Source organism: Hyperolius riggenbachi, chromosome 7, assembly GCF_040937935.1.
Source record: "Hyperolius riggenbachi isolate aHypRig1 chromosome 7, aHypRig1.pri, whole genome shotgun sequence".
In the NCBI taxonomy this organism is placed as follows: domain Eukaryota; kingdom Metazoa; phylum Chordata; class Amphibia; order Anura; family Hyperoliidae; genus Hyperolius; species Hyperolius riggenbachi.
The window spans coordinates 299,020,814-299,076,196 of record NC_090652.1 but is presented as its reverse complement, the minus strand read 5'-3'; the positions used below and the strand labels follow the sequence as shown (position 1 = coordinate 299,076,196).

General features: G+C 46.8%; 1 protein-coding gene across 1 annotated transcript; it reads right to left on the bottom strand.

Moving 5' to 3' along the window:
* Positions 1-5,845: 5,845 nt before the first annotated feature.
* On the bottom strand, positions 5,846-54,327 carry LOC137526179 (sterol 26-hydroxylase, mitochondrial-like). The gene is made up of 9 exons (XM_068247399.1): positions 54,088-54,327; positions 48,361-48,554; positions 39,825-40,024; positions 38,272-38,469; positions 28,078-28,241; positions 19,126-19,292; positions 17,529-17,610; positions 10,641-10,841; positions 5,846-6,421 (listed from the first exon to the last, which is right to left on the bottom strand). Exons 1-9 carry the CDS (start codon positions 54,325-54,327, stop codon positions 6,290-6,292), a joined length of 1,578 nt encoding a protein of 525 aa, XP_068103500.1. The 3' UTR covers positions 5,846-6,289.
* Positions 54,328-55,383: the final 1,056 nt, after the last annotated feature.

Genomic DNA, 55,383 nt, shown 5'->3' with positions numbered 1-55,383 from the left:
AGGTCAAAGTCTATCCATGACTGAATATTTGTCACTTCTTATTTACACAGACAGACTCATAAATCAATACCAGAAAGTAAATGAACACATTAATTCCCGAATCCCAACTAAAAAGCTCAGACAGACGCTGCTCCTTCCTCCCACCAGTGCTGCATTGGGTCTCCTCTTCCTCCCAGTAGCCGAACATTCTATGCTTCCATCTACCGGTTCCCAATACCTGTCACGTGATCAGGAGCCAGGTATGCAGCATGGAGAGAGCTCATCAGCTATGTTGCTGTGCACTTGCCAGTGTGGAGGAGCAATGAATATGGCATGCAAGAAGAAAAAGGTTGGCAGTAGGCACCATGCAAGCAATCAATGTTCTTTACTGAAGATCAAGAAGTGATATAAATGTATTATAACCCAACATCACCTCATGTAGAGAAATTCGGGAGAAGGGTGACACCTTCGAAAAGACACAGAGACAACGGGAGCCCAATAGCACAATATGTGACTACTATTGGAAGAAATGTCCAGATAGAATGATACTCACAAAGGTGGCTTGCAGCAAGACGCAACCAAACACATGAAGCAGATGGAGAAACAAGCCTGTCTTTACTGGGGAACTCCAGTAAAGGATTGGTTGCACTCTTGGAAAAAAGTCACTGGAACTGGTAGATGGCTAAGCCACTATGGTTCAATGGCTCCCACCAGAAGGGGGTGGTAAACTACCGCAACAAGGGTGGAGAGACGCCCAGGGAGGATAAAACATCACTAAAAGAAAAATAAAACTAAGGTAAAGGTGGCTTACCTCTCACACGACACTAGCGGAATGAGTTTAAATACAGTTTTATTTGCACAGGCAACACGTTTTGTGGGTACAAGCCAACTTCCTCAGGCCAGTAAAAAGTGCCACTGTAGTAGAGCCAAAAGTCATGGACTGCCTCTTTTGCTTCTAAAGAGAACCCGAGGTGGGCAGATGGGGCACAAAGGCATGTTCTGTGCCTCATGACTTGCCTCTGTGTCCCCACACCGTCGCTCTCTGCCCCTCCCCCCACCGCCGCGCTATAGACCATATTTGTCATTATCTCGGAGGTAAACACAGGGAGAGGGATTCCCTGTTCAAAATGTTCAAAAAGCGTTCCTGCAGGGTCTCCAGAGCTGTCATTGGGCAGCTCTCCCTGGCCACGTCTCCTGTCACTCCCCTGCCTCCCTGCATGTTGTGAGAGACACACAGTCTCTCTGTGCAGTGTTGTGACCTATAGGTCACGAAAGTGAAAGTGGGCCAGTGCAGCCCACGGCAGTGGCAGTTTTTAAGGCTACCTGATCCGCTCAGCCCTCCGGATCAGGTAGCCTACTTTTTGTTTTTTTCCTGAGCCCACCTCGGGCTCTCTTTAATGAAGTTTTATCTTCCCTGGGCACCTTGTCACCCTTGTCCTGTAGAAAAAGACTTGGGGGGCAGGGAATTGAGTGCAAATAGTGGTACCAGTCCAATACTGCACATGCAGTTTCCAGTCTCCATCCATTTTTCGAGCACTGATTCTGATTGTTTCAGAACTGTTCCGGTTCTTACCCAAAGTCCAGCATTTTTCACTTTGTAACAATCGATATGTAATTAGAGTTCAGACACAAGATTTGCTTATGAAGAAAATATTTTATTACTCTGCTTGGTAAACAAGGTCACCTGATTATCAGTTACATTCATACAATACAAAAATAATTAAAGTGAGGTAGCAGCAATTATATCTCCTGGCAGTGAGGATCTACTGGATGCAGCCTTCCAGAAGTCAGGTGCCTTCAATATATTGCAAAAAATAAAAACAGATGAGCAAAGTACAAAAACTATCTGCAGATTTACTGACATCTGCATTAAAACAAATGAAAGGCTGAACTGGGATATAAACTTTAGGCGAAAACAAACTTGTGATTGTCTTGACTGGTAGGTAGCTAGCACTGTATAGACTAAAAAAGAACCTGAGGCGGTTCCTTGGGAGGCAGATATTTTTTTTAAAATTTTAGGAGCCTACCTTGGGCTCTCGTTAAAAAGGGAGGCTTCTACAGGCTCCCTTGCAGCCATCCTGTGCCTGCGCTGTCACTGAGCGCCGGGCGGTCCTCCGTTCCCCTGCATCGCCCCACTTTCAGTTCGGGTGACTCAGTGAGTCGATGACCACTGACCTGCACGGCCCTGGCCACGCACATCCTCAAATTGCTGGGAGCATCCTACGCATGCACAGTATGAGCAGGTGCGGCCGTCGACTCGCTGAATCGGCAAAACAGAAAGTAGGGTGCTGCAGGGAATCGGAGGAACCCTTAGTGACGGCGCAGGCACAGGGTGGCTGCAGGAGGCAGAAGCCCCATCTAAGTTAAACTGACTTTTTTTGTATTACTTTGGGTTCCCTTTTAGTGAAATGTATTTTAAATTAAGTACATTTCATTGTAAATTCTGAGCAGATCCTAACTGCCTTAATTCTGGCCAATGATTTCAAGACCCTATTTTCTACCTTTTTAGTTTCTTTCTGAAGATACTCGATCCATGTTTGTCATGGCTTCACTGCCACAAAGTCGTGACATCATATAGTGGGCTTGGCAGATTAAAGGGACATCTCCTGAAAACTAATTATAGGCCATAAAACTTCTGTGTGGCCAGCAAACAATTACAGTGTGATAATATATGAATGAAAGGTTTCATAAGTCTTAACTTTTCGAGTGACAACTGAATAAACAGCAGTATCATACATTTCAGCATAAACAAAACTAGTCATAATCAGGTCCTGGTTGCTTTTTGCTTTAAACAAATGAATGACGTCGTAATTATATTTAAAAACTGGGCTAAAATCAGTAATGAAAGTATGCCAAACATTTTAGCTATACTTTGGTATATGAATACCAACACTTAAAATTAACTTTATTTCACATTATACAAAATGCTGTATGTGTTCACATGAGATGAAAACAGAGCTCTGAGTGGTAACATAACATGACCAATAAACTTTTTTAACCTTTGCTTTTGTAATTAACTATGAGTAAAGATAACTTTGGGTTTGATACTAGTTTGTTTACTTCTACTAACTGGGAAGAATTTTCGAAATTTCGCGTTACTATAATTACGCATGCGAAATTTGCTATTACGATGCGAAATTATGGTAGCGTAATTGCCATTAAAATCGTAATTGAAAATACCGTAAGCGTAATTTTTAACGCGTAATTTCGCGTTTCGTTCATAACATAGTTTCGCGTTAAACCATAACGTAATTTCGCGTTAAACCATCCCGTAATTTCGCATTTCTTCGTAATTTCGCGAATTTCGTAATTACTTGTTAGCTATAAAAAATTACTTGTTCGCATTAGCCAATCAGAAGCGAATCAGCGGTAGTCAGACGAACGCTAACAAATTTTCGCATATAAACGCTTTTTCGCGTTAAATAATGTAAAAACTAAGCATGCGCAGTTCAAGGGTGTAAACTACGCCTACAAACGTTTGCATGCAAGGCAAACGTAATTTCGCGATACCCACCGTAACGCGAAAATTACGCAAAAATTACGCTTACGCGGAATTTCGCGAAATCCTTCTTCATTACAATTATGTACTTACGGCCATAATCGTAATTACACTAATTACGCGAAATTTCGCGAAATCGTAATTAAGTCATTACGCTCATCTCTATTCAGAAGTCTTTGGGAGCCGAGTCCTCCCGAAGCCAGGCAGCTCCATACTGTGCATGTGCGAGCACCGCATCTTCGGGAGCTCTCTGGTTTTTCAAAGCCTCCCTTCGGCGGCGGAGAGAGCAGTATTCGACTAATTTAGCCAAACACTGCTACGGGGGAGCCAGTGCTGGAACGGGCACCTGGAGAGGAGCGGGGAAGGCTCTATAGGACCCAGAGTCTTTCCTCTCCCTAAATATCTGTTGTTTTTTTTAAAGGTTTCCATTGACTTTAAATCAGAGATACGGTTTTCATGAAACAGAGACTTCCCTGATGGGGGGTCCTAGGTCACCAACTCCAGTGTCTGAAGGAGAACGTTTTTCTTGCGTTTTCAAGAGCAGCGACCATGATTTGACATAAAGGTAAAGCTTCTGTCTTGGACCAGAACTTCATGGGTTCAAATCCAGCCTACATAAAGTTATTTTCCCTCTTTTGCTATGTGGACGTCTTAAGTTATTCAATCTCGAACTCTATACAGGATCACTTACCTGCTTCGTAACTATCCCTCTAAGTTTCTCAAAGTTTTGAACCCTTTGCTGACTTATATAGAGGATCAAGGCATAGTTTGGAATAATACTTGAACTTTAGGTTCTGTGTTCATTTTCCTCCTTCCTCTGTATTCTGATGGATTGATAGCGGTGGTGGACCATGGGAGGGACAACGGGGGTTTGGGCGTGGTGGGGTATTTATGATGTTTTGATGGAATGATAACCCCTCTCAACCCCCACAGGTGGGGCAAAGGGAGATTGGGCATGGTTGGGTATTTATAATGAATTGAAGGCCTCTATCAACCCCCACAGGTGGGGCAAAGGGCATTTGGGCATGGTGGGGGTGTTTATGATGTTCTGGTCTGTAACCATGTATTGTTTGTATCTTCGATTTTATATAAAAATCTGTAAAAATCAAGAGCAGTGCTCTTTATTGCTCTCCGTTCTTTAGAAAGTGACTTTAAGACTGAGAGTCCAAGACATAAGGAAGCTGTTGTATTCCGCTGGCAGTACTAGATTTTAGCAGCAGATAGCAGTGAAGAGTAAACAGGAAACCGCTCTTTTTGATCAAGAAGATGATGAAGCTTCTGTGTTACCAAAACTTTTTTCCAGTTAAATATCTGGTTTAAAGGACTCCCGAGGCGAACAGGTTAATCTATCTTTATGTACCTGGAGCTTCTTCCAGCATCTAGAAGTAATTTAGGTCCCTCTCCGCAGCTCCAGGCCTCTGCGCACTCTCCGCTGGCCTCCCGTACAGATCGCTGACCCATCGGTGTGTCGGCGCTTCTACTCATGCGCAGTTGCATGTGAGCGTGTACGTGTCCACATCACTGGGCCCAGAAGCCGATGAGTCGGCAAGGGTGGCCAGTGGGACACCGAGGAGGTCCGGTGAGGGACCAAAATGACTTCTAGGGGCTGAAGAAGCTACAGGTAAGTAAAGATGAACCTGTTTGCCACGGAAATCCTTTAAAGAAAACCCGTAATGAAAAAAACCTCCCCTGGGGGGTACTCACCTCGGGTGGGGGAAGCCTCCTGATCCTATTGAGGCTTCCCCCGTCCTCCTCGGTCCCACGGCGGCGGCAATAAAGCTCCCCGAACAGCGGTGATGTAAATATTTACCTTCCCGGCTCCAGCGCATGCGCAGTATCAGCTCTCCGCCTCGGAGATAGGCGGAAATAGCCGATCGCTGTCAGGCCGCTCTACTGCGCAGGCGCAAGGCTCCTGCGCAGTAGAGCGGACCCGACGGAGGTTGGCTATTTTCACCTATCTCCGTGCTGAGAGCCGCAACAGCGCCCCCGCTGCAGCCAGGGAAGGTAAATAAATCAGCGCTTGTCAGGCTTGTCGAGGGAGGATTCCGGGATACTTCAGGGGAGCCAGCGCTGGATTGCCTGCAGCTACAGGGATGGGAGAAGCCTCTTTGGGACCCTGAGGCTTCCCCCTCCCGAGGTGAGCACCCCCCAGGGGAACTTTTTTTTGTTACAGGTTCTCTTTAAGGATGTTATTCCTGGTAATGCAGTGGTCATGTTATTGGTATTTTAAGGCTGCATTTACATTTGTTTAGCACAAGAGTGTAAGCAATTTTGTGCACACATTTCCAACACATACAATGTACAGTCTTAGGGCGAAAACAACCCATGTCAATATAAAAATGGGATCAGATATGATTTGGTCATCAGATTTAATGTGTTATACTTGTGCTGGAAAAATGATGGGACCTTATAACTCAATTGAGATAAAGATCATCTCCTTGAAAAAAGTGTTCATTACATTATTCCGAAGCCTTAATGTACGTACATAAGCAAATAGCTATCGGGACCCCATCCCTAGGGTGACTGCTATGGGCATGCGTGTATACAGACACGTTGCTTGGCTACAGGTGAGCGACATGTACTGTTGCTATGGAAAGGGGAGGCGGGATGAAGGCGTGATGGGCGGGGTAAAAAAGGGAACAATGCACTCTTTCTTCACTGTTGTAATAGTTGAGCTGTACACACATTAGAATCTCACCAGACATGGCCTTGAATGGCCATTGGCCAAGGTCTGCCTCCCATGCTTTACACTGCCTTTAGATCTCCAAGTTTTAGCTCTGTGTCTTTTTATGGGGATGCCCCTGAGAAAATTTAGACAAAGCTGGTATCAGGTCTCTCCATAAACTGGAGATTAATAGGCCGGCTTGGGGTCAGGACAATTCTGGCCATGGGGGTCACCTCTCCGCCTCGGGGGTCTGGCCTGATCTCATACTTCTTAATTATCTGTGAAACAAAGAAACGAAAGGAAATAGATTACATTGTTCATTCTATTTGGTTGCAGCTTATGGATCCATACATGGTTCACTACAATGCTTTCTTCTGCTGCTAGAGGACTCTGCTCCTCCCTCTGTCTAACTCTCCTCCCCTGATATACTCTGTGCTGCTAGAGGACTCTGCTCCTCCCTCTGTCTAACTCTCCTCCCCTGATATACTCTGTGCTGCTGGAGGACTCTGCTCCTCCCTCTGTCTAACCCTCCTCCCCTGATATACTCTGTGCTGCTGGAGGACTCTGCTCCTTCCTCTGCCCAACCCTCCTCTCCTGATATACTCTGTGCTGCTGGAGGACTCTGCTCCTTCCTCTCTCTACTCCTGATATATTCTGTGCTGCTGGAGGACTCAGCTCCTCCCTCTGCCTATCCCTCCTCTCCTGATATACTGTGTGCTGCTGGAAGACTCTGCTCCTTCCTCTCTCTACTCCTGATATACTCTGTGCTGCTGGAGGACTCTGCTCCTTCCTCTCTCTACTCCTGATATACTCTGTGCTGCTGAAGGACTCTGCTCCTTTCTCTATCTAACTCTTCTCTCCTGATATACTATGTGCTGCTGGAGGACTCTGTTCCTTCCTCTGTCTCTCCTCTCCTGATATACTCTGTGCTGCTGGAGGACTCTGCTCCTTCCTCTCTCTACTCCTGATATACTCTGTGATGCTGGAGGACTCTGCTCCTTCCTCTCTCTACTCCTGATATACTCTGTGCTGCTGGAGGACTCTGCGCCTTCCTCTCTCTACTCCTGATATACTCTGTGCTGCTGGAGGACTCTGCTCCTTCCTCTAACTCTCCTCTCCTGATATACTCTGTGCTGCTGGAGGACTCTGCTCCTTCCTCTATCTACTCCTAATATACTCTGTGCTGCTGGAGGACTCTGATCCTCCCTTTATCTAACTCTCCTCTCCTGATATACGCTGTACTGCTGGAGGACTCTGATCCTTCCTCTAACTCTCCTCTCCTGATATACTCTGTGCTGCTGGAGGACTCTGCTCCTTCCTCTATCTACTCCTAATATACTCTGTGCTGCTGGAGGACTCTGATCCTCCCTTTATCTAACTCTCCTCTCCTGATATACGCTGTACTGCTGGAGGACTCTGATCCTTCCTCTCTCTACTCCTGATATACTCTGTGCTGCTGGAGGACTCTGCGCCTTCCTCTATCTACTCCTAATATACTCTGTGCTGCTGGAGGACTCTGATCCTCCCTTTATCTAACTCTCCTCTCCTGATATACGCTGTACTGCTGGAGGACTCTGATCCTTCCTCTAACTCTCCTCTCCTGATATACTCTGTGCCGCTGGAGGACTCTGCTCCTTCCTCTATCTACTCCTGATATACTCTGTGCTGCTGGAGGACTCTGATCCTCCCTTTATCTAACTCTCCTCTCCTGATATACACTGTACTGCTGGAGGACTCTGATCCTTCCTCTCTCTACTCCTGATATACTCTGTGCTGATGGAGAACTCTGCTCCTCCCTCTATCTAACTCTCCTCTCCTGATATACTCTGTGCTGCTGGAGGACTCTGCTCCTTCCTCCATCTAACTCTCCTCTCCTGATATACGCTGTACTGCTGGAGGACTCTGCTCCTTCCTCCATCTAACTCTTCTCTCCTGATATACTCTGTGCTGCTGGAGGACTGCTCTTCCTCTGTCTCTCCTCTACTGATATACTCTGTGCTGCTGGAGGACTCTGCTCCTTCCTCTGTCTCTCCTCTCCTGATATACTCTGTACTGCTGGAGGACTCTGCTCCTTCCTCTGTCTCTCCTCTACTAATATACTCTGTACTGCTGGAGGACTCTGCTCCTTCCTCTGTCTCTCCTCTACTAATATACTCTGTGCTGCTAGAGGACTCTGCTCCTTCCTCCATCTAACTCTCCTCTCCTGATATACTCTGTGCTGCTGGAGGACTCTGCTCCTTCCTCCATCTAACTCTCCTCTCCTGATATACTCTGTGCTGCTGGAGGACTCTGCTCCTTCCTCTAACTCTCCTCTCCTGATATACTCTGTGTTGCTGGAGGACTCTGCTCCTTCCTCTAACTCTCCTCTCCTGATATACTCTGTGCTGCTGGAGGACTCTGCTCCTTCCTCTAACTCTCCTCTCCTGATATACTCTGTGCTGCTGGAGGACTCTGCTCCCTCCTCTATCTAACCCTCCTCTCCTGATATACTCTGTGCTGCTGGAGGACTCTGCTCCTTCCTCCATCTAACTCTCCTCTCCTGATATACTCTGTGCTGCTGGAGGACTCTGCTCCTTCCTCCATCTAACTCTCCTCTCCTGATATACTCTGTGCTGCTGGAGGACTCTGCTCCTTCCTCTAACCCTCCTCTCCTGATATACTGTGTGCTGCTGGAGGACTCTGCTCCTTCCTCTCTCCTCTCCTGATATACTCTGTGCTGCTGGAGGACTCTGCTCCTTCCTCCATCTAACTCTCCTCTCCTGATATACGCTGTACTGCTGGAGGACTCTGCTCCTTCCTCCATCTAACTCTTCTCTCCTGATATACTCTGTGCTGCTGGAGGACTGCTCTTCCTCTGTCTCTCCTCTACTGATATACTCTGTGCTGCTGGAGGACTCTGCTCCTTCCTCTGTCTCTCCTCTCCTGATATACTCTGTACTGCTGGAGGACTCTGCTCCTTCCTCTGTCTCTCCTCTACTAATATACTCTGTACTGCTGGAGGACTCTGCTCCTTCCTCTGTCTCTCCTCTACTAATATACTCTGTGCTGCTAGAGGACTCTGCTCCTTCCTCCATCTAACTCTCCTCTCCTGATATACTCTGTGCTGCTGGAGGACTCTGCTCCTTCCTCCATCTAACTCTCCTCTCCTGATATACTCTGTGCTGCTGGAGGACTCTGCTCCTTCCTCTAACTCTCCTCTCCTGATATACTCTGTGTTGCTGGAGGACTCTGCTCCTTCCTCTAACTCTCCTCTCCTGATATACTCTGTGCTGCTGGAGGACTCTGCTCCTTCCTCTAACTCTCCTCTCCTGATATACTCTGTGCTGCTGGAGGACTCTGCTCTCTCCTCTATCTAACCCTCCTCTCCTGATATACTCTGTGCTGCTGGAGGACTCTGCTCCTTCCTCCATCTAACTCTCCTCTCCTGATATACTCTGTGCTGCTGGAGGACTCTGCTCCTTCCTCCATCTAACTCTCCTCTCCTGATATACTCTGTGCTGCTGGAGGACTCTGCTCCTTCCTCTAACCCTCCTCTCCTGATATACTGTGTGCTGCTGGAGGACTCTGCTCCTTCCTCTCTCTACTCCTGATATACTCTGTGCTGCTGGAGGACTCTGCTCCTTCCTCTAACTCTCCTCTCCTGATATACTCTGTGTTGCTGGAGGACTCTGCTCCTTCCTCTAACTCTCCTCTCCTGATATACTCTGTGCTGCTGGAGGACTCTGCTCCTTCCTCTAACTCTCCTCTCCTGATATACTCTGTGCTGCTGGAGGACTCTGCTCCCTCCTCTATCTAACCCTCCTCTCCTGATATACTCTGTGCTGCTGGAGGACTCTGCTCCTTCCTCCATCTAACTCTCCTCTCCTGATATACTCTGTGCTGCTGGAGGACTCTGCTCCTTCCTCCATCTAACTCTCCTCTCCTGATATACTCTGTGCTGCTGGAGGACTCTGCTCCTTCCTCTAACTCTCCTCTCCTGATATACTCTGTGCTGCTGGAGGACTCTGCTCCTTCCTCCATCTAACTCTCCTCTCCTGATATACTCTGTGCTGCTGGAGGACTCTGCTCCTTCCTCCATCTAACTCTCCTCTCCTGATATACTCTGTGCTGCTGGAGGACTCTGCTCCTTCCTCTAACTCTCCTCTCCTGATATACTCTGTGTTGCTGGAGGACTCTGCTCCTTCCTCTAACTCTCCTCTCCTGATATACTCTGTGCTGCTGGAGGACTCTGCTCCTTCCTCTAACTCTCCTCTCCTGATATACTCTGTGCTGCTGGAGGACTCTGCTCCTTCCTCTAACTCTCCTCTCCTGATATACTCTGTGCTGCTGGAGGACTCTGCTCCTTCCTCTCTCCTACCCTGCTCCTTCTGCTATGTAACCACTGTCTCAGCAGATAGGTTTATTTTTATGTACACAACATTTTCCATACTACTGTAGTTTGAATCCACTCTGTATCTTTTATACAATTTATTTAAAAAAGGTTTGTTTTTTATTTACCCGTGATAAGACCAGATGCATCTCCAGCTCCGCTATCCTCCGGCCGAGACAAGCTCTGACCCCGTACCCGAATGGGATGGAGCTGAACGGGTTGTTCTTGATCTTGTTGTCACGTAACCAGCGATGTGGGAGGAACTTGTTCGGCTCGGGGAAATTGTTCTCATCTCGGGAGATCTGGTAATGAGCTAAAGCAAACAGCGTCTGCAAGAAGAGAAAATAAAAGCAAAACAGTTCAACATTAAATCAGTAGGGGGCGACCAACTGTACGGGAGATGTAATTATGCTTTCTTCTATTTTATTCCAATATCCAATCAGATATAGAGAAATTGGAACCCTATATTTGGTCATTTTATAATGAAAGTAGAATTTCCTTTTAAAGGGACACTTAAGTCAAACAAAAAAAATGAGTTTTACTCACCTAGGGCTTCCAATAGCCCCCTGCAGCTGTCCGGTGCCCTCGCTGTCTCCCTCCGATCCTCGTGGCCCCGCCGGCAGCCACTTCCTGTTTCGGTGACAGGAGCTGACAGGATGGGGACGCGAGTGATTCTTCGCGTTCCTGGCCACAATAGCGCCATCTATGCTGCTATAGCATATATCATATACCATATAGCAGCATAGAGGGTGCTAATGTGGCCAGGAACGCGAAGAATCACTCGTGTCCCTAGCCTGTCAGCTCCTGTCACCGAAACAGGAAATGGCTGCCGGCGGGGCCAGGAGGATCGGAGGGAGACGGCGAGGGCACCGGACAGCTGCAGGGGGCTATTGGAAGCCCTAGGTGAGTAAAACTCATTTTTTTTGTTTGACTTAAGTGTCCCTTTAACTTCCTGTCCTAGATTTTTGTTTGACATTCTTTAGTCCAAAACAAAAGACTATAACTCCTCATGTAACAAGTTTGCATTTCACTAAGACTCATGAATGAATACACTTGTTTTCTTAAAGCAGTACTATAGGGGGTCGGGGGGAGTTTAACTTACCTGGGGCTTCTTCTAATGGTCGCCTTACATTGTACTAGGGAAATATTTTAAACTTAATAACCTGGGACAAATGGGCAAATAAAATATGAGTTTTTAGCCAAAGTAGAATCTTTTAATTTAAACCTACAGATATAATTGCCAAAAAACTGAGAAATAATGATTTTTCTTATTTTTTTTTTCTTATTATTCCCATTAAAATACACTTAGAATAAAATAATTCTTAGCAAAATATGCCACCTAAAGAAAGCCTAATTGGTGGCAAAAAAAAAATAAAATTATGGATCATTTTGTCTTGTTAACCTCTTGACGACCAGCTAACGCCGATTGGCGTAAACTGGTCGTCGGCGGGTTTCCATGGAAACGGCCGCTCCTCCATGTCCGTTCACGGAGGCTGTCTCCGTGAACAGCCGGAGAGCCGCCGATCGCGGCTCGCCGGCAAAATGTAAACATGCGGGGAAGAAATCCCCGCTGTTCACACCGTATGGGAGATCGGCGATCCCCGGCCTCTGATTGCCCGGGGATCGCCGTCATTTGATAGGCTGAAGCCTATCCTACAATGCGCAGGACGGATATCCGTCCTGCGCAGCTCAGGGAGGGAGGGAGGTAGGGGGACGGAGCGCCGAAAACGCTGCGGAGGGGGCTTTGACGAGCCCCCCCCCGCAAAGCGCAGAGAGCCGGCGGCGATCAGACCCCCCCAGCAGGACATCCCCCTAGTGGGGAAAAAAGGGGGTAAGTCTGATCGCCCTGGCTAAAACCTAATCTGTGCTGCGGGCTGGAGAGTCCACGCAGCACAGATCAGACCGAAATCCACTGGTCGGCAAGTGGTTAAGTAGTGATTAAGTTATTGGTGAATGAAATCTTGTTAAGAAGTGATTAAGTTATTGGTGAATGAAAGGGAGGAGTGCTGAAAGATGAGCGGATCGTTCAGAAACAGCCTTATCAGTCTGCCGACAGCGCGTACACACGTGCTACTGTTGGCTGAACGTCCGCCCAGCGGGAGGGTCTGACGACCCGTAGTTTGCGGCGGTATGTCGTGTGTACGCACCTTAAGGGAAAAAAAACGTTAGCGATTAACTAGTTAATCAGTTTAACGTTAATTAAGGTTAATCAGTTCAGTTAAGTTTAACTTTAAAGGGGAACTGAAGTAAGAGGTATACGGAGGATGCCATATTTATTTCCTTTTAATCAATACTAGTTGCCTGGCAGCACTGCTGGTCTATTTCTCTGCAGTAGTATCTGAATAACACCAGAAACAAGCATGCAGCTAGTCTTGTCAGATCTGAATTTAAAGTCTGAAACACCTGATCTGCTGCATGCTTGTTCAGGGGCTATGGCTAATAGTAGTAGAGGGAGAGGATCAGCAGGGCTGCCAGGCAACTGGTATTGCTTAAAAGGAAATAAACATGGCAGCCTCCATGTACCTCTCTCTTCAGTTCCCCTTTAAAGCCTCATGTACACAGTAACATTTTCCGTCAGATCTATTAGATCATTTCCAACCGGTCCAATCAGATTGTGTTAGATTTTGCAATAGATTTTGGGTACTTAAAGCAAAATCTATCGCAAAATTGATCTGAAACTATTTGGACATCTACACATGATGCAATTTCTTATTAGATTTATCTAATAGATCCGTCCATTTGATGGAAAATTGTACCGTGTAGATGAGGCTTTAGAGAACAGACAAGGTACATCTTGTAGCTCTGGGACTAAATATTTATACAAAAGAGGTAGCCTAGAGGTCAAGGAGAGAATGTCTGCTCCTGTAGTCTAGACATAGTACATCTTGTAGCTCGTATACGTATATAGTGTTGGCTCGAATAAAGGTGGCCATACACTTATAGATTTGCAGCAGATTCGACCATCAGATAGATTTCTGGCAGATGCCTGTTAAGTCCAATCTGACTGGAAACTATCTGATGTGTGGCACACACTAGGAACAGATTTCCAATAGATTTCAGAATGAAATCTATTGGAAATCGATCTAAATGCATTATTGGACCCAGGCCCGGATTTACATCACAGGAGCCTATAGGCACAGATGTCCTGGCATCCTAGACTTCCCTCTCCAATAACCCACAAACACCCACCGAACTGCCCCGCAAGTGTGCTGGCTGTCCCAGCTGTCACTCCTCCCTTACTTCCCTTGCCCATCATAGGTTGCTACAGGTGTCCCTTAGTATTAGGTAGCCAGCAGTACCCTCAATATTAAGCATCTAGCAGTGCCCCCAAGTATTAGGTAGCTATAAGTGCCCCTGACTGAAAGGAGATCGTCAGTGGAAGGCGAAGGCCCAGCGAATAACCTCTTATTTACACTCCACTCGGGACTGTAAGGAAGGAGGGAGGCACTTGGGTAGGTGAGTGAGCCACCTTTCCATCATCAGACGCCTGTAGGCACATGCCTACAATGCCTTATGGTAAATCCGGCCCTGATTGGCCCATTAGATCCAATGCAACTCTATGGGCCATCAGTCTGCTGCCAGCAGCAGATCGACCCAGATTTTCCATCCTGTCAGATCAAATTGATCAAAATCGTCCACAAATCGATTGATTTCTGATCAATCGATCGATTCTATAGAATTATTATTATTATTTAGTATTTATATAGCACCGACATATTACGCAGCACTGTACAATGTATATATATATCTTGTCACTAACTGTCCCTCAAAGGAGCTCACAATCTAATCCCTACCATTGCCATATGTCTATATTATGTAGTGTAAGTACTGTAGTCTAGGGCCAATTTTAGGGGGAGCCAAACCGGAGTGCCCGGGGGAAACCCACGCAGACACGGAGAGAACATACAAACTCTTTGCAGATAGTGCCTTGGCTGGAATTCGAACCAGGGACCCAGCGCTGCAAGGCGAGAGAGCTAACCACTACGCCACCGTGCTGCCCGTGATTCTATAGAATAGAATCGATCGATCTATCAATGGCTGAAATCGACCAGTGTATGGGCCCCTTAAAAAGATCAAATACATCTTCAACTGGGAAGCACATGTCTTCCCAACATGAAGGTTTCATATACAAGTAAAGAACCTGTGTGTAAATATGGCCTCAAAAAGCTCAGGAAGGGCACATACAGTACATAGAGGCATCCTATATCATATGGCTTAGCCTGGCTAGCTCAGACGGTAGAGCATGAGACTCCAACAGGGAACCTGAAGTGAGAGGGATATGGAGGCTGCCATAGTTATTCCCTTTTTAACAATACCTGTAGCCTGGCTGTCCTGCTGATACTCTGCCTCCAATACATTTAGCCAGGGCCGTGCAGAGGGTCCTTAAGTGGGGGGTGCTCAAATTTAAAAAAGGGGCCTGGCAATGCCTTCCCCCGCATGCCTCCCCCCTCCTCGTTTCTGGCTAGGGGGGTATTGATTGTCATGCTGCTGAATGCAGATGATGGGTGCCATGTGAGTTCTGGGTGTAAGTACTGAGTGTCATGTGGGTTCTGGCTATGGTTGGGTATCGAGTGTCATGCGGGTGTTGATTGCAAGAACTTAGTGCCATGTAAGATCTGGGTGCATGTACTCGATGTCATGTGGGTGCTGGGTACAGGTACTGAATGTGACATGGGTGCGAATACTTGGCGCCATGCCTTTACTGGGTGCTGGCTATGGGTGGGCTTTGGGCATCACATGGGTTTTGAATGCAGGTACTTTGGGTGCGGGTACGGGTTAAGTGGGTGCTTGGTGCAGACCGACCCGTTACCGACCTCGCTTGTACGACCACTCTCTGTCTAGTGATAGCCCCAGCCACCAAGGGCTATCACTTTAGGAGTATTACTGTGCACTAATACATATGTGATCACACTCTGAATAAAGTACTGACTACTGTTCTGATAGAGCACGTTCTGATCATCAGATACGCCACTGATCATTACATGTAGTGTAGTATTTGTAACAGTGTATCGGCCAATTTAGAGGGGAGGGGGATAAAAAAAATATTTTTTTCACAATTAAAAAAAACCTACAAATCGCAGCAGCAATCAAGTTGGGTGCCAAGTTGTATGACCGAGCAATAAACCATTAAAGATGGGAGGTGCTGAAATGTAAAACATGGCCTGTCACTATGATGGGGTATAAACCTCAGGTGCTCAAAGGGTTAAAGAAGATGTTGTGGTTTGGTCAAGAGCCTATACAGCAAATGTTTATGTAGTGTAGTGATGATGAGCACCCATTTCCTATAGACATTTTAAATCAAAAGTCTCAGTTCTAAAAATCATGATTCAAATTGGTCTGTAAATTGTACTCATTCGTAATTTTGCGTAAGTTTCACACAATTTCATAACGAATTTAGCAAAGCCCCTATACGTGCTATTGCCACTGAAATTGCTACATATGTTAAGGAAAATAGTGGTAAAAGCCAAAAAAAAAAAGATTTTCAAAAAGACATTGTAGTTTTTGAGAAAACGGATTTTAAAAAGTGCAAAGCAAAAATGTTTTTTAAACTAATTTTTCTGAGTTTAAAAACCATTTTTCTTTGCATTTTTAAATCAATCTTCTCGAAAACCACAGGGTCTTTTTGAAAAATGTTTTTTGACTTGTACCCACTCTATTCTCCTTAAAGAGACTCCGTAACAAAAATTGCATCCTGTTTTTTATCATCCTACAAGTTCCAAAAGCCATTCTAATGTGTTCTGGCTTACTGCAGCACTTTCCACTATCACTATCTCTGTAATAAATTAATGTATCTTTCCCCTGTCAGACTTGTCGGCCTGTGTCTGGAAGGCTGCCAAGTTCTTCAGTGTTGTGGTTCTGCTATGAACTCCCCCTTCCAGGCCCCTCTCTGCACACTGCCTGTGTGTTATTTAGATTAGGGCAGCTTCTCTCTTCTCTCTTATCTTTTACAAGCTGGATAAATCGTCCTCTGAGCTGGCTGGGCTTTCACATACTGAAGAATTACAGACAAGGGCAAAGCTGTTTGCAGGAAGAAACGAGCAGCCTGAAACTTCAGTGCATGAGAACAGGGGGAAAGAAACACACAAATGATCTCTTGAGATTCAAAAGGAATGCTGTATACAGCCTGATTGTGTATGGATGTATTTTCTATGTGTGGACATACTGTACATCAACCTACTTCCTGTTTTGGTGGCCATTTTGTTTGTTTATAAACAAACTTTTTAAAACTGTTTTTAACCACTTTTAATGAGGCGGGGAGCGGCGAAATTGTGACAGAGGGTAATAGGAGAGGTCCCCTAACGCACTGGTATGTTTACTTTTGTGCGATTTTAACAATACAGATTCTCCTTAACATGACATGTATGGGGGGTGCTGCTATTCACCGCTAAAGTCGGCACCAAATTACGCAAAAATTACATGAAAGTTATGAATGATTACACGCAATCAATTGAATTTACAAATCGCAATTATGAATGGGTGTAATTGTAAAAATGTATGAGAAATTTCACATTATCCTAGTTAATGTGACAAACGTATGTGGTTAGTTACTCTTGAAAAAGTGGCCTGAAATTCCCTACAACCGCTTACAGTGTCTAATGACAGTACCAAAATGGAGACTAGGGAGTACAATCAGGCCCTGTCTGACAGTACATGATAGCATTGGGCAGTGGCGTAGCATTAGGGTTGCAGAGGTTGCGACTGCACTGGGGCCCCTCAGGGCCCTCCCTCAACTACAGTATTGTCTTTATTGGTCCTGTGCTGGTAATATTCACGTCTATAGATGCGTTTAATAGCAGTAATCATTAACAAACTGTTCCCCATTCCATTCTTGCACCTTTCATACTGTGGATGTCCTTGGCAGGTTTTGGTGTGCCCTATTACTTGTTATGTATAGAGTTCTTAAGGGGGCCCCATGTGAAAGTCGCTCCGGGGCCCATAGCTCCTTAGCTACGCCACTGGCATTGGGTGACTGTCTCCTTACATCTGACATCCTTACATCTATAGAAACCACTTACCCCTTCTGGAAAGCGATAGCCTCCAATGGTTACACTTTTCTCCGCAATCACTCTAGAATTAGTCGGCACAACTGGGTACAACCTGGCGGCAGGAAAACCACACTATTAGGAACAGATGCTGAAAAATATTCAGTGATCGTTTATTCCAGGTTTTTATTGTGCAATAACAATTGTAGCCTACAAGTTTCCATCCAGAAGGAAATTAGTTCTTTACTCACTCAGAAATTCACCCCCTTTCCCATCTAAGTACACATGGGTTCCAAAATAAGCACCAGATAAAAAAAAATCTACCTACAGTGCATCAACCTATCAAAAGCGTGCTTGCATGCAGGGCTGGTTTAAAGAGACTCTGTAACAACATTTTCAGCCTTATTTCTTCTGTCCTATAAGTTCCTATACCTGTTCTAATGTGCTCTGGATAACTGCAGTCTTTTCTAGTTGCACTGTCACTGTAATATATCTAATCTTTTCTTTGTCAAGCTTTGTCGACCCAGGGAGGAAGGGGCTGCCTCTGCTGTGATAGGGACAAGTTATGCACGCCCCCTCCATGCCCCCCAATGCTCTTCTGTGTGCTTTGGCAGTCTCTGGCCATTTAGGTGCTCTTTATTATGGCACCCTTTGTTCCGTCCCCTCCAGGGGCGTATCTAGGTAATATAGAGCCTATGGCAAACACTAAAATTGCGCCCCCCCCCCTTCCTTTCCCGGTCAGAGCCCCCTTCCCCTCTAAAAACAGCATCCTTTCTCTTTCTACGTGTGTTATGGTTGCCCATGGTTTTTTGGCACACATATTTCTGAATTTACTTTTTTGGAAATATTTCTTCTTATTACCAGGGCTTTGGAGTCAGAGTCAGGGCAATTTTGGGCACACGGAGTCGGAGTTGGAGTTGTTAATTTCATAAACTGAGGAGTTGGAATCGGGAGTCGGATGATTTTTGTACAAAATCCACAGCCCTGTTAAGTATTAGACTAAGGAGTCGGAGTCGTGGTTTCATAAACTGAGGAGTCAGAGTTGGAATCGGAAGATTTTTGTACCGACTCCACAGCCCTGCTTATTACCTCTCTGTCCTCTTTTCTAACTTAAGCCAAGTGCACCCTAAATACATAAGTTAATTAGCAAGGTTCCCCAGATAACAGAATAATATGATCTGAGGTCTGAATGACGAGAAGGCATTGGGCATGCATGGCAATACAGCACAGTGGCAGACATGGCGCCCATGCTGCTGTGGCGCCCATGGCAAGAGCCATGCCTGCACCCCTCTAGATACGCCTCTGGTCCCCTCCCCCTCACCAATCATATGAATACGAAGAAATTAAAATGCAGGAATTTGTTTTGTAGGCACAAATAACAATTGATATATTATACACAGAAATTGTGCTTTTTCAAAATAAGCATGCACAAATTATTACTAAGCCAGATATAACTCACCAGCCCAAACTTAAAGAAACCACAGAAAAAAAAATCTCATGATTGTTATGAGGAGTGTAGGCACTATATAAAAACATACTATGTATGTAAAGCCAGAGTCTTTAACAAAGGTCATCATTTCTCTGTGTGGGAGCTAAACAGAGATGGATTGTGGAAGGTAATGATTCTTACCGCAGTGTTTCCTTCATCACAGCTTTCAGCAGCGGCATCTTGGCGATGTCCTCAGCGGTGGGTACTCCGTCTCCGGGGACAATACTGGTCACCTCCTGGTACAAGGACTGCTGGGTGTCGGGGTCACTGGCCAGGTGGTACAGCGCCCAAGATAGAGTGTTGGATGTCTGATGACAGACAGGCAATATCATGTTACTACACAGAATACAGTCTTCACATCCAATCTATGTACACAGCCACTCCGTCTAACCCCGTCCTCTCTTTGGTACCAGGGTTTAATCTGATCTGTTTAGTTTAATTAAAATATTCTTAAAAGTCCATGGTTAAAGGGGCACTATGATGAAAAATTGTAAAATTTTAAATATGTGCAAACCTAGACAAGTAAGAAGTATGTTTTTTTCCAGAGTAAAATGAGCCATAAATGAATTTTCTCCTATGTTGCTGTCACTTATAGTAGGTAGTAGAAATCTGATAGAAGTGACAGGTTTTGGACTAGTCCATCTCTTCATAGGGGATTCTCAGCAAGGCTTTTATTCTTTAGAAATATATTCCCTAAAAAGGATTTAAACAATGATGCTGGCCAGCCTCCCTGCTCGCTGCACAGTTTGTTGGCAGTTGGACAGCAAAGTGCTTTTGAAAATAAATAAATCCCTGAGATTCCCCCTGAGGGTAGAGTGAGATATGGCCCTGGTTGATAGGTTGTTTATTTGAATATAGCAAGAAGTTATAAATCAGGATGATACCATTTATTGGCTAACTACAAATGAATAAGAATAAGCAAGCTTTCGGCCTTGCAGCCTTCGTCAGGTTTACATCCTGTTAGTTTGCAAGCTGGTGGTACAGACAGCTTATATACATGCAACATCAAAAGGGAAAACAGATATTTTTTTCAAGCATAAATACATCATTAAGATGCCTTAATACAAACAGACCATCTAAATGGGGTAAGATAAGGATCCTTGTTTACTCCATTGCTCACAGACCTGGTATTAGGATTGACCCAGAGGTATCGTAAATTCTTAGTTCACAAGTTCAGCTAGGGTGGCTGAGACAGTTCATATATCATCAATCTCATACCAATATAGAAAGTTGTTGTCCTTATTCAACCCCTTCTGCACAGCTTTGAAACAATTTATAAATTTTGTTTCTGCTATTAATCGGTCATTTGACGTTTTGAAGCCGCCCTTCAGGGCAGTGACACGAAGATCATCCATGCTGTGTCCGTTGGCCCGAAAGTGTGTAGCCAGGGTCGGACTGGGACACCAAGGGCCCACCGAGGAAGTTTCAGCCAGGGGCCCACCCCCCTCTCCTCCTCCTCCCTCCCCCCCCCCCCCCCCATTTTGGGCTCACATACACATGTACTCTAGAAATTTTGCATGACTTTATGGTAGGGAATAGATTGTGAGCAATTCTGAGGACAGTCTCCAATAGGGATATGTCTAAATGCGAAACTAAATGGGTGTCACCATGCACTGGAACATCGGCGTGGTCATGATGAGTCATGGGCAGACTTAAAAAAAAAAAATACAAAACACAAAATAAGTAGCGGCGTTATTCACAGAGATTAGGTCCGACCAGATACATTGTATATTCAAGTAGTTACATGCCTCATGATAATTCATCAAGTAGTCAAATTGCAGCAGATACCCCCACAAAATGCAATCAGGTTGACGGCAGATACCCCCACACAATGCAATCAGGTTGGTGGCAGATACCCCCACAAAATGCAATCAGGTTGACGGCAGATACCCCCACACAATGCAATCAGGTTAACGGCAGATACCCCCACAAAATGCAATCAGGTTGATGGCAGATACCCCCACAAAATGCAATCAGTTTGGCTGCAGATACCCCCACAAAATGCAATCAGTTTGGCTGCAGATACCCCCACACAATGCAATCAGGTTGGCTGCAGATACCCCCACACAATGCAATCAGGTTGGTGGCAGAGATACCCCCACACAATGCAAGTCCCCCCCAGCTTGGAAGGGGGGGCAGAGGGCACAGATCAGCGGGGAAGCCTCCCCCCCTCCCTCACCTAGGGCCCCCCCTTCCGCGCACCCCCCTCCTCGAGAAGTGCAGCCAGCAGCGAGCGGAGTATAGCTTACCAGCTTCAGATGATGCTATCTCCGCTCCGCTCCGCATGCCGCTGCTGCCCTGCTGGTCTCTGTCTCCTGTAGTGACGCTGTCCAATCACGCTCTAGCAGGAAGTACTGCGAGAACGTGATTGGACAGCGTCACACACTACAGTCAGAGACCAGCAGGGCAGCGGCATGCGGACTCGGAGCGGAGATAGCATCATCTCTGTAGCTATTCTCCGCTCGCTGCTGGCTGCACTTCTGGAGGAGGGGGGTGCGCGGAAGGGGGGGGCTCTAGGTGAGGGAGGGGGGGACGCTTCCCCCCCTCCCCGCCGCTCTGTGCCCAATTCCCCCCCTTCCAAGCTGTGCCCCCCTCCAGTGGCGTAGCTAGGGTGTTTGACACCCGGTGCGGATAATTTACCAACACCCCCCCCCCCCCAAAAAAGCAAAGCGCGCAGCGACAAAAAAAATGGGTGTGGACATGACATCACATGGGTGGGGGGTAATTGTAATGTAACTGTAACAGTAAGGCAGTGGGCTAATATAGGTAGCCAGAATAGTTTCCCTCAGCATAGGTTAGATATGACAAATATGACAACATGACAAATTCAGCAATCTTGAGGCCCCCAACAAGACAAATTCAGCAATCATGAGGCCCCCAACAAGACATTCAGTAACCATGAGGCCCCCAACAAGACAAATTCAGTAACCATGAGGCCCCCAACAAGACAAATTCAGCAGTCATGAGGCACATAAATAAACAGCATTTCACATAAATAGGCAGAATGCCCACTTAATATGGTAGACACCTCTCACCTGGCTTCTGAATTCTCCTCTACTGGCTGCTGTGCCAGGCAATACTGTTTTTGGCTGGATTGGGGATGATGTGTGGGCTGAAAGGCCTGGCGGTGATGCTGTGGCCGGCCTGGCGGTGATGCTGGGCTGTACTTGGCTGGTTGAAGTAAATGTTGGCCTGACTGTTGGTGGTGATGCTGTGGCCTTTTTGACAGTGATTCTGGGCTGGTTGGCTGGTGGTGATGCTGGGCTGGCCTGGATAGTTTAGGTAGTGACAGGTGCACCCTAGTTTAGGTAGCACCAGGAGCCTCCCAGCTTAGGTAGTGACAGGACCCCCAAGTTTAGGTAGCGACAGGAGCCCCCCAGTTTAGTTAGTGACAGATACCCCCCAGTTTAGGTAGTGACAGGAGCCCCCAGTGTTTGTAGTGACAGGTGCCCCCCAGTTAAGGTAGTAACAGGTGCCCCCCAGGGTATGTAGTGACAGGAGCCCCCAGTGTTTGTAGTGACAGGTGCCCCCCAGGGTATGTAGTGACAGGTGCCCCCAGTTTAGGTAGTGACAGTGCCCCCCAGTTCAGGTAGTGACAGGTGCCCCCAGTTCAGGTATTGACAGGCGCCCCCCCAGTTCAGTTAGTGACAGGTACCCCCAGTTTAGGTATGACAGGAGCCCCCCAGTGTATGCAGTGACAGGGACCCCCCCCCAGTGTATATAGTGACAGGAGCCCCTAGTTTAGGTAGTGACAGGGCCCCCCAGTATAGATAGACAGGTCTATAGGTGTCCCCAGTTTAAATAGCCAGATCTATAGGTGTCCTCAGTGGCAGCGGAGAGAGAAGAGAAGCGGTGGGGAAGGGAGGACGTTTCCCCCTCCCCCTTCCCTCACCTTGGGGCTCCCCCTCTCTCGCTCCCCCCTTTAGAATTAAGTGATGCGGCAGGCAGCGCCGCTGTGCCTGCCGCTTCTTTTCTCTCTCCGCTGCCACCCCAGGGCGGGCGGGCCAGCCACGTCCGGGTAGCTAGGGGGGGGCAGCAGCTAGCCAGGGGAGTGTGCATGCCCCATTTTGCCCTATGTAGGGACGCCCATGGCATGGTAGGCAGATAGGTAGCCGGGTAGGCAGTTATGTAGCCGGGTGGGAGGGTAGGCAGATAGGTAGCTGGGTGGGCAGTTAGGTAGCCGGGTGGGAGGGTAGGCAGTTAGGTAGCCAGGTGGGCAGATAGGTAGCTGGGTGGGCAGTTAGGTAGCCGGGTGGGCAGTTAGGTAGCCAGGTGGGAGGGTAGGCAGATAGGTAGCTGGGTGGGTAGATAGGTAGCCGGGTGGGCAGATAGGTAGCCGGGTGGGAGGGTAGGCAGATAGGTAGCTGGGTGGGTAGATAGGTAGCCGGGTGGGTAGATAGGTAGCCGGGTAGGCAGATAGGTAGCCGGGTGGGAGGGTAGGCAGATAGGTAGCTGGGTGGGTAGATAGGTAGCCGGGTGGGCAGTTAGGTAGCCAGGTGGGAGGGTAGGCAGTTAGGTAGCCGGGTGGGCAGATAGGTAGCTGGGTGGGTAGATAGGTATCCAGGTGGGCAGATAGGTAGCCGGGTGGGCAGATAGGTAGCCGGGTGGGAGGGTAGGCAGTTAGGTAGCCGGGTGGGCAATTAGGTAGCCGGGTGGGAGGGTAGGCAGATAGGTAGCTGGGTGGGTAGATAGGTAGCCGGGTGGGAGGGTAGGCAGTTAGGTAGCCGGGTGGGCAGTTAGGTAGCCGGGTGGGAGGGTAGGCAGAAGGGTAGCCGGGTGGGAGGGTAGGCAGAAGGGTAGCCGGGTGGGCAGTTAGGTAGCCGGGTGGGAGGGTAGGCAGATAGGTAGCTGGGTGGGTAGATAGGTAGCCGGGTGGGCAGCCAGTTAGGTAGCCGGGTGGGTAGATAGGTAGCCGGGTGGGAGGGTAGGCAGTTAGGTAGCCGGGTGGGCAGTTAGGTAGCCGGGTGGGAGGGTAGGCAGATAGGTAGCTGGGTGGGTAGATAGGTAGCCGGGTGGGCAGATAGGTAGCCGGGTGGGAGGGTAGGCAGATAGGTAGCTGGGTGGGTAGATAGGTAGCCGGGTGGGTAGATAGGTAGCCGGGTGGGCAGATAGGTAGCCGGGTGGGAGGGTAGGCAGATAGGTAGCTGGGTGGGTAGATAGGTAGCCGGGTGGGCAGTTAGGTAGCCAGGTGGGAGGGTGGGCAGTTAGGTAGCCGAGTGGGTAGCCAGTGGGGGCCCCGACTCCTATGCTCCCCCTCACCTGGGTGTCCCCCCTCCTTACAAGCCGCGGGGAGGGCAGCCCGACTGTTTTTTTTTTGTTTTTTTTCCCTTAAAAAAAACTATTTTCCCCGGGGGCCCCCTCCTATCCTCCCCCTCCCTCACCTCGGACTCTCGGAGGGCCCCCTCCTGTTACGAGCGGCGCCGGCGGGTACAGCAAACTTCCGGGGAGGTAAAGCAGAAGATAGAGGTCCAGCTGCCTCCCAGTCGCTGTCTCCTCTATGCCGCTCGCACTAAACCAGGAAGCAGTGCGAGCGGCATAGAGGAGACAGCGTAGCCCGGGAGGCAGCTGGACCTCTATCTTCTGCTATACCTCGCAGGAACTTTGCTGTAACCGCCGCCGCCGCTCGTAACAGGAGGGGGGCCCTCCGAGGTGAGGGAGGGGGAGGATAGGAGGGGGGCCCCCCGGGGAAAATAGTTTTTTTTAAGGGACATAAAAAAAAAAAAAAAAAAACAGTCGGGCTGCCCTCCCCGGCTCTCCCATGCAGCGCACGCCTTCTAGGGGCCCCCAGGAGGAGGGGCAGTCGGGGCCCACCGATGGGACCGTCGGTGGTTCGGCGGCTCTGTCCGAGCCTGTGTGTAGCAACTGGGAGTCCAGATTTGGTATCATTAATAGTGTGCCTGTGTCCATTCATACGTTTGAGCAGAGTTTGTCCAGTTTCTCCCACGTACATAACATTGGGGCATTTAGCACACATGATCAGATATACCAGATTGGTGGACCCACAAGAAAATTTACCTTGTACTCTGTACTCCTGTTGTGAACCTGGTATCGTTACCCTGTCAGTGGAGTAAATGTGTCTGCAGGTCCCACATATTTTTTGTCGGCAGGGTGATGTTCCGTTTTGTTGAGGCCTATTCAAAGAGCTCCTGACAATCATCTGTTTTAGATTGTGTGGTTGCCGATATGACAAGAGTGGAGGTTTAGGGAATATCGTTCTCAGTCTGTGATCCTTGTGTAAAATGGGATGAAGTTCCTTAGCAATCCTCCTTAAAGAGAATCTGTATTGTTAAAATCGCTCAAAAGTAAACATACCAGTGCGTTAGGGGACATCTCCTATTACCCTCTGTCACAATTTCGCCGCTCCTCGCCGCATTAAAAGTGGTTAAAAACAGTTTTAAAAAGTTTGTTTGTAAACAAACAAAATGGCCATCAAAACAGGAAGTAGGTTGATGTACAGTATTTCTACACATAGAAAATACATCCATACATAAGCAGGCTGTATACAGCATTCCTTTTGAATCTCAAGAGATCATTTGTGTGTTTCTTTCCCCCATGCACTGAAGTTTCAGGCTGCTCTTTTCTTCCTGCAAACAGCTTTGCCCTTGTTAGTAATTCCTCAGTATGTGAAAGCCCAGCCAGCTCAGAGGACGATTTATCCAGCTGATTAGAGCAGCTTCTCTCTTCTCTCTTATCTAAATAACACACAGGCAGTATGCAGAGGGGCCAGGAAGGGTGAGTTCATAGCAGAACCACAACACTGAAGAACTTGGCAGCCTTCCAGACACAGGCCGACAAGTTTGACAGGGGAAAGATACATTGATTTATTACAGAGACTGTCATAGTAGAAAGTGCTGCAGTAAGCCAGAACACATTAGAATAGCTTTTGGAACATGTAGGATGATTAAAAACAGGATGCAATTTTTGTTACGGAGTCTCTTTAAGATTTCCAGGTGTGGGTTGTAGGTGACAACCAAAGGGACACGTTCCTCTTTCTGGTTTTGCTTATATTTCAGGAGTTCAGTCCTGGGGATGTTGCTGGCTTTCCTGATTTGGGCCTCAGCCATGGGAGGACTGTAACCTTGTTTAATGAAAGTGTTCTTAAGGTGATCCAGGTGCTTGTCTCTGTCCATCCTGTCAGAACAAATCCGGTTGTACCTTATAGCTTGGCTGTAAATTATAGAGTTCTTAATGTGCTTGGGATGAAAACTGTCATATCTTAGGTATGTGGGACGGTCTGTAGGTTTGCGATACACAGAGGTTTGTATGTTGTTACCCCTGATGTATATGGTGGTGTCCAGAAAGTTAATCTCTGTGTGAGAGTAGGTAAGTTTCAATTTGATTGTAGGATGGAAGGCATTGAAGTTCCTGTGGAACTGGAGAAGATCATCCTCACTTGCGGACCAGATGATTAAAATATCATCAATGAAGCGGAAGTAGGCCAAGGGTTTTATGCCACATGCATTGAGGTATTCCTCTTCGATTTTGGCCATGAATAGATTTGCATACTGTGGAGCGAATCGCGAACCCATTGCCACGCCCATCTGCTGTAAATAGAGGTCCTGTCCAAAAGTGAAATAATTATGAGTGAGAATGAATTTGATCAGTCCAGTAATAGGCTTTACAGGTATGCCCTGACCCTGAAGATATTTACGGCAGGCCGCAATACCATCATCATGGGGAATGTTCGTGTACAGGGACTCCACGTCCATCGTGGCCAGTATGGTTCCCTCAGGTACTGGGCCGATGGCTGACAGTTTGTTCAGGAGGTGGGTGGTATCCTGTAAGTAGCTGGGTCTTTTACAGACAAGAGGTTATATATATGGTAACTGTGTAGTTCTCTACTTTCTTTACAGGGTTGCTTCAGCTGTCGGTGGTCACTTTGGTGGTGGAAGTGGCTGCAGTGGATCAAGGTGAAGAGAGCTGGGTAATATCCCCGGACATCAGTAAATGCAAGGTGTTTTGGCTGGTTATTGGTTACCAGGTATGGTGTCCGTGGTTGTGGTGGTTAAAGGTGGATGCATGTAAGCCGAGGGGCTCCCAAGCCATTCTGGGCTGCTGGGGTTTCATGCTAATTCCTTGGTTATGGTTAATAGACCCCTTTGTTTTTTTTTATACATAGAAAAAAAAGGGTAGGAGGCACTCAAAAGCCAGGATCTATTCATAAAAACTTAAATATAGATAGATTGATAATGTAGATAGATAGATAGATAGATAGATAGATAGATAGATAGATAGATAGATAGATAGATAGATAGATAGATAGAGGGGCAAGCTTACCTCTCCTGGTGAAAATCACCAATTTAGTAAAAAATAATTTTTTATTCGTGCACAATTGGTAGGTGACAACACATTTCACGGATCATTAACCGCTTCCTCAGGTCAATTAAAAAAACAAGTACCTTTAAAAATGACTGTCGAGCGTGGGTGCCTTCTTTTGTTATACACATTATGTATTGTGTTATTGTTAATCTTATTTATGATTATCATAGTATGTTGAATTTTATATTGTGGAATCCTTGGGCTCAATTCACAAAGCGGTGATAAGCCAGTTATAACGCCTAAAAGACTTTAGGCGTGATAACCATTGCACCACGCTGGTGAAAAGCCCCTTATCATGCCTAAACTCAGTTTAGGCATGATAAGTTTAGGCATGATAAGTTTAGGCGTGATAAGTTTAGGCATTGATAAGTTTAGGCATTGATAAGTTTAGGCATTGATAAGTTTAGGCGTGATAAGTTTAGATAAGTTTAGATCGCAAAGTCCCGCTCGCAAAGCAGCGCCATTAAACTCTATGCGACGTTTTGCGCACCAGACTTTGCTAGCGCAAAACTTTTGATCAGCTGTGCACTGCGGTGCTAACCCAGTTGGTGCTATAGTTATCATGCCTAAAAACTTATCACACCTAAACTTATCATGCCTAAACTGAGTTTAGGCGTGATAAGGGGCTTTTCACCAGCACGCTAACAGTTTGCACCGCATTGTGAATCAGGCCCCTTGTATGCTGATTTCATACAGTAGACATACACACCAAAACACTTCCAGCAAAATTAAATTGTGAGCAGTTATTTTTCTTTTTTTTTAAATTCATATTACCGTGTCCACTCCGGCCAACAGCAGCTCAGCTATGCTGCCATACACCTCCTTATTGGTCAGTTTCCCGCTGGACAGCAGGTAGGTTAGGTACTCCCCCTGCACCTCCTCCCCGCGCTCCAAGCAAGCTTGTATCTTCTCCAGCTTCTGATCGATCAACTTGTTTCCTAAAGTGTCAATCCAAAGATATCAGAGAATCAGGACAAGCTGTTATTTATGTGAACACTTCGAAGAACATTTCCATTTTCTTACATCTGTAGTCACCTAACACGATTTCTAACAGCCATAACGTCGATGTGCACAGATGATAACTTGCTAGTTACTGCAGACAAAATAATTGATGTTAGCGGTCTTGTCAGGTGGTAGAGGGATGAATGGTCAGATCACAGGGGTGGTAATTATTAGTTACAAATTACCCAGCAAGCTAAAGGTGAACCAGAGCTCCTAGGAGTGTGTATGGGGCTAAAAATGGCCAAAAAGCCCTCTTACTAAAATGCTACCCAAAACAAAAGTTTGCCTTCTTAAAACAGAAGGAATTTGTGATAATTCAGGTTGGAGTGAGCATGTGATGTGTCCCATGATGCATCACTGCTGAATATGCAAATCATAATTTGTTGTCCCTGTAAGCTAACCACACCTCCAAAACTACTGGAATGTGATGATGTGTCAGCTTGTTATTTGTACAGAGCTACAATAATCCAACCTGCATACAGACTGTTTTGGATTGGGGGATCCTCATAAGTGCATGACACGGATTAATGTGGTTTTATGGGCTAGGACTTGAAACATACAGAGTTACAGATTACCCAGTAAGTTTCTGGTTAACCAGACCTCCTAGGAGTGTGTAAATGTGTAAGGGGCTACAAAGGACTGCAAAGTTTGGTCATTATTAGGTGTATCTAGACTTAAAGAAACACTGATGTCTCAGAAAATACATCTTTTTATTGCAAAAAGCTGTTCAACATTATTGCCCTAAGTAGAGATGGCCCGAACGGTTCGGCCGCGCTTTTCCGGAATTTTGATTCGCCCCCATAGTGCATCATTAGGGTCAGCTTTGACCCTCTACATCACAGTCAGCAGACACAAGGTAGCCAATCAGGCTACACTCCCTCCTGGAGCCCCCCCCCCCGCCTTATAAAAGGCAGGCAGCGTCAGGCATTTGACTCACTCGTGTGCCTGCAGTAATTAGAGCAGGGAGAGCTGCTGTGCAGAGACCTATAGGGAAAGCTTAGTTAGGCCCTTGTAGGCTTGTTAGCTTGCTCCTTGCTGATTCTTATTGCTAAAAAAGCACCCCTCAACAGCTCTTTTGAGAGCTAATCTTGTTCTTGTGATCTATTTTTTTTTTTTTGCGTGGCCCACTTGCATTATATACAGCCCCAGTTGCAGCGGGCCTTTGGCCCCTTGGTGGTATAATTACTACTGTGCCAGGTGCACATTATAATACCCATCGCTGAATATACCTACCTGTTGTTCACAGTGCACCCACCTACCTACGTGAGCGCACGCAGTGTCACTGTGCCTGTCCAGTACCTTTCTGTGTGTGACAGGTGCACATTGTAATACCCATCACTGCATATACCTACCTGTTCACTTCAGTGCACTCACCTACCTACGTGAGCGCACGCAGTGTGATATTTAATACCACCATTCACTCTACCTTTTCACGGTACATGTGTGTGACAGGTGCACATTTATAATACCCATCACTGCATATACCTATCTGTTGTGTTCAGTGCACCCATCTACCTACGTGAGCGCACGCAGAGCGAGATTTAATACCACCAGTCACTCTACCTTTTCACGGTATGTGTGTGTGACAGGTGCACATTTGTAATACCCATCACTGCATATACCTACTTGTTGTGTTCAGTGCACCCACCTACCTACGTGAGTGCACGCAGTGTGATATACCACTCCGTGCATACCTGTTAACTGCACCTGTGTGACTGCACATTGTATTAGTCAAGTCAGTGCATACCTTTCACTTCATCCCCCCCAATATGGACAAAAGCAGAGGCCACCTGGCAGGTCTGTTCAAGGTCGCACTGTCGTGATTTTGTGCGGCCCTCAACCAAAGTACAGTGTTCAGAAGAAGGCACGTGCCATCAACCCCCAATATTGTCAGGACGTAGTTGACTATTTAACACAACACCTCATCTTTCTCAGCTTCCGCACGGAAGCGTGACATATCTTCTCCTCCTGCTCTGATTCTGACACCCCGCTTAACACTCAGTCGGCCGCCACCACCAAAGTGCCATCACTCCAGGGCTCAGCGGTGTGGAAATTTTTTGTGTGTCTGCCTCAGATGAGAGCAATGCCATCTGTTCTCTCTGCCACCAAAAATTGAGCCGTGGAAAGACCAAGACCCGCGTAGGGACAACTACCTTACAAAGGCACATGATTACAAAGCACAAACTGCAATGGGATGACCAGGACAGGCGAGCAGGGCTACGGCAAGATGGCTGCCGAACCCCTGTACTGGAGACTATTTGTGTCTCCAGTACAGGGCTTCGGGCGCCATCTTGCCGTAGCCCTGTCAGCGTGGGAGACAAGAGAAGGAGGAAGGTGGTCCAGGGAGCAGCGCGTAAGAGGCCAGAGACTTCTGCCAGGTGAGTAAATGCTTTCTTTTCCAGGTGAACTGTTTGCCCGCATTGCGTTAATTTTCTGGTGAAATGTTTGCCCGCATTGCGTTAATTTTCTGGTGAAATGTTTGCCCGCATTGCGTTAATTTTCTGGTGAAATGTTTGCCCGCATTGCGTTAATTTTCTGGTGAAATGTTTGCCCGCATTGCGTTTATTTTCTGGTGAAATGTTTGCCCGCATTGCGTTTATTTTCTGGTGAAATGTTTGCCCACATTGCGTTTATTTTCTGGTGAAATGTTTGCCCGCATTGCGTTTATTTTCTGGTGAAATGTTTGCCCGCATTGCGTTAATTTTTTGGTGAAATGTTTGCCCGAATTGTGTTTTATTTTCTGGTGAAATGTTTGCCCGCATTGCGTTTATTTTGTACTGACATGTTGCCCGCATTGCGTTTATTTTGTACTGACATGTTGCCCGCATTGCGTTTATTTTGTACTGACATGTTGCCCGCATTGCGTTTATTTTGTACTGACATGTTGCCCGCATTGCGTTTATTTTGTACTGATATGTTTGCCCACATTGCGTTTATTTTGTACTGACATGTTGCCCGCATTGCGTTTATTTTGTACTGACATGTTTGCCCGCATTGCGTTTATTTTGTACTGACATGTTGCCCGCATTGCGTTTATTTTGTACTGACATGTTGCTCATTGCGTTTATTTTGTACTGACATGTTTGCCCGCATTGCGTTTATTTTGTACTGACATGTTTGCCCGCATTGCGTTTATTTTGTACTGACGACATGTTTGCCCGCATTGCGTTTATTTTGTACTGACATGTTTGCCCGCATTGCGTTTATTTTGTACTGACATGTTGCCCGCATTGCGTTTATTTTGTACTGACATGTTTGCCCGCATTGCGTTTATTTTGTACTGACATGTTGCCCGCATTGCGTTTATTTTATACTGACATGTTGCCCGCATTGCGTTTATTTTCTGGTGTCCGGGGTAACTGTTACTGCATTTATTATTTAATGGTCATAGATGGCTATGTTTGCTGCTTTGTGGTTATGGTATACTATTAGCATCACACAGTTTCTGCACACCCATGATGCAAAGTCTCGTTTGACCACATCATGGCGTAAACACTGCTTTCTTATGCCTCGCTGTTACATCATTACATTAGCTCCGCCCATACAACGTCATGGCCACGCCCATTTTTCACAGCACCCAACCCCCAGTCTTCGTCGCTGCGTGCTCCTCAGTCCCCCCACTTTTCGCAACGGCGCGCTGCGTGTGCCGCCCCCCCCCCTCCCCGTCCCAGGTTGGACGCACAAAAATCTGGTCACTCTACTATCAGCGCGTATCTCCGCCTTTCCCTCGCCCCTTTCAGTGAAGGAAGACAGAGGGGCGGGCAGAGGTAGAGATACGCACTGATAGACGCGTGTAGAGGCAGAGCTGCAGCTGAAAGCTCTGCCTCTCACGGAAGCGCTCCCCACAATTTTCCCCCGGGAATGCGGCGTTTTAGTTAGGGCAATAATGTTGAACAGCTTTTTGCAATAAAAAGCTGTATTTTTAGAGACTTCAGAGTCTCTTTAAAGGTCATGTTCAAGCCTTATTTAGTTTATTTATATGCTCTTAATGAGACATTATTTTATATGAATTAGGCATTAATTGCTTAAGGACCATAGGCTTACACCCCCTAGTGACCAGACTATATTTTACAAATTAGGCCACTGCAGCTTTAAGGGAGGGCGTAGGGCTGCAGGGCCGTACAACTCAGCACACAAGTGATTTATTTCAAACCCCCCCTTTCTGCCCACCAACAGAACTTTCTGTTGGTGGGCTGTGATCGCTGCCCCCGTTTGTTTATTTTTGTATTTTTTTGTTTGTACATTTTTTTTAAATAAATTTTCCTATTTATTTTTTTCCGACCCTCTCTCTCTCCACCAGCCAATGACAGCGATCGGCTGTCAGCTGATCGCTCCTGAGCCTCATAGGGGGACAGCTGTGTCACACGGCTGTCACCAGTACAGCACTGCCATAGATCGCAACGCTATTCACTGTAAATAGACTGCGGTTTCGCATTTAACAGTCTCCTAGCAGCGATCGCCACTGGTAGACTGATGATGGAGCGGAGCTCTGTCATTCAAGCAGGAATGTGCGCACATCGGCTCACGCGATCCCCTGCAATCTCCACCCTCAGGACTTCACGCCAATTGGCATGGAGTGGTCGGCAAGGGGTTAAAAGACTTTTGAAAACAAAACAAAAAATATTTGCTACAACAATTTCCTACAGCACCTAATTTTCTCCACCACGACCACTTCCAGTGTCTTTGGGCAACATCTAAACACCAACCAGGTTATAGGAACAGCAAGGCACACGAATATCCTCTTTAGTCAGTCCTCTTCCAATTCCCCATACTTATTTCCAGCTATTGTATCGTATATACTCGACTATAAGCCTAGAAATTTAGGGCTGGCTCACTAAATTAAAGTATAGGGGTAGTGTAACGATTTGTGTCAGCAAAAGGCAGAATTCTGATTATTAGGTGATCTGCAGAATCACCAATAATGCAGATGTATACCTGAATATAAGATGATCTGCAGAATCACCTATAATGCTGGTATATCAGAAGTTGCCGTGACAACAAATACAAAAGGTGTAACAGGTGTAACGTGCTTGGTGCAACAGTAATGCAGATAGCTCACCAGAGGAGCTGGTGAGCACTATCAGGATAATAAGCCTCACCAGAGGAGCTGGTGAGCACTTATCAGTGCAGGAACTATTACCAGAGGAGCTGGTGTATGATAACAAATGCAATAGTTCTCACCAGAGGAGCTGGTGTATGATAACAAATGCAATGGTTCTCACCAGAGGAGCTGGTGTATGATAACAAATGCAATAGTTCTCACCAGAGGAGCTGGTGGAGACTATCTAAGCAGAAGTCCTCACCAGAGAAGCTGGTGGGCACTAATAGTAATAACCTCACCAGTGACAAGGGCTCACTGGTGAGTAGAGTAGTCAGACAGATCGGTTTGGCAACAGACAGGAAGATACAGTACAGAATCGGCAGGCAAGAGGATCAAGGTAATTCAGGCAGAGTTAGCAACAGGATCAGATGGCGATAGTACAAAGGCGTTAAGCGGAAGGGAAGTCAGAAGAGAGAGCCAGAGTCATACACAGATATCAAGCAATATATATCAAATAACAATAATAATCCTAGTCTGTGTGAAATCCCCAGTTTCCTCCCGGATCAAAGCACACCGGATCTATCTAAGGGTCTGAGTGCTAACACGTAGCATTCGCAACAGCAGACACTTTGCAAGTGAAACCTCGCTGCTTAAGAAGCCGAGGAGACCCTTCGGCCACGCCTCCGCTCATCAGCCAATCGGAGACGCTGAAAGCCTCTGCTGACGTCAGCCGACCGGCCGGTCTGCTGACGCGCCTAAAGATCTCATCTGTGCACGCGCGCGCGACAAAGCTACTCTGTGAGCAACTGACAGTCCCCTCCTCGGCGTGCTAGACGCCGGAGGGACGGTAGACATGCCTGGCAGTGAAACCGAAGCAGCTGCGGTGGCATCCAGACTGCCCGCAGCTGCTTCTCCTGGGATTGTTACAGGTAGGCTTGTACTTGAGTAGATTCGGTCCAAAATGTCTGACTCATAGCCGAGGGGGTGGGGAAGAGGGTGGGGGAGGAGGTGGGGGAGGGGATGGGGGCGTGCCTTTCTCTCACTCTTTGCAGAGTGAGCCGCAGTGGCCAGCATGTTATATAATCCCCCTCCCGCCATGACTTGGAAAAGCATTAACTTGTATAGCTTTCTTTCGAAATGAAAAAGTTTTAGAGAATGGGTGGGTAAACTTTTCTGGCGGTGGGCCGCATTTTTCTAGAATGTGGCCTGCAGTTAGAGTGTCTCCCTCTCGTCCTCACTCGCCCTCTCCAGAAAAAGCATGTGTGGGAAGAGATTGGGTAGTAACTCACCCAATCGCACTTTCTAGCGGTGATCTCCATGGTGATGGCGGTGTCATGTGACATGGTGGCAGGTCACATGATGCTGTCGTTGCCATGAAGATCAGTGCTGAAAAGTGGAATTGAGCAAGTTGACTATCTTTTATGTGTGCTGCATATGTATTCTTGAATGGACAGCATGAGGGAGAAGGCGAAAGGGCATCTGGCTTCAAAGCAGTCGTGTTTCGAATCCAGCCTGCAGGCTTTAGTTTGCCCAGTCCTGTTTGAGAGGCATCCATTGCCTGTGTGACGTTGACATTTTTACCAACCAATGGCTGTAACACTGAGCACACTGAATAAAGTGTGAATGGTTAGTGACATTCCCATTTGCAGCAATTTACCCAGTGACATGATGTGACACTTTCTTGCTAAAGGAAATGCCAAAAAAACATAGGTCTGAAAGTCCTGCCCAAAATTAACAAGGAAGGGGCAGGAGGGAAATATACTGGGATGTAAGAAGGGGAATGAATAACAGCTGCACTTGGGGGGGGGGGGGAGATGTTATTGGCTGCACTTATGGGCCAGGAGGGGATAATGGCTGCAATACTGTATGCAGTGCAGCCATTAACCCCTCCTGGCCCCAATTGCAGCTGTTAATTCTTCCTGGTCCCCAAGTGCAGCCATTAACTTTGCTGGGTAGACTTATACTTGAGTCAATACAACTGATTGAAATAACCATCAATTAATTTAGTGGCCCATTAAAAAAATCAACATTGTGGATCAGTCTTTAGATTGATTTTAGCCCTTAAAGAGGAACTGTAGTGAAAATAACCTAACAGTGGCGTAGCAATAGAGTTTGCAGAGGTAACGACCACATCAGGGCCCTTGGGTCAGAGGGGCCCAAGGGGCCCTTCCCTCAAGCACAATATTAGCTCTCTATTGGTCCTGTGCTGGTTATGATCACTTCTATGGATGCTTTAAATAGTAGTAATCATTAAACTGTTTCCCATCCCCTACTTGCACCCATTACACTGTGGAAATCCTTGGCAGGTTTTGGTGTGACATATCACGAGTTATGTATAGAGTGCTTGGGGTTGGGGTGGGGGGGCATATTAAACTATTAAACTTGCACCAGGGCCCATAGCTCCTTAGCTATGCCACTGTAAAGTAATGTGTACAATTTTTTTTTATTTTTTTTTTACAATATTCATTTATAGATTTAGTCAGTGTTTGTCCTTTGCAGAACCTTTGCTCTCCCTCATTTACATTGTGAAATGCATTACTGGTGGTGACATCTTTAATTTTGCCAGGTGATCTGTACGGAATGTTCATTACTGAGAATTCTATGCACAGAGGAAGATGCTGCTTGCTTTGCAGTAGGATAAAGCCTCTATTTCCCACAATGCAACGAGGTTCACAGAGAGCAAACTGTCAGGATGATGGTCATGACATCACACTGTGGGAGGGGTTTCACTACAATATCAGCCACACAGACCCCCCTGATGATCTATCTAAGAAAAGGTAAAGGTGGGAAAGGGGTTATCAGCTACTGACTGGGATGATGTTCAATCCTAGGTTAAAGTTCCTCTTTATTAATATCAGTTATACTATCGATCACAAATGTTTAAATCCACTTCAAGTTAGGATCAATTAGACTATGCATTTAAATGTCCAATTGGGCTAAAAATGTGTACCATGTATGCCAACAGCTGCGTTTTCTGTATATTGGCCAGTTATAATCATTATAAGCAATCTTCTGCTATAAACCCTTTTAAATAAATACTTCATCCAATAAACTCCATTCTTTAGAAGACTCTGCAAATTAATTCTTCTTCCACCTCATATTCCAACTGGGGAGAAATTTTAAGGTAGCCATACACTGGTCGATTTGCCATCAGATTCGACCAACAGATAGATCCCTTTCTGATCGAATCTGATCAGAGAGGGATCGTATGGCTGCCTTTACTGCAAACAGATTGTAAATCGATTTCAGCATGAAACTGATCACAATCTGTGGAGCTGCCACTGCCGCCGCCTGCCCGCCAGCTATACATTACCTGTTCTGGCCGGCGCGACTCCCCCGGACTCCGCTGTCTTCTTCTCCGCGCTGGGCTCCGGTCCGGCTGGCTCGCTTTACTGAACTTCCTGTCCAGGGGAAGTTTAAACAGTAGAGGGCGCTCTACTGTTTAAACTTCCTGCCGGGACAGGAAGTTCAGTGAAGTTGCAGCCCGGAGCGGAGAAGAAGACAGTGGAGACCGGGGGAGTCGCGCCGGCCAGAACAGGTAATGTATCTCCGCTGTATTGCGTCGGTCGTCGGGCATTCGAACGCCGCTATCGACGCACTCCCGACCTGCTGGCGATCGAGAAAAATCTTCTGCACAGACAGATCGTCGGGAATGATTTATTTCGGACGGAAATCGATCGTTCTGTCAGCGTTTGCGCGACGATTTCACAGCAGATTCGATCACAGTGATCGAATCTGCTGTATATCGGCAGGAAAATCGTTAGGTGTATGGGCCCCTTTAGACCTTTATTCAATTCAATTTCCTTCCTAAGTTATCTTCTAGGAAATATTTTTTAATCTTCTCTTTAAAATAACCTTTCAGCACTCTGCAATTAAAGTACCAAAAAGTAGGTGGAAAAAGTACTGTCAAAATTTTTGTATTTCCTTGCTTGTGGGTGACAGGAGCGTCTAAATGCAGCATTTGCCATTCAAATGTTATCAAGCCTTGTTCATTCACATGATTGGATGCGCTTTTTAAACGACAGTTGCTTAAAGAGGAACTGTCGCAAAAATCTTAAAATTTAAAACACATACAAATAAGAAGCACATTTCTCCCAGAGGAAAATGAGCCGTTAATTACTTTTCTCCTATGTTGCTGTCACTTAGGCCCAGTGCACACCGAGCGGTTTTTGATGCGATCCGCCGGCCGCATCCACCTGTCAAACCACTCGGTTAATGTATCTCAATGGGCTGGTGCACACCGGCGGTTTTAGGATTGTAGCAAACCACAAACGTGCCTCCTGCTGCACGTTTGCGGTTTGCAGAAGTGTTTCTGCCTCAGTGTAAAGGATAGGAAAAACGCAAACTGCTCTGAAAAACACTACATCAGAGCTGTTTCCCAGGCGTTTTTGTTACAGAAGCTGTTCAGTAACAGCTTTACTGTAACAATATTTGTAATCTGCTGCACAAAAACGCTCCAAAAACGCTAGGCATGTTTAGAAATCCTCTCTAAACATGCCTAGAATCGCTCTGAAATCAGCTCCCAAAACCGCTAGTGTTTTGCAGATCTGCTAGCGGTTTTGGTGTGCACTGGGCCTTACAGTAGGTAGTAGAAATCTGACATTACTGACATATTTTGGGCTAATCCATCTCTTCATGGGGGATTCTCAGCATGGCACACTCGCTGGCTGCACACTATTTTGGCAGTTGGATGGAGCAACTGCCATTCACTAAGTGCTTTTAAAAATAAATAAAACCCCGAGAACCCCCCTATGAGAAGATGGGCTAGTCCAAAATCTGTCGATAATGTCAGATTTCTACTACTTACTGTAAGTGACAGCAACATAGGAGAAAAGTAATTTATGGCTCATTTTACTCTGGGAGAAATGTACTTATTTGTATGTGTTTTAACAAGAGTTCCTCTTTAAGGTTTTACACTCACTCACCAAAAGCAAAGATGTTGTCCCAGTTCTCCAGGTACAGCCGGTAAAAGGGTAACAGATTTTGGGTCCAGGCTGGTAGTATAGACACAAGTACATTATATTTCAGCATGGCTCCTATAGAGTTGATAAACTTCTGGGACTCTGGGGGGATGGTATTCTCCAGGCAGCCAATACGGCTCTCAAACAGGATATAGGAAATTCCTAGGTTTAAAGAGAGGATATAAGATTTAAAATATTAAATAGAAAGGAAGGTTAAGAGATGGGAGATGAGAGGGGGAGGGAAAATAGGGGAGGATATGAGAGGGAGGGGAAGGAAAAAGAGGAGTGATATGAGAGGGGAGATGGGGGGGGGGGAGGGTTGAGGGAAGAGAGGGGAAATGAGAAAGGGTCGAGGAAGGTAAGGGAAGAGAGGGGAGATGAGAGAGGGAGGGGAAGGGAAGAGGCTTCACCACCACAAAGACAGACAGACCCTGAGTCTGTACCGTCTGAGTGCCCACAGCCTGGAGATGGAGACAGGGCGCCACAGAAGAAGCCGCGGGAGGAGAGTCTGTGCAGACAAAGTGACCAGGAGGTCTTGGAGGATGAGGCCCACTTCCTGCTACACTGCAGCAAATATACACCATTGAGGACCGCCCACTTCCAGAGACTCTCCACCCACATCCAGGATTTTACCTCCACAGATGAGGAGAGGAAACTCTATATCCTACTGGGGAGGAGGAAAAAACTGTGCAAATAGCAGCCCGACATATCACTGCCTGCCACCAACTGAGAGGAACATAATACCCCATGGACTGTACACCCCCAATACCCCCTATGGACTGTATATCCCAGTCCCCCATACTGTCCCTTACATCCTCCACACACCTATGGACTATATACCCCAACCCCCTATATCCTTCCCCTATTCACACAATCCCCCCTCCCCATGTTAATGTTTTGTTTTGCTTTGGCAATGCTAAATGTATTTGGCCCTGCCAATAAAGCTTTTTTGGATTTGTATTTGGAGGTAGATAAGAGAGGGAGGGGAAGGGAGTAGAGTGGAGATGAGAGAGGGTGATGGGGAAGACAGGAAAACACCTAAAAGTGGGTATAAGGACAGGAGAAGATAAAATGATAGAGGGTGGGGAAGAGGAGAGTATTAATATTTAAAGGGGGGGGGCAAAGTAGGACTGAACTGGAAAAGATGTTAACGAGAGAGAGTAGGGGTGCATAAAGATAGAAAGAGGGTAAACAGGTGTAAAGAGGGAAACAGAGAAAGCAGATATGAAGAGAGAGAAGGGAATGAGAGGAGCAGCAGAGTTGTAGAGAAACAGAGGAAGGAGAAAGAAAATGAATGAATGTAGAAGGAAGTGATGCGGGTAGGAGAGGAAGTGATGCGGGAGAGGAAGAGAGAGGCAGGAAAATATGGGGTTCCTTTTAACAAAGGTCACAGTGGAATTTAAAATATGTGAACTCTATACCAGTTCACACTGCAGTGTGGGTGGTTTTGTGTTAGTAATTGGGGGGGAGGGGGGAGTGAGAAAATTAGAGGTGGCATCAGTGGAGCATAAACTCACCTTCAAATGCAAATGGATACAGGACATTGGCAATGTCATTCACCATGACTCCTGAAGGTGTCGCTTTCCTGTGGTCATCCAGCTTGATCAGGAAATCAGTCACCACCTCATTGATGGCCCCGGTATAGAGGACCGCCTCGGCTGGCTTTAGCAGCCTCTTGTTGAGCACAGAGCGCAGTGTGTACCAACGGTGGCCCTCCCTGTGGAGACAGGACAATATCCATTCTTAATCTGCAGCAGAAATGTAGCATGATGCAGCTCCTGACCAGGCCCAGATTTACCTCACAGGAGCCTATAGGCACAGATGTCCTGGTACCCTAGACTTCACCCTCCATGAACCTACTAACACCCACCAAAATGCACTGCAAGTGTGCTGCCTGTCCCAGCCAGAGCCGGGACAAGGTCCTCCAGCACCCAAGGCTGAGACACCAAAATGCGCCCCTCCATCCCTCCCACCCCAGCCGTCACACACTGATTGCTATTAGACTAAGAGGCGCCACAGGGCCCACAACCTCCCCAATACCTTAATATCTAGTTATCTGGCTTGCAGTCACTGCCATGTATCTCCTTTTCTTATTTCTTTCTGCTTCAAACACAATTAGGAATGACAGCTGAATGAATTCTGCGCCCCCTCCTACACTGCGCCCTGAGGCTGGAGCCTCTCCAGCCTATGTCTCGGCCCGGCCCTGGTCCCAGCTGTCACTTCTCCCTTACTTCCCTTGCCCATCATAGGTAGCCACAGGTGCATCTTAGCTTCCATGTTTCCTCCTGCTTTATGCCTACTCTTCTCTGCTACTATAGAGAAAATTATCACCTCTATACTTTCTTGAATTGTGGTAATTTTAACAAAACTGTTCTCTTCCTTCTGCTTAAAATGTACCGAAGGCGGGTCTAATGTTAAAAATAAAAAATACTTGCCTAACGAGAGAAGCCTCTGGATCAAGCAGAAGCTTCCCACCGTTGCCATGCTTGGACCCCTAAAAGAAACCCGATAAGAGCTTCATCATGACCATGCTCTTCTTCATGCATGGCCGCGGCAGTAGTGCCCCAGCACAGATGCATGGAGAGGAACTACATCTCCCAGGATGCACCAGGCATCCCAGGAATGCATTGCGTGGCCAAGGACATATGAAAACTCTGCGAGAACCTGTAGATTCTGAGGCAAAGGGCACTATGTAACTATACAGGATCTTCTCAAAAAATTAGCATATTGTGATAAAATTCATTATTTTCTGTAATGTACTGATAAACATTAGACTTTCATATATTTTAGATTCAAATACACACAACTGAAGTAGTTCAAGCCTTTTATTGTTTTAATATTGATGATTTTGGCATACAGCTCATGAAAACCCAAATTTCCTATCTCAAAAAATTAGCATATTTCATCCGACCAATAAAAGAAAAGTGTTTTTAAAACAAAAAAAGTCAACCTTCAAATAATTATGTTCAGTTTTGCACTCAATACTTGGTCGGGATTCCTTTTGCAGAAATGATTGCTTCAATGCGGCGTGGCATGGAGGCAATCAGCCTGTGGCACTGCTCAGGTGTTATGGAGGCCCAGGATGCTTCGATAGCGGCCTTAAGCTCATCCAGAGTGTTGGGTCTTGCGTCTCTCAACTTTCTCTTCACAATATCCCACAGATTCTCTATGGGGTTCAGGTCAGGAGAGTTGGCAGGCCAATTGAGAAGCTTTATGGAGATGAAGATTTCATTTTTCAGCACGACCTGGCACCTGCTCACAGTGCCAAAACCACTGGTAAATGGTTTACTGACCATGGTATTACTGTGCTCAATTGGCCTGCCAACTCTCCTCACCTGAACCCCATAGAGAATCTGTGGGATATTGTGAAGAGAAAGTTGAGATATGCAAGACCCAACACTCTGGATAAGCTATCGAAGCATCCTGGACCTCCATAACACCTGAGCAGTGCCACAGGCTGATTGCCTCCATGCCACGCCGCATTGAAGCAGTCATTTCTGCAAAAGGATTCCCGACCAAGTATCGAGTACATAACTGAACATAATTATTTGAAGGTTGACTTTTTTTTGTTTTAAAAACACTTTCTTTTATTGGTCGGATGAAATATGCTAATTTTTTGAGATAGGAATTTGGGGTTTTCATGAGCTGTATGCCAAAATCATCAATATTAAAACATTAAAAGGCTTGAACTACTTCAGTTGTGAGTAATGAATCTAAAATATATGAAAATTTAATGTTTATCAGTACATTACAGAAAATAATGAACTTTATCACAATATGCTCATTTTTGAGAAGATCCTGTATAAGAAGTTTAAGGCTTCCATATTGACACGGTGTAAGTAGAAGCCTTCTCAAGCACTATAGGCCACACAGAAGGGATACTGTAGGGGGGGGGGGGGTCGGGGGAAAATGAGCTGAACTTACCTGGGGCTTCTAATGGTCCCCCGCAGACATCCTGTGCCCAATGCTCCAGCCCCGCCTCCGGTTCACTTCTGGAATTTCAGACTTTAAAGTCTGAAATCCACTGCGCCTGCGTTGCCGTGTCCTCGCTCCCGCTGATGTCACCAGGAGCGTACTGCTGAGGCCCAGTATGGTCTGCGACTGCGCAGTATGCTCCTGGTGACATCAGCAGGAGCGAGGACACGGCAACGCAGGCGCAGTGGTTTTCAGACTTTAAAGTCTGAAATTCCAGAAGTGAACCGAAGGCGGGGCCAGAGCATTGGTGAGTGGCTGCGCGGGCACAGGATGTCTGCGGGGGACCATTAGAAGCCTCAGGTAAGTTCAACTCATTTTCCCCCGACCCCCCTACAGTATCCCTTTAAGGTCGCTTTAACTGCTTGTTGACACATCACTGTGAGGCCAGCTGCTGCTGCTGATCACCACTAGGGATTATTAAAAGTGCATCCCTGCATCCAATAGGCATTTAGTGCAGGAGATAACATAAACACCTCCCATTAGCACTGCTAGTCTTAAACCCCATCTACACCATACAATTTTTTGTCTGATCCGATCATTGATTTTAACCCCCTTGGCGGTATGAAAAATACCGCCAGGGGGCAGCGCAGCAGTTTTTTTTTAATTATTTTTTTTTTAAATCATGTAGCGAGCCGAGGGCTCGCTACATGATAGCCGCTGCTCAGCGGCATCCCCCCAGCCCCGCCGATCGCCTCCGGCGATAGGCGATCAGGAAATCCCGTTCAAAGAACGGGATTTCCTGGAGGGCTTCCCCCCGTCGCCATGGCGACGGGGCGGAATGACGTCACCGACGTCAGCGACGTCGGGACGTCATTGGGAGACCCGATCCACCCCTTGGCGCTGCCTGGCACTGATTGGCCAGGCAGCGCAGGGGTCTGGGGGGGGGGGGCGCCGCACCGGATAGCGGCGATCGGGTGCGCGGCGGCGGCGATCGGGGTGCTGGCGCAGCTAGCAAAGTGCTAGCTGCGTCCAGCAAAAAAAAAATTATGTAAATCGGCCCAGCAGGGCCTGAGCGGCACCCTCCGGCGGCTTACCCCGTGTCACACAGCGGGGTTACCGCTAAGGAGGTTAATTGATTCAATCCAACATGTCCGATTGGGATTCCATTCAATTTGCCATTGTTTCGAATCCCATTGCCATTGTTTCGAATCCCGATCGGACATGTCAGATTGAATCGAATCAATGAATCGATGGTGTAGATGGGGCTTAAGGTGGCCACACACCATACCATTGGTTCGAATCCCAGCCAGGGCACTATCTGCAAAGAGTTTGTATGTTCTCTCCGTGTCTGCGTGGGTTTCCTCCGGGCACTCCGGTTTCCTCCCACATTCCAAAAACATACAGATAAGTTAATTGGCTCCCCCTAAAAAAATTGGCCCTAGACTACAGTACTTACACTACATAATATAGACATATGGCAATGGTAGGGATTAGATTGTGAGCTCCTTTGAGGGACAGTTAGTGACAAGATATATATATATATACACTGTACAGCGCTGCGTAATATGTCGGCGCTATATAAATACTAAATAATAATAATAATAATAATTTTTGAAATATCTGTTCAATTTAAGAATTGCAATACATTTTTCTGACTGATTGTAACATTTCAAAAATATGACCAATGTACCACACAAGTATGTTCAATTTCCCTCCAGTTATGATAAAAATGATTGGAAACCCTGACAAAATTGCTAGGGTGTGTATATTAATAAATTGACAATCCAACACACACCATACAATCTTTAGAAAGATTGAAGAAAAATATCTGGCATTCCGGATCGATTAAAATCGAAGAAAACGGGAAATCCGATCGGATTTTTCAGTTGAATAAAAAAAAAAAGCTTCAGATTTTTTCGGGTGATCCGATCATTTTTATCGAATTGCTGTAAAATCGGATCATTTTATTGTATCGTGTGTGGCCACCTTTAAAGGTTCATACACACCTACCAACGATCTGTCCAACTATCTACCAAACTTGTCTGTTATGGTGCGTACACACGCACTACTACAGAGAATGACGGGTCCGTCAGACCCTCCCGTTGGGCAGTCGTTCTCCCGACAGTAGTGCGTGTGTACAGTCTGTCGGCAGACTGATAAGGCTCAGCGGATCGTTCAGAAACAGCCTTATCAGTCTGCAGACAGACTGTACACACGAACTACTGTCGGGAGAACGACCGCCCAGCGGGAGGGTCTAACGGACCTGTCATTCTCTTTAATAGTGCGTGTGTACGCACCTTTTAGCCCCATACAACTTTTGTTGTCAAACAAGTTGAAACAACTAAAAAAGTCTTTTGCTATTGTTTAAACAGCTGATAAGACTGATAAGAAGTCAATCCAACAGTTGGATTGACTTCTTATCAGTGTTATCAGCTTTTTGGACAATAGGAAAATACTTCTTTTTTGTCGTTTCAAAACAAAAGCTGTTTGACAATTGGGCTGCATAAAAGACCGCTGTTGAGCGTGTGTATGAGGCTTAACAGACAAGTCTGGCAGATAGTTGGACAGATTGTTGGTAGGTGTGTATGAGCCTTAAAGATGCATACACAGGTGATAAATGTCGCCTCTCAAGGTTCGGTCCGCTTGGGGCGACATTGCTGGGGCAGCCTGTACAGATGCATGTCAGCTATGTAGCTGCTAACGCATACTGTTGCTATGCGGGGGGGGGGGGCAGAGGGACGATGGAGCGGCGCGTGCAAGATGTCACGCAGCAGGTGGGGGAGCGGCGTCCTCAAAGGAGTTGGCTACCCGTTGGGTCATTCAAGCGGGGATACGCTCACATCGGCACCTGCGATCCCCTGCAAACTCCGCCCCCAGAGCTGCACTCCTGAAGCGGTCGTTTATTGGTTAAAAGACATTTTATTGACAAGTTTCAAAATATCACCCAGAAGAAAAACTCAGGAGAAAAACTTAATTGCGTATGGGCCATGAAGTCAGGTGTAATGAACACAAAATTTCGGGGCTGTTGAAGGTTCATTTGGAGGTGTGAGGAAGACATGACTGGAGGGGAGATGAAGGTGTAGCTAGAAGAGTGATAAAGGTATGGCTGAAAGCAGTGGCGTCCCTACTATAGAGCGGAGGGGAGCGTGGCGCACCGGGTGTCAGACACCCAGGGGGGTGTCGCCACGACCCCCCACAGCAGCACAGCAGGAGGGGGAAGCAGGGCTAGAAGGAGGGGCTGTGGAGGCAGCGGTGGGGAGGGGGGACATATCCCCCCCCCCTCCCTCACCTGGGACCCCTCCTTCTGCCTCTCTCTCCCCCTCCAGAATAGCGGCGACAAGTGCGGGGCGGCCGGAGGCGTATGGACAATTACTCACCTGATTTCCTCGTTCCAAGCGTGGAGCGCAGCGTCATGACGTTGCAGGTCTCCGTCTTCAATGCCGCCCACTGTGCTTCCTGATTAGCGGAAGCACAGTGGACGGCATTGGAGGAGGAGACCTGTAACGTCATGACGCTTGGATTGCGGAGATTAGGTGAGTAATTTTCTGTACACCTCCGGCCGCCACGCACTTGTCGCCGCTATTCTGGAGGGGGAGAGGGAGACAGAAGGAGGGGTCCCAGGTGAGGGACCCCTCCACAGCCCCTCCATCTAGCCCTGCTTCCCACTCCTGGGGCACCTACACTGGAGGCAACTATACTAGCTTACTGGGGGCAACTATACATATTGGGGGCAACTATACATATTGGGGGCAACTATACTAGCTTACTGGGGCAACTATACTAGCCATACTGGGGGCAACTATACTAGCTTACTGGGGGCAACTATACTAGCCATACTGGGGGCAACTATACTAGCTTACTAGGGGCAACTATACTAGCCATACTGGGGGCAACTATACTAGCTTACTAGGGGCAACTATACTAGCCATACTGGGGGCAACTATACTAGCTTACTAGGGGCAACTATACTAGCCATACTGGGGGCAACTATACTAGCTTACTAGGGGCAACTATACTAGCCATACTGGGGGCAACTATACTAGCTTACTAGGGGCAACTATACTAGCCATACTGGGGGCAACTATACTAGCTTACTAGGGGCAACTATACTAGCTTACTGGGGGCAACTATACTAGCCATACTGGGGCAACTATACTTACTGGGGGCAACTATATTAGCTATACTGGGGGCAACTAAACTATACTAGCTATACTGGGGGCAACTAAACTATACCAGCTATAGTGGGGGCAACTATACTGGCTGGGGCAACTATACTAGCTATACTGGCTGGGGCAACTATACTAGCTATACTGGGGGCAGCTATCCTGGCTGGGGGCAACTATACTAGCTATACTGGCTGGGGGCAACTTTACTAGCTGTACTGGCTGGGGGCAACTATACTAGCTATACTGTCTGGGGGCAACTATACTAGCTATACTGGCTGGGGGCGACCATACTAGCTATACTGGGGCAACTATACTAACTATACTGGGGCAACTATACTAACTTCATTTGGGGCAACTATACTAGCTATACTGGGGGCAACTATACTAGCTATCCTGGGGGCAACTATATTACCTACACTAAGGGCAACTATACTAGCTATATTGGGGGCAACTATACTAGCTATACTGGGGCAATGGCAGCGCCATTCTCCAAGCACCCCTAAAGCACCCCCCAGCGTGAACTGACTTTCTGCGTCTAATAGACGTCTCATTGACAGCAGCAGCCCACAGCTGCGGCAGAGCAGGGCTACAGTAAAATGGCGTCTGAAGCCCTGCTCTGGAGACTTTGAGTCTGCAGTGCAGGGCTTCGGGCGCCATTTTCCCATAGCCCTGCTCTAAGCGCGGGAGTTTTAGTTGCTGGCTGGCTGCAGAGGATTGTGGGAGCTGCGCCGAACGGAGGCCGGGACAGAAGGTCTGCTGCTGCTTCAGGTGAGTAAATGTTTTTTTTTAATTTATATTAGCAGGTGTATCGACTGTTCTGGTCAGGTCTGCTACATGATTGAAGTGTTTTCTGGCCAGGTCGGCCACATGATTGCATGTATTTTCTGGTCAAATCTTCCACATGATTGCATGTATTTTCTGGCCAGGTCGGCCACATGATTGCATGTATTTTCTGGTCAAATCTTCCACATGATTGCATGTATTTTCTGGTCAAATCTTCCACATAATTGCATGTATTTTCTGGTCAAATCTTTCTGCTACATGATTGAAGTGTTTTCTGGCCAGGTCTGCCACGATTGCATGTATTTTCTGGTCAAATCTTCCACATGATTGCATGTATTTTCTGAGCAAATCTGCCGCCATGATTGCATGTATTTTCTAGGCAAATCTACCGCCATGATTGCATTTATTTTCTGGGCAAATCTACTCACTTTACATGTATTTTCTTGAGAAAACCTGCACAATTATGTGAATTTTCTGGGAAAAGGCTCACCAAAACTTGGGCCCACTGTCTTTGCGTAGCACTTTTAAAGGGAACCCGAGGTGAGAATAATATTGAGGCTGCCATATTTATCTCCTTTTAAGCAATGCCAGTTGCCTGGCTGCCGTGCTGGTCCTCTGCCTCTTATTCTTTCAACCATAGATCCTGAACAAGCATGCAGCAGGTCAGGGGTTTCTGACAATATTGTCAGAACTGACGAGATTAGTTGCATGCTTGTTTCTGGTGTAATTCAGTTCACTACTGCAGCCAAATAGATCAGCAGGGCTCCCTATTGTTTAAAAGGAAATAAATATGGCAGCCTCCATATCACTCTCATCCCGGGTTCACTTTAAATTATTTAGCTCCGCCCTCATCTGGTCATGGCCATGCCCATGCCCATTTTTCACCGCAGTGCGCTTCGCGCGCCGCAGGTTATAGCCACACCCATTTTTTATTTTTTTTGGGGGGGGGGGGGGTGTCTTTTAATACCCAGCACCGGATGTCAAATGCCCTAGGTACGCCACTGGCTGAAAGTTAGATGAGGAGATGATTGGAGGGGTGATGAAGCCTGGAGGTACAATGGTAGTGCGACTGGAGGTGTGATAAGGGCGTGACTAGAGACATTTTTTTGGGAGGAAGCCTCATTACTCAGCATTAGCTCTATTAAATGGCACAGATCTGTTGTATGTCACCTGCTCGAGTCGAACGTACTCAGTGAAAGGGCCGTAGGACAAGTCTCGCAAGTTCCGGTGGATCTTCCAGAGTTTCATATCAGACCTCACTGGATATTTCCCCTCTTGCCTCAGTAGGGACTCCGCCAGGTCCACATCCGCTATGGTGATAAAATTCATATACAGTCCAACCCCCGCTTTCCAGATCGGCCCATACTGCTTCTTGTATATTTTCTGCAAGACAGAAACAACAGCAAGAAACCATCATTAATGATAAAATGTACAATGTATCTGGCATTCTGGCAACAGTGCCACCTAGTGGCAGCCAGGTTTCCTATGTCGGACTATGTCCTACATTGGACCTGTGCATGAAAAGGTCAATGTCGGGCATAGTCTAACATGGGATTGGGAAGGGTTACCACGCACAAAAATCTTTGTGCATTGCTAATTAATGAAAATTTGCTATCATATGCCTTTACAAAAGGGGAGGGTGTTGCCTTTACAAAAGGGGAGGGTGTTGCCTTTACAAAAGGGGAGGGTGTTGCCTTTACAAAAGGGGAGGGTGTTATGGCTTCCACGGTCAGATAAGAGAAACAAGTAAGAGCTTCTGCACACAGTAATAAGTGAATTATATTCATTTAAATAAATTGTATGCACAAATACTTTGTAATTTCATTATAGGAAACTGATACAGTAAACATTTGTGTATAGTAAACTAAATGTTCATGTCCCGGCCAATCACCTTTATAAGTAGATAGGCGTAACGCCTGGTATATTAAGCCTGGAACCTGGAATAGAACCACCTCAGTTAAAGTGAACCTGCTTTTTGGACCTTGAGGTATTCTGTATCCGGCTATTCTGGAAAGTGGGCACATGCGTCATATGTCAGTCAGGCGTGGTCGGTGGGCGGGCTGGAAGTTGGCAGCCACTTGTAGCCTGCTCATCATCCGCATACTACTCTGACCTTGTGTGGATTACCTCAAAAGCACCAGCCGGTGAGACCTATACTTCTTGTGTAACCTGTTGCCTGATTACTGAGGGAATTGCCTGTCATCTGTGACTTGCTTGTGCATGGTTGCACCCCAACAGTATCATCCAGGCTGCACAGAAATGTGGACAGAGGAGCACACTATAAGCACTGTATCTGCATGAGACCTATGCTTCCTGTACAAGGTGTTGCATGATTATTGCATGCAAGTCCCTGCATATTGAGCACTGTGCATTTTGATCTGGCTTATGGTGCCCATACAAGGTACAATTTTTTCGATTAGATAATTTCGATAATTCTGTTAGATCGAATAAAAAGATTTTTCCAACATGTCCGGTTGGATTTTAATAAGAAAAAAAAAAAAGAGGGATACGTTTTTCTTCATCAAAAAAAACAAAACAAAAAACAAAACAAACAAACAATCTTTTCAACTTCTGATTCGATCGTTTTGGCTGAATAAATGGGGAAATTCCAAAGTTTTTACTGTACCGTATATGGGCACCATTAGACACTCACTTGCTGAAGCATTGACAAGAAAAAATGAATCCCAATTATTGACAGAATTAAGATATAGTACTATAGTATAGTTTAAGTGCTCGAGTATGTAAATTTCTGATATAGGGCTTTATTCACTTAGGCTGCTTTCACACAGGGACGTTACAGGCGCACGTTAGTGCAGCCTGCAACGCTCCCCCAACGCACAGCAATGTAACACAAGTGGGCTGTTCACAGTGCCCACATTGCGTTACATGTAACGCTGCACGTTGTAGTGAAAGTGCAGGATGCTGTGTGACTGTTTGCACATGCTCAGTGGGGGGCGGAGATGAGGCGGGGAGAGTCAGCTACAGTAGCCGCGCACATGGCTACTTAATATGCAGTGCACTGGCGGCCGCTGATTGGCCGGCGGGACAACGTGATGCAGAGTGTCTCGCTCCGCATCACGTGGTCCTGCCGGCCAATCAGCGACACTCTGGGAGACCTTATGCAGATAGAGCCGCCTAACGCTGCTCACTCTACCGTCCTCTCCCGCACCAGCAGGCGTTGCGTTAGGAGCACGTTATGCGACCATAACGTCCCCTAAAACGCAACGTCTTAGTGTGTAAGTAGCCTAAACCAAAGAGGGAGGAGAAAAGCAACCTGCATATATACACTGCACTACCATATAGAGATATACAAATGGAAATGTTATTGAGTCACAGCAAAGATAACAGGATAAAATCAATTAAAAAACTGAAATATTGTTTAAACACATGATAATGTCAAACCAGATTCAAAAATCGCCACACCACCAAAATAAATATATGACCTGCGCTGCCTATACACTTAGCCTGGGGTTCAATTGAGCCCCAAGCATAAGATGGAGACCCGGGTCTGGGATAAAGTAGCAAATGCCTGACAGTCAAAGTGCCATGCGCACAAAAAGAGTGCATATGAACGTGATAAAGAAAAAGTAAAAAGATAATATGCTGACAGTGAGATCAGTGAATAAAGTGCATGAGTACAAGATGTGACAGGCATACAGGAATCAGGCTACAGTGATGGCATACTACACCAGTAAGCGTCTCCGGATTGTAAGGAGTGAGGCAGGGATGGATTCAGGTGGCGGGGGCGCACAGGAATGCTCCACGCGTGGCCCACGTGACCACTTTGTCAGCTCCTGATGAAGTGGTCACGTGGGCCACGCCACGTGTGGAGCATTCCTGGAGCTGACAAAGTGGTCACGTGGACCACGCCACGCGTGGATCGTTCCTGTGCGCCCCACATCTTGTGCTCATGCACTTTATTGTCACTGATCTCGCTGTCAGCATATTATCTTTTTACTTTTTCTTTATTACGTTCATATGCACTCTTTTTGTGCGCATGGCATTTATGACTGTCAGGCATTTGCTACTTTATCACAGACCCGGGTCTCCATCTTATGCTTGGGGCTCAATTGAACCCCAGGCTAAGTGTATAGGCAGCGCAGGTCATATATTTATTTTGGTGGTGTGGCGTTTTTTGAATCTGGTTTGACATTATCATGTGTTTAAACAATATTTCTGGTTTTAAATTAATTTTATCCTGTTATCTTTGCTGTGACTCAATAACATTTCCATTTGTATATCTCCATGTGGTAGTGCAGTGTATATATGCAGGTTGCTTTTCTCCTCCCTCTTTGATAACTTGATTAGCCTGTATGTGCACAACCTCTATTTAGGAGTGCAGATGTTGTACTACATTACATTGATTCACTAAACTCATATAACGGCCGTTTTCACGTTTGCACACGATCATGAATTTGCACATGCGAAAACACGAATTGACGAATTTTCGCAACTTCGCGATCGCATGCACACGCAAAACGGCCGTGATATGAGTTATTAGTGGTGAATCAAGCCCATAGCAAACTTCTGATATAATAAACTAATTGGCCTGGTCCCTTGGGGTTTTACTATAAAGGGATTCTACTGTACTACTCCTGGCCAGGTCAGCTAAACAGCGCCATAAAATATAACAAGAAGACTAAAGGTAGCATTACATCAGGCGACTTGGTGGCCGGTCGACCATCCAATTCAATTATTAGAATCGAATTGAATGAAAATCGGTGCTGCCAAGTGCATGCCCAACCGACAATGCAACCAATTTTGAGATGAAAATTGGCCACATTGTCCATCGCGCATGTTGCTCCATCAGGTGTCCGGCGGTAATGGCGATCAATTTCCAGATGATCAACAAACGTGACGGAACCCCAGATGCGTCCGTCCCCCCCCCCCCCGGTGCCCAGTGTAAAGTATACATTACCTGTCCACAGCCTGCGCTTGTCCCCCGCTGGCTTCCGGACGCATTCCCCTCGCCATACACGCACACGCCCCACGTGGTTTCCTAGTAAGGGTGCGTGCGCTTGTGACATCACACACGTGCGCCCTTACTAGGAACCACATGGGGCGCGTGTGTATGCAGTGGAGGAATACCAGAAGCCAGCTGGGGGACACACGGAGGCGGCGGAGAGGTAATGCATTCCTTGCACTGGAATACGGGGGGACATTTACATTAGGGGGGCACAGCATCGAGGCGGACGTATGCAGCGTCACAAGTCCGATTCCCGAGAGATTTCATGCTGAAATTAATCGGGAATCGGCCTGTGGTGTATGGGCAGCTGACAGATCTCTCTCTGTGATCAGATTCGATTAGAGTGAGATTTGTCTCTTGGTTGAATCTGCCCAGTGCCCATCATCGCTAGATGCATGGCTATTGGCTACCTTAAACAATGAAATACTGTGCACACGTACGCACAGCCAGGTATGCAGAATACAGACAGCAAGCAATAAACAAAGTCAAGAATGCCGGGTCATGGCCAAGGTAATGAGATAAAGCACAGAAATAGCAGTGCAAAGTCAAGGAAAGGCGAAGGATTGATACCAAGAATTAGTGTAACAGGTCAGGGACAGTTGTGCGCAAACAGCGATTAGAGTCCAGCAACAATCAGGAAAGGCTACACAATATCTGGCAGTTACTGGGTGGGATTCCAGGCCTTATAGAGAGGATAGGACTATGTGTCTGCTGATGACAGGGCTGCAATTAATGGCAGAACCTCCACTGGAAGGGGGTGGTAGTCCAGAACAGTTTGCAAGGAAAAGCAGGTTAGTTGAGGATAAAGAACAGCCCCCGCTGGCAAAGCAGGTGGTTTTGGAGCACGGAGCTCAGCACCGAGGGTTGAAGCTGGGCGCCACCATTGCAGTAAGGGGTGCATAAGGGTAATTTGGGGTTCCAACCATCATCAGACTCTGATTTACTCCTCCCTCTGAGTTGGAGAGGCAATAGTTGGAGAGGCAATAGTATTTAAAGACCCATGGTACCCGAGGTAATGGCTGCAAATAAGTGTCTAACAAGTGGGCTGAAGGCAACAGGTAGTCCCTTGACCCAGACACCAACCACAAGAAGCTATTGTCCAAGGTTCTTAGAAAAAATTAGCAACATCAAAAGGGTCCTTACCATCCCACAGGTACATGACAAGCACACCCAAGAAAAAGGGAAGGTCGTTACATTCCTGCCTACAGGAGGTCCCCAAGGGATCAGCAAAGCCATGGAGGTCATAGGCCATTAGCACAGCACCAGGAGGGGAAACAATGAAGCAGGCTGAGGAAATCTGAATCAGAATAATTCAGTGAGCAAGGCCAACAGTGGAAGTGGCTCTGTCCCCTGAAAAAAGAATAAGGATCCAGATGTGCCTGTGGGCCTGCTTGCTGGACTGATACTCGAGGCTTAGGTACAAAATCACAAACTTACCTAAGAGGTAAACCGTTGGATCCTAATGAAAACCGTTGGATCCTAATGAAGCTTAACTCACTGCCCTCTGCGCCCCCCCCCCCCCCCAATCACTGAGCACAGACCCTCCAAAGATTACCGACAAGGGCTTAATGGTAATCTGATTGGGGTCACGCCCCTCTTAAAGCATGGCCATAGAACGTCAGAGCTACTGCGCAGGCACAGCCATACTTGTTCCGAAAAAGAAGAGTGGACCACATCAGCTGGAGGGTCCGCAAGCGGTAACAGGGAAACAGAGGTCAGCGAAGATTGCTCTTGCATGAGCCCTTGGTTTCAATGAGCATGCGCGTAGAAGAACATGGACATGCCACTTTTTATTAACAGGGTTAAGGGGGAGGGTGAAACATAGTGCCCTATTTAGGGCACCAAGATCAACAGAAGCTTCAAAGTTCCATGGAAACTCAGGATTATGTTCATACATATTCAATGCAGACAGTATATATATTATATATAGTATATGAATTCAGGACTTACGTGCAGCTCCTGGGATCGCAGGCCGTACCCTCTGATGAAGAGCCAGTACAGGTTGGTGAGCAGGGAGGGACCAGGTAAATCCTCCAGTGTCTTCAACTTTCCCTTGTCCCCCTCTGTTACTCCAGCTGCTGCGGCTCCTGTTACCGCTCTGCACTGTATCCCCCCAACTCTGCATGGCAGCAGCAGTGAGGACCCCCGGGCCAGAATCAAGGAAGACGGCCTGAAGAAGGTGATCAGCATGGCTGGAGGAGAGCGGAGTGTTCCTAATCTGTGTTATGACTGTCAGAGTCCATTGCTGAACCCCTCCTACTTATACAACGTATGGAGCAAGCACCTCCTGCTATCACATCTTCCCTGCTGGATGTAAATACACGCTATGGCCTTATCTTATTGCAACAAGCAGCAGGATCAGAACAATATATTCCATGTATCATCTCCCAACTGTCCCTTTTTTTAGAGGGACAGTCCCTCTTTGGGAACCAAATCCCTCTTCCCTCTTTTTTCCTCATTAGTCCCTCTTTCAGGACTGATGTACCCATATGTGTAAATATATGTATTTTCTACTGAAACTAATAAGTCTATGTGACATTCACAGTGGGATGTTGTAAATGCTGCCAGGGCCGGGCCGGGACGAGGCGAGAGAGGCTCCAGCCTCAGTGTGCTGTGTAGGAGCGGGCGCACAACTCACTCAGCTATCATTCCCCTCTTGTGTTTAAAGCAGAGAGAAATAAGTAAAGGAGATACATGGTAGTGACTGCAAGCCAGATAACTAGAGATTAAGGTGTTTTGGTTGTTGGGCGCCTTGGGGCATCTCTTAGTCTAATAGCAATCAGTGTGTGAAAGCTGGGGTGGGAGGGATGGAGGGGCGCACTTTGGTGTCTCAGCCTCGGGTGCTGGAGGACCTTGTCCCGGCTCTGAACGCTGCATTATGGTAACACACTGCTGCAGTGCATTACCTCTATAACGCAGACAATAACAGACACAGGGAAGCAATCTTTTCATTGCCTCTATGCTTCACTTTATCTACTGTATGGGACGACGGTAACACAGCATTAATGTGCGTTCCAACCTTTTTGGTCCGTCACAATGCAACGTCCCACTGTGAACCTAGCCTTATTTCAAAATGTTAATATGAAGGAAAAAAACAAACAAACCGAATGATGAAAGAAAGGACCAGTGTGGTTTGAAATCTAAAATTACAAAATTACATCTTTCTGCTTATGAATTTTTAGTCGTACGCGTGGCTAAGGGTGTGGTTAGAGGTGTGGCAAGGGTGTGTCCTAAACTGTCCCTCCT

Bases quoted from the DNA above. Each gene is read 5' to 3' on its own strand.
- LOC137526179 (XM_068247399.1), bottom strand. From the start codon at position 54,327: ATGCTGATCACCTTCTTCAGGCCGTCTTCCTTGATTCTGGCCCGGGGG. The intron at 48,555-54,087 runs GTAAGTCCTGAA...TCTGTCTTGCAG, and splicing joins TGCGATCCCAGGAGCTGCAC to AAAATATACAAGAAGCAGTA. The intron at 38,470-39,824 runs GTGAGTTTATGC...CTTTAAACCTAG, and splicing joins GTATCCATTTGCATTTGAAG to GAATTTCCTATATCCTGTTT.